The sequence below is a fragment of the Schistosoma mansoni genome, assembly GCF_000237925.1.
Source record: "Schistosoma mansoni, WGS project CABG00000000 data, supercontig 0049, strain Puerto Rico, whole genome shotgun sequence".
NCBI classification, from domain to species: Eukaryota; Metazoa; Platyhelminthes; class Trematoda; order Strigeidida; family Schistosomatidae; genus Schistosoma; species Schistosoma mansoni.
The window spans coordinates 1,622,706-1,690,757 of record NW_017386028.1 but is presented as its reverse complement, the minus strand read 5'-3'; the positions used below and the strand labels follow the sequence as shown (position 1 = coordinate 1,690,757).

The window sequence follows — 68,052 nt, the reverse complement described above, 5'->3', positions numbered from 1 at the left end:
CACTGCTGAGGAGTCCCATAATAGGACGAAACGGCCGTCCAGTGCTTCCAGGTTTTCCATGGTGGTCTAGCTTCAATTGACTCATGATCTCAACTCTATAAATTACTAAAATCTCCACAAAACCCCTTCTGGTACATGTAAACTGTTAAACATAATTGGAGGTTATATGTAATGATTCGTGGGTTGTAAGCCCTTGAAGAGGATCCACTATAGAACCTCTCTTACACTTAAGTTTGTTTACCGTTAATTTTATCAAGCCCTTCAATTAACTTGCTTAACATACAACGTTTTTCGAGCAATAACAATTTGTCGATGTCTTATTATTATTATTATTATTATTATTATTATTATTATTATTATTACCAATATTAATATCGTGTCTGTATGAACATGCATATATTGATCATATGTGACAGCCTACGCTCACGCGTGTTGTTTTTCCACTTTCTCCTCTTCGCTTCTCCAATCTCTTCCTTCTTTGTTTCGTCTCCCTGATTGTCTGTTCAAATCAATGATTGCATGAAATATACATATTCAAATTATATTATCGTATTTGGCTTATCTAATTACGTTATTCACTAACGAGGATTAAGTCGATAATTATATACGAGGATAGCGGACATGTGTGTTTCAATAACATTCATACGATTCAACTGGAGTCAGATATCGAGCCACAAAAGGGTTTCTTCTATGTACTATTTATTTTATATTGTAAGTTAAATGAAACCTTTGACATTTTATTATTTTTTTCTTCATGAACTGAAGACTGGGACATAAGTACGTGTTTATGGGATGAATGTAGACGCAAAAAACTACCTCTTCCTGGCGATATGCTGAATCGTATCGATTTAAAGGCAATATTTCAAGTAAGTAGTATGTTTCTGTTTATTTCATATGCCTTGTACTAATAAACCTCATTGAATATTTAAAATGTTTTATTAAAGAGATCTTATTTTATACAAAGTGGCTCTAAAATAGAAATAAAGACACGTAATTTAAACAATTCAGTATTTTAACTAAAGTTCAATTATTTTTAACTATTAAGGCAAACGAATATGTATGGATAGAGTGACAAATGTCAATGGATATACGTATACTCATTCTACGAGTAATATTTGTTTCAAGTAATAAACCAGAAGTCAATGCTAACTAGATTAACGAGGGAAGTAGATGAAGATAAAATGTTACTCATTCACTATTAAATGCAGTTAAGTACCCTCGGCCTTAAACCACACTATTTGTCTGAGTTTATAGTGACACAACTTGGTTGCTCAAAATGAATTACACAGTGGAGCGTTTATACCTGTAATCCATTGGTTGAAAGCAAGGTGCTTCTACTAGTAAACACAATAAATAATTCCCTATTGATATTAACCTACACTTTAGTAAAACTGAATAAGAATTGGACAGGAAGTGATTATGAGTATAACTGCCACTGTCGTAACAGGATAATAGGAATGCGCTTATTTCGTGGATTCTGAACAATCGTTAGTGTTGGTAAAAATGACTATGGGTCTTGAAATAAGAAGTTGCATAATAGGATAAATAAACAGAAGTCAATCATGATTCGACAATATATGTAGTAAGTTAAGCTCAGTTAGCTACAACTAAATTATAGCATGAAATGTTGAAGAGTTCAGTTGGAAAATTGTGTGGCCATATACTGAGTAAAAAAAACAGTTGTTTTGTTTTCAACACATAATTTAGTTGTGAAGCATCTTATGGCTATAGCTTCAGCAAGTTTAAGAAAACTTGGAAGATTTAATGGTATTTAAATTTGATCCACAAGCTAAACTACTAGACATCCCTTTTTCCTCTGAGGTGTAGACATTTTAAAATCTGTCCAACGAATCTAAGTTAGATAACTTTTTCTAGTCTACCAATGTGACTACTTTGGAAGATGAAAGTCAATTGATACAAACAATCGTTGGAAACACAAGTAGTTTACTTATTTGTATCTCACTAGAATGTTGTTTTTCCTGTGCTTCATGCTTTGTATCAGCTGTATTTTCTATTGATTTGCTAAATCACCTGTTAACTTAATTCTGTGTAGATATTTGGTAGTACCTGTAAATTAGCCTTCCAACTAATCTGACCATACATTCACCTATACAAGGTTCAGACATTCTGTCTTGTGAGTATCAATCAACTATAACATCTGGATTAGAAGAAACTTAAACGTAGAAACTAAACAAGACTAATGATCTCATCACACTTATTCAACTAAAAATGAAAAAAGAGTATTAGAACAAACTCAAATGTATAACTCAGTAAACTGGCTGTCTTTGTTAGTTGTGATAGTTTTTTTCTTGAGGCACTAGTGGATTGTTTCTTTATAATAAGTTACTGAATAATCAGTTGTGGACTAAATGAGTTACAGTGTATGAAATTTAGACCTACCGATCAATCAAAACTAATTTGTCGTAAAAATAAGTATATACATATCATTAATCCGTACTTTTTTGGTATATAGTGAATATCCCTTTCTCCACTAATGTCTTTCTTCTTTCATTTTGTTGAGTCTCATTAGTTGTGTGGCACCAGCAACCTGGTAGGATGGGGTGGTCTTAGAGGTGTATATTCGTTTAATGGCTTACTATTGGTTACCTCGCCCTCAGCATTGGCTTAGAAATTTAACGTTAGCATTCAGTTTAGTCGGCCAGGTTTATGTAGTTCTCATACAGTGAACATGATAGAAGGCTTCGCGAATAAATCTCTACTTAGCTACTTAGGAGCATCCACTTTTGCTTCCTAAAATACAATTTTCAGGTACAAATTCGAAATTTAACGAGGTTTCACATGTATAGATGTCATGAAAAAATATGTTTGGAAACTAAAACTCTAAGTTTCTAATGTTTTAATAATTTCCAGAAAAAAGTAGATAAACTGTTAAGTCTACATTAATGTGATGATTAGTTGATGTTAATTTGTTACTTATACATGAAACGACAAAAGAATAAGTGAAGAAAATAAAATAACACTGAATAGAGCTAAATTTCTTATTCTTAGCATTTAATAATTAAAATTTGTACTGAAATCTATTCGTAAGTTTGTTTTACTTATGAAATTGTCATTAATACAATTCTTGAGTGGTTTCAGCCGTCACTTTTGTACATTGAATGCAGTCAGTCAGTCACAACGTAGAACTTCGTACGTACGTACATCAGTTCGAGTTGCCATACCGCATTAGCACAGAGATGCAGTTGTCAATCCAAATCCCATAGTGGTAGAGGTAGTAAGAGTATAAGCAGTAATCCGAAAGAATAGGGTTTGAAGATGTTATTCAAGAAGTATAATCTTGTGAAATAAATTTGGAAAGATAAAAGAGATACGGACATGAAGAATTCAGAAGATTAGAATTTGGGAGAAAACAAAGAGTGGATGGACCCTCGCCATTGAAAACAATTTTGAGCCATGTCATTCAAGGTCTCTAACCATCAGTTGTTATCATCTCACGAATCCCAACCAGGTAGTCTACACCTATCAACATGGCTCAGTCCACTTGTCTGTGACTTCATGGATTTGCGCCATTGAGTACAATTTATGTCTTATAGCCTGTTAATTAGCACGTGACAAAATCGTCAACCACAACACCGATTTTTACGACGTTGGCACTGTGCCAAACCAATGACGCGTTAACTAGTACGAGCAGCCTAGAGTAAACTCTGATTCTTTATTGCTTCTTCTGGCTTATCCCTGCCCGTTTGAATCCAGAACACAAATCAGTTTTCACTGTATAAAATCATATATTTCAGACATACTTGGTTCATATACAATTTCTGTGTTAATATGATATGGCAACTCGAACTGATGTACGTAAGTACGAAGCTCTAAGTTGTGACTGACTGACTGACATATACAAGCAAACCAGACCGCATTATGTCATAAAATAGAAAATAACAATTATGCAAGATCAAACCAAAAGTGTCTGTGGGTGTGAGAGACTGTAACTAACAGATTGCGAATAAATTAAGAATAGTAAATCATATAATAGCAGTCAATAAGTTAAATGGAAGCTCTTAATGAAAGGAATATGAATATGCATTTACTGTAGTTACTTAATGATTATGCAATAGGAATATATGTAAAAATAGTCCCTAAATAATTCCTACTAGTTACCATTCATTTATTCTTCTTTAGGATACGACAAATTTTAATCATTTTTTAAGTCGAAATGTTTCTAGAGAATGTCCAGTTCTAGTTTTTCCAGTATCAAACCGTCAAGTTTTAAATCAAGTAGAGTAACTTGGTGACTATAAAATAATCTAGGTTTGAAATCAGTTAATGAAAATAACAAAAAACGAAGTGGACTGTCTTTGATTGATGGGCTTTTGGATATAATTTTGGACTACAAATGGTTCTCTCCATTGATCTACTGGTTCATTGTTCTGTTATTCAATGGTCCTCATTTCCTACTTTCATGTGTTTTCAATATAACACAACGATCACTCAGTTCGGCCGATAGTAAGTATCTTAATCCGGAAATCACAATTTTCTTTTTAAACCTTGTCGACTCGTCTCAAAGCAAGCCACTAGTGAGCATACGATCATATATCTTTTTTTGGTAGGAGTCGTGGGTACCCCATCTTAAAAAACTCACATTGTTACGGAACAGCTGTGCAGTACTACCTAGTTTTCTATGTCACCACATTTATATTAATCCCCAACAAGAAGTGCTTGATAATGCACCTTAACGTGATTGAAATTTTCGATTTGTTACTTTGATCCAACTGTTGTGTATGGAAAAGTAAATATAGATACTGAAGATAATTTTGCCCATTCATGTAAACAATTTTTACGAAATCTGCATGTTGCTTAGGAAGCTATATTTTCAACACAATTATTCGTCTTATATACCTAAACCAACTATTAGGATTACAACCTGAAAGATAAAAGGGATTCTTAGCGAGTACGTGTCCATTAAATAATGAAATACTAATTTATTTCCATATCGTAATTTGTGTTATTCTTCTAAGATCATAACAAATCTGTTCATATTTTTTCTGTGTTTAGCAGTGGCTTGGCTCTCATAAAATTGGACAGAAATGGCGAGGTGGTTTAAAGGATGCACTTAATCTAATTGGATTACATTTTGAAGGTCGGCCACACAGAGGAATTGATGATGCTAGAAATACATCTCGACTACTTCTTCATCTACTTTCAAAAAATGTCCTCAATTTCGCCACTTCATAGAAGAGCTCTTTTCTAGATAACTTTACAAACACAAATATATTTTTGATACTCAGTCAATAATTTCTGCCAATTGCGGAGTAATAATTTGATAGTGAAATTTATGAACCAACATTGTACTGCAGATAAACAATCTGCTATCCGGTTTAAAAAACCTTCCCTAGATTCAACTTGCACTTTTGGGTGAATTGAAATACCTACTGATATTTTTGTCTCAAACAATTTTATAACCGTAATACTGTATTTCGTACAAAAATGACTGACTTTTCCCTTTCATTTAAGATTAAAATCACGAATAGAGTATAGGTTTCGCGATAGTAAATTTGTAGTATTATTGGTTCTCAGCCACATAATCCGTGAGGTCGGACATGTGGTAACTAAAAACATCTACATTAAACACTGAAGTTAAGGATAAGGTCAAATGCAGTGGTCACTAGAAGACAATATCCAGACAGGATGGCCCGACCATGTGAGCGTGATCACCGTGTAACTTAGGTATTTTCATGTTATATATATTATCCTATTCCCAACTCAGGCGTGTTCTTCAAAAGCGCTAAACATCATGTTGCTGAATGTCACGTCAGGACAAGTCTGTATGGACGTGTGACTTCGATGTAAGGTCTGGTAGGTTGGTTCGTCACATCATACCTGGTCCACAATCTCAGATTGGGATTACCATTCTAATAGCGAAGACAAGTGCCATAGTACAGATCCGGACATTAATTTTACGAATTAATGTGGAGATATATTCACTGGAGTGCCTTTACACCGCAGTGACATGGTTCCTGCTAACTTTTGTGTCCACCCACATTGGTCCAACTAGATCCTGATATTTATATCAATTTAACAGGCAATTCCAACCGAGCACAAGGTGAAAATGATTGTGATAAGAAGAACAGCCAAAACCCCAGTAGAACTGCTTCCCTTCGGAGGGTGCATGTCTTCGAACAGAATGTTTGTACCCTTAAGAGCATCCCATGTACATCCGTAAATTACAGTTGCCAACCATAATATGACGATCTGTGAGTCAGAGTTTCGTCGTAGTCTTATCTAGGGGATTGAAGTGGCGGATGGTTTAATATAATCCCTTCCCCCCAGGTATAATGTTTCAGGACCAGTCGAACCACTGGATGTCGAATTCTTCACCGATCCTCGTCAAGGGCAACCAGAGCGCATCAATTAATTGCATGCCATGGACTGGCCCATACAGAAGTGGTCGCACTTCGTTCCTAGTATCTACTCTTACTAATATATTTCTGTTATAACGTCATTTGTATTGTACGGTCATCAAAGCAGACCTAGTCTCTGAACATAACGAGGTGGCAATCCACGTTAGGTGATAAACGTAAGGTGTGTCTTGGATGTTAGCTTGTCGGTCACACCATCCCCACCTAACTCAACACTGATCATCTACTTCAGTGAACTACACTGTGGTATTAACAGCCATCTAACAATTTTAGGAGCATAACCGAATCTACTGAACTGGATCCCGGTTGGCTATCCTTTTTGCGCTATCTTACTGAACGGTATAATCAGAAATCTGAAGAATTGTGATAAGCAGAGTTCTTCGTTCACTCAGCTTACTCTCACACAGTGACTCGGATGAAGAAAGGGGTGGTTTGCGAAGAAACATTTGCACCATCCTAAAGTTACATGCTCAAGTGTCGTAAGTGTGGGAGATTATTTCAACACATAAACAGTCTAAGCTCAACTGGATGTGTCTTACAGTGGCAAAATGAGGGAACAAATATCAGGGATCGTCTACTACAACTGTCAATATTAATCTACTGTGGTTGAAAAACGACTGTATAACTGTCTAACTTATGAAACCTTTCATCCAAGCCACATAATCTAATAACTTTTCTACTCCATAAATTACCTGAGGTACGAACACAACTTTACCAGTGGAACAATTTTGTCGAAAGCAGCTATTGTGGTGGGATCACACTGTGGAATATTTCCGAACCGTAAGCACTTGTTATCCAGCACCTTGCCAGAATCCCATAGATCATTTAATATTAAGTGAACAGCTCTTTAGATTAGTCTGACGAATAATTTAGTTAACACTCAGTGGTACCACATTGAAAACTTTCTGGCATGAATACCCTCAAAATTTACCCAAAGGCCGGCACAAGTAGTCAGTATTCCTGTCAGTATTGCGGAGACTTTTCAGAAGACTGCCCTCCATTTGGAAAAAACCCTTAGAATGTTGCCACGCTTTGAAGAGAATACACCAGTATAAACAACGGTAGTTTTTTTCAGTAACGTTAATCAAAACATTAAATGGTGATTATTGATTGGTGCATTGACGGCCATTGTTGTGTCCCCTTTATATGATTTTATTGTAGATGATCAACGTTGATGATCTTTGTCAAAATGATTGGAGGCCTACTCGAGTTAGACAGGGACGGTGTAACGAATAAGCCAACTTCGAGGTCACACCTCGCGACCAGCACCTTACGTGGATTGAACCATCGCCATATCAAGGGATCATAGATGCTCTGAAGACTGTACAACACAAAGGACGTTATTACAAGAATATATTAGTTAAGGTAGATACAAGCGAAAGTACAACCACTGCCGCGTGGGCCAGTCCATGGCGTATGATTGACTGATGCGTGTTGACTGTCTTTGACCTTGACAAGGATCAACGATCTGTTCGGTATTCAGCGACCTTTCACTGGCCCTAGATTATTATTTCTAGAATCCATTCTTAATCATTAAATTTTGAATTATCTTAGCAGTATGGGTATATAGGTCAAGAGCTTTATCTTATTGTTTTTACAAACCACAGCATCATCTGTACATATGAATGGTGATTATTTACACGCTTTCCACAGTTCGTCGACGTAGAATAGAAATATCAGGGGAACTTGGACAGTATGTTATGGCACGCCAACTTTTACTGGTTTCCACCTGGATGGTTACCTTCACTTCCAAACAGTCTTCGCACACAAAATAAATTTATAGATCAACAGCTACACTGCCTATTATTCCGAAATCAGACGACTCTTTTGTAAGCCACAAGAGGAGCGTCTTATCAAAAAGCTTGAAAAATATATAGGATTACTGCATCAACAGGCGTACTGTAATCCTCTGCTTCATGACATTTTTCTTTCACAATAAGTAAATTCAAATAATCAGGTTGTTTCGTACGAAATCCATGTTACTCCACGATCGAAAGATTTTTAGATCCTACATAACTTAGCAAGTTGCCCTAAATTATGCATTCTGATGTATTACCAACTGTTTTAGTCAAACTAACTGACCAGTGTTGAGATGAGTTCGACAATTGCATTCCTAAAATAAAGCCAGCAACACCATCTTTTTATCCTCTACGGTGAGCTTAACAAGAGGGTTTTGTTATGAGTTGCTTGAGAGATGTCTTAATAAAAACTAGGCAACATATTTTTTGTGTCTTTTGTTTAAATATACTAATGCTGTTTATTTGAAGCAGCGATTATTCAATATGCTTCCCGATGTTGAAAATAAACGTTTGTTTTCATGTATAGTATTTTTTACTGCTTTCGGATTTTGCTCAAACTTCATTTCTTTTGTCTCACCTTATTGGATCCAGTCAGTTCCAGAAGCTAACAGCCAATTCCAGAGAATAGGTCTTTGGACTGTTTGTTTTGATGGATATATGCGACCTGGGTTATATGATAAGGCATATTTCGGCTGCTACTACATTTATTATGTGATCTATGACCGTATAAGAGATTGGCTAAATCCAAGTAGGTGTTGTGTCCTCCATAGCGTATTTTCTATCTTATCAAATACAAACAAGTGATTATGACATTTATCATCTAAATCATTTTTTCGCGACACAATTCATACATGCTAGGGGCTGTATAGCTGTTATATATCCTGTGAATGTGATTGCAAATTTTTGGCTAATAATCAAACACAGAAATCGTCAATGATTCCCAAATGTCTCTTATACTTAACTGGGATTGTTAAGAATGGGGAGACTATAATTTATGAACGAACCAATCAGATTTAGGATAAAGAGTCTTAGATTCTGGCACAAAATTCACTTTTACGTTTGGCCAAATTATGTCTTATTATTTTTGGCTGATGTCTGTTCGTGATGAAAATCCGTAAATCTAATCCCGAACACTAACCATCGACTGTGAATCATGACCCTTATTCTTCAAACTACTTTATAACCCTCATTTAGTCCTAGTAAATCGGCAGGTGCTTGCAAGGTTACTTTGGCGTCTCTCAAAGGTTGTCCATATATTATAGTTTCACCGAAGATTTAATCTCGCTTTTAGCGTATCATCAGAAGATGCTGATATTATGTGTTTTGGTAGAGAAATCCAGTTATTCACTACTCATTGAGAGAAACAGAACTTCAGACATAAGTGATTTCATTTTGGCTTCTTAACTTTCCTAGAATTTTCTCTCAGATGATCAGTCCTAGATAGAGAGAAACCATAAGACATAATATTGCCCAATTCATCTTTCAGTAAAAGTAAGTCAGTATTAGATTACTCCGTAACCTGCTGTAAGATAATGGAATACGTTGAGGCATTTCTGCCTGTCATCGTAAGATAGGCTAGAGAGACCGTTTACGACTCATCTTAGCATATGAGCCTCATACATGAAATAAGGACCTGCCGCTTGAATCGCAATCCAAATGTGGTCTCACGAAATTCGGGTATAGTGCTTTGAATATTTCTTCGTTCAATTAATGAAATGACCCACAAACAGGCCATACGACCCTTAAACCTTCGGTAGCGGCAGCCTTGCTGCTACTCTTAGTTTTGAGGTCGTTGTTTATTGTAATTCCTAGATCTTTATAGCCCATTACTTTAGGTAATACAACTCCACATATTTTGTAGCGGTATAAATCGTCGCAGTTATTTATTTGCATCACCTCACTCTTGCTAGAGTTAACTTCTAGTGATCATCTACCTATCCATTTTACCCGTGAACTTAGGTCATCCTGTACTATTATTCGGTCTGACCTACTGTGTACAAGTCTCCCAAATCTTTATGTCATTTTCAAAGAGTAGAGTAGATGACTTTGCTACAGTTGGTAATTCACATGAAGTAGAAAATGAATGGGACTGAGAACCGCACCTTGGGGAAATTCATTTCTCTACAGATTCCCATTAACCCTATTCGTTTACCCCTGTCATTGAGTAAGCTACTTATCCAGCTTATGATTTCATAACGGATTCCAAAACTCTCCAGTTTTAATTTAAAACCGAGGCGGGAGACCTTGTCAAAGGCTATATTTAGATATATGAGGACTATATCTATCGGAATATTTCTATTTTTCGACGCAACGCGATATTCTCTTGCAATGAACAGATTCGCTAAGCATGATAGGCTTTTTCTGAAAACATTTTGTTCCCTGGCTAAAAGATTATTGCCTTCCGCATAGTTTAGAATAAGCATTTGACAATCTTTCCCATAAGTTTGACAACTACACTGGTTAGACTAACACAACGATAGTTACTGACCAAGTTTCTACTCCCTGCTTTATAAACCAGACTGATAATTACGTCTTTCTAGTCTCTTGGCAGTTCAGACAGCCTTAAAGACATATCAAGCAATATTGCCGGAGCTTCTGCAATTATATCCTCCAGGGCTTTTGCAATCCTGGAACGAATACATTCAGGACCACTGGAATTGTCTGGTTTGAGATGTTGAAGTGACCATAAGAGAGCTCCTTTCTCAATAACTGGATGATCTGTCGACAAGCTGCCTTTAAAATAAATAATTATTGGTATTTCACTGTCATTGGTGTAAAACACTACTAAAATATTTTGATACAGCTTCAACTTTTGCAAGATCATTTCTTGCCAATATAAATGGATTTTCTAGTACCAAAAGTGGTGGCATCCCTCCACTTTTCTGATCTCGTTCCTTTATATATGAGAAAAATGTTTTCAAAATATTTTTAAAATTCACAACCAGTTTTCTAGTCTCGATTATCAACTCTTTGAATGTATTCCTAGTCTTACAATAGGTGAATCTGTACTGTTCAGAACCTGTAGAGATTAAAATATTCTAGTGCTTTTTTCAATTCAAGATGTTTTTTGACCTCTCTAGTTATCCACAGCGAACGATTATTAGGTCTACGTGGTATTAAGAACTGTATAAATGATAACGTAACGAAGCAGTGTACCTCTAAATATATACTATATTCTATCAGTTGATGATGTGGTATTTACTGACCAGTCCGTTGTCGCCGTACACTCCGGTTCACCTGTTATGCTTGCTCTCCACACATTTGAGCGAGCTATAACCAGATTGTATACTATGTCACAAGCACTAAACATGAATGACAAAGCGTCATTATCGCTATTTGCTAACAGTGGTAGAATATTTAGGTAGACAATACCCTTGATTGTTAAGTTTAACGAAGAAGATCCTTGGTTTAAAACAAAACTGGTGGGTTCGAATGCACACTGTACTAAAGCATAGTGCATTACATTCATCAAGAGCCTACTATTGGGAGAGTTTCCTATGGTGGACATCTCTGTTCAAGTAGTATCAGGTACATTGAAGTCTCCTAATATCAGACAACTGTTATTTTTACTTTATACTCTAATGTGCTCAAAAATAAAGTCATCAACTAAGTAGGTTGGGCTACGATAGATGACATCGAGTATAAATGTACAACTTTCAAATGTGATTTCACAGGTAAGAAATCCACAAGTTCGATGAGAAAAAACAGATTTTCACTGGTAACATTCATGAATTCCTTCCCACTTCCAATTTATGTAAGTTTAATATGAGCTAGGCTAGGGTTTACCTGAATAAGATGTTTTTAATTGATAGAAACATAAATTCCCTGGGCTAACTAGTACTTACTCCAATAATACTCAGTGATAAAAGTGGTAGGCCGGTTGGCTGACCTTAATACTTGCGACTTTTTTCACAGTGAAGATTCAGTTGTTTGTTCAAGGCACCAACTCATAGGGCTGATAAAACGTCTTCTGACAAGGTGATCCAGTTACAGACTGTTCAATAAATTAAACAGAGACCCACCCTGAGTTTATTCGATCACGATATTCAAACCCTATGCAGATAACCTCAGGGGCAACTAGTCACGATAGGATTATGACCAAAGATAGAAAACATAGATTTTGAATAACAAACTATGTGCTTAGTATTCTACTGCAAGTTATTCTAAACTTCGGAGAACATTCATATGGACACTTAAATGTATGTAGTTTTAAATTCAAAACTTGATACCTTATCATCTTTAAACTACCATAAACGACTTACTTACATACGCTTTTTACCCCTCGTCGAGAAGCATAGGCCACCCACCAGCATTCTCCATCCAACTCTGTCCTAGACAATGCTTTCCAGTTTTTTCCAGTTGCTATTCATCCTTTTAATGTCTGCTTTCTGTTCCCGACATAATATGTTCTTTGATCTTCCTATTTTTCGTTTCCCTTTACGATTCCAAGTTAGGGATTGCATCATGATGCAGTATGATGATTCCCTCAGCGTGTATCCTATCCACTTCCAACGTCTTTTCCTAATTTCCTCTTCAGCTGGAAGTTGACTTGTTCTCTCTCACAGGTGGTTGTTGCTGATGGTATCCGTCCAACGAACATAGAATATCTTGTGTAGACAAGTGTTGTACATTTTCTAGATGGTTGTGGTAGTTTTTGAAGTTTCAGCTCCGCATAGTAGAACTGTCTTGACATTAGAATTGAAGATTCTGACTTTGGTGTTGGCTGACAGTTATTATTTATTCATATTTATTTGAATACATAAATATCGGTGCAAAGGAGCACCAAACGCATATGCGCCACACAAGTCACTTGATTTGTGTGTGGGCTGTGATACTTGATGAGTGCCCAGATCGAAGCGAGTAATTTTCTTAAGAGGCCACTACCGGAGCCTTCAACCTAAAGGTCTGAAACACAAGGCAGTGGAGCAACGTAAGGAGATGCAGTCCCATGGTAGCCGGTGACCAACGATTAGTTCATACACAATTTGTTCCTTCAGGATCCTAGAGCACCACTGGTTTGGAATCAGGACTTCCCAACCCCCTAGGTCAACCCTCCATATTTATTTTGAGTTCCATATGTTCTTCAACTGTAGGAATGCTGCCCTTGCTTTTCCAATTCTTATCTTTACCTCTGCATCAGATCGTCCTCGTTCATCGATGATGCTGACTAGGTGCGTGAAAGTTTCCACCTCTTTCAGCTCTTCTCTATCGAGTGTGATTGGGTTGGTGTTCCCCGTGTTGTATTTGAGGATGTTGGTTTTACACCTGTGTATGTTGAGTCTCATTTATGCAGAGGCTTCTGCTACACTGACTGTCTTGACCTTCATTTGTTCGTGTGTATGTGATAGAAGGGCTAGGTCATCAGCGAAATTCAAATCGTCTAGTTGCATTCAAACTGTCCATAGTATTCTGTACTTCACCTCAAATGTAGAGGTCTTCATAATCCAGTTACCATAAGAAGAAAGAGAAACGGAGAGAGTAAGCAGCCTTGTCTGACTCCTGTCCTCACTTTGAGTGTATCTGTCATCTGTCCTCCATTTACGACTTTGTAGTGTATGGATTTCGGGTGATGTTGACGATTTTCTGTGATACACCATAATGTCGAGGAAGGTTCTATAAGGTCCTCCTGTCCATACTTCCAAACACTCCATAGTCAATGAAGTTGATATGTAGTGACGAGTTCCACTCAATTGATTGTCCAACGATGATTCGTAGCGTTGCGACTTGGTCTGTGCACGACCGATCCTTAAGGAATCCTGCCTGTTGATCTCGATGTTGGGCGTCTACTAAGTCTAGCATTCGGTTCAGCAACACTATAGAAAACTTTACGTGGTACCAACAGTAGTGTGATGACTGTATTTTTCACATTTGCTCAAATCTTTTTTGGGATCTTGATGAAGTGCTCTTCTTTCCAGTCTGTCAATGGTATTTATTTTTCCTCCCAAATCTTCCTGAATAGAACGTGGATCATGTTTGCAGTTACTTCAATGTCTGACCTCACTGCTTCAGATGGTATGTTATCAGGTCCGTAGACAAGCATAGGTATGTTAAAGCAAGCTAACAAGTCAAAAATGCTTATTTGAATGTTGAACGAGATCATTAACTGGGAAGTATATTTTTCAAGCAAAAACTGCAATTCATCAACCTACTAAATTTTAAAAAAAAACACCATTGTGTTTGAAAATTCACAATATAATCCAGGTTGATCACATGTGTTGTCAGAGCTAATCCACCAGTTTCCGTTATAGGCCTTTTTAATCCCCGTTTCTCGTCAAATCAGTCGCTTAAGAGCTAGGAAACAAATTAAATAATTTTTATGCATCAAACGCTGAAGTGCAAGTAAAAAATCAAAGCAATATGAATGTAAAACTATCTTGTCGCAAGCTTCTCATATTCAGTAACTTTATTAGAATGTTGATACGTTTTGCTGACAATTAATTACTATTTACATTTCTTTTAATAAATTGACAGTATGGTTATATACAATACAAGTTACTTCATCTTGTGGAGTTTTGGTACAGTTTTTGGTAATGTTTATCGTCCTGAGTCAAGTAGCCGGTGCAATTTCTAAATCTGACCTCAAAAGTCTAAGATTTATCGCTTCAGGACATTTCTTCACAAGTAAGTATCATGTGACATTTTCGTATCTGGATAATGAAAATAAAAAAACTGACATTAAGTCGTACGGTTACCACTTATTAGACAGATTACTTTTGAATTGTAGACGTAGGAGTTAAGGATTCATTACCAGATTATTTACTAAACATAAGCACCATGGTTTATGATAATTAATTTTTAAAAAAAACACGTTGCATTAACATTCCTTTACAACATGCCTGTTATGAAATACATTGTATTTAGGTGTGTTTACGCTTCACCAAGAAGATAAAAGTGAATTAATAATACTTACTGTTGTGAAATTCACTAACTGACTAGAGATCTGACTTCTAAGTTGAGTATTTTATAACCTCATAGTTGAAATCATGAGTCAATTGAAGCTAGATCACCATGGAAAACCTGGAAGCACTGGACGGCCGTTTCGTCTTGTTATGGGACTCCTCAGCAGTGCGCATCCACGATCTTTCACTCGCGAGATTCGAATCCAGGACTTACCAGTCTCGCGCCGTTCATAAGATCTAAAAGTAGACACTCACTTAACCAAGATTAATTTGACTATGGAAAATTCGCTTTTATCTCCTAATATTACGCAAAATTTAACGATCAAAATGTTGTATCTTTTTAATGTTGTTTGTAAAATCCCAGGGATTATTTCAAAACTAGATAAAACTAAATTACTGATCTGTACTTATTTTATTCACCTCATGACTTTATTGAAGAGGGTGAACTATATGGGTAAAGTATAACCTTAAAATTCGACCACAATAGCCTGTAAAGACGCGTAATTTTAAACAAAGCGTTTATTATCTAATAAAAATATTAAGTTCTGTTGAAAAAAAAAACTGCTGAGTCCCACAATAGGACGAAACGGCCGCCCAGTGCTTCCAGGTTTTCCATGGTGGTCTGTTAAGATCTGTGACATGCACACCTATAATTATTTATTGACCTTAAGCAACTAAACATGTAAAGCTAGGTATTGTATGTTTTTAGGTTATATTATAACTACACTATCTACCACCGTAAGTGAGCAAAGAAAAAATTTAATTTTAAATTGAGGTCATAAAGTTACTGAAAAGTATATATGTTTTTAAATACCCTAACTCTGAAAGGATATCTTCATAATATCTCTGTGTTCTAAATGAAGACTAGTCTAATAATAATGCCATTAGTGATAATTCAACTTGAATTTTGTATTGGCAGGAATCCTCCTGATACGTTTTGAAGTAAGAAGAAGTTAATCACTGAAGACACAGTGATCATAGGATGTGACTGAGCAACCAAAGGTTGAGAAAGGCTTGGCAATTTTGTTAGATTTTGATCCTGAATATAAGCGATTGAAGTGCACATTGACAGACCGTTCTAGCAAATATGAAAAGTGGTATAGATTAGAAAACAGAAAGTCGAAATGAAAATATATTCGTCTGGTAGTGACTTTGGACTATTCAGATGAAACTTTTTAGGAAATAAAGATGGTTGGTAATGCTTTACTAAGTAATAAATTTTTATTGTAGCCATTTGGTATATGTTTATGAAAAACTTAAAAAATTAGTTTCATTGACATCGCGCTACTTTTCGACTACTCTACAACTAAAATAAAATACCCATCCAAACAGTTTGTGTTAGTGAAATTACAAACAGTTTGTTTCAAGTCTAAGACATAAAAGAAATGTGTATAGCTTTTAGCAAACCTTTGTAGCATTCTAAGTTGAAAACAAACAATTCAATTTTGTAAAAATGAAGTTATGGTAACAATGATAGGCTTATTCATTAGGATCAACTTTTGTACAGTAAAGAATTATCTGCGCTAGTTGTGCATTATTACAACATATTTCAAGAATATTTTTCGATAATTGTGGTACAAGTATAGTATAGAGATAAGCCAATGAAATTTGATAAAACGTTTGTTAGGTTTTGATGCGAAATTCGAATATGAATGACTACTACCTTGTATCATGTTAAATAAGAAATAGAACTACCTTTGTATAATGCTCAGAATGTTTGAGATGATAACGCAAAATTACTTCTTGATGCCATAGAACAAAATCGACAGTATTAAACGTATAAACTACTTCGTTTTTCATATACAGATTGTATGTAACAGCTGATAAAAACAAATTACATATCTTGATCGTAAGCTGTTATTATCGAGGCAAAGTATAACTTAGCTTCAATGAACAAATCAGTCAGATAACTGCTGTTGAATTTCCGCGTGAAAAGCTATAGAACACTTTTCGATCATCGCTGATTTCAGTTGTTGATGAAAACCTGAGATCCGAATACTTGACCCTGACTCTAACCGATGACAGTATGAGGATACTTAAAAATGTATTTGGGTCCTTATAAGGCTCTGTAGGACAGATAATCTATATCCATAAGACCAGGTTTATATCCTGTTGCTTTTTAAACTTACAGGCTGAGTCACTAGTCGAGAACTTTAACAGCTCTAATAATTAGGTATAATCTGTTAACACTATAATATTATGATGTTTTTCTTTCTATAAACCATCAACTTAGTAAAGCTGTTTTGGTGAGACTATAATTTATGGACGAACCAATCAGATTTAAGATAGCAGGTCTTGCATTTTGGTGCGAAATTCATTCACTCATTTGGCTAAATACCATTTTGGTATTACAGCTGATGTCAGTTCGTGATGAAAACACCAAATCTAATTCGTAACACTAACCATCAACTGTAAATCCTAGTCCTAATTCCTCAGACTAATATATAACCCTCACTTAACCCTACTAAGTAAGTGGACATTCCAAAGTCATTTAAGCGTTGCTCAAATATCGTCTATAAATCACAGTTTTACCGGTGCTCAATTATGTTTCATATTATGTTAAAGAAAAAAAGTGAGAAAAATGAAAACTTGTCAAGAACTGCATTATTCCTGCTTGAGTTCTCGAGTATCCAGTATCACAGTAACTTATAACCCTTCTATAGTAGCGCACGAGTACCGTTGTACTTTCGTTAGTTCAAACAACATTAGAACAGTCCATGGGGAATATCTGTACAATTGAAAATGTAGGTGACTCAAATGTTTGAGAAAAGTGGCGTTAATTAGTTATAGGTAATATAGGAACTGTCGGTATGATGTTGTGAAGACCAATAAATTTCACTGAAATCACGAACTGATTTAAGTTAGAAAATCTTTGAAAACCTAGAAGCATTGGACAGCAAAAAAGGGCCTAAGTAAAAATAAATGAAGTTGAAACGGCGGCGTTAATGTAAGCAAAGACATTATTGTTTTATAACAAGCACTAAGTGGTTGTATACTTAAGCCAAACTAAATATACTTTTTCAAAATTATATGTAGAAAGTTAATTTGAATGAATAGAGCTTAATCTGGAAACAAGAATTGAGTTTAAGAAAAAGATTTGTTCTCGGCAACTTTATTCTCAAGTCTGTTCTATTATATATACATATACGACTATAATTTATGATAATGCCAATTATTCGAGTATAACAAAATCAATCAATAAGCATACTTGCATTAACATTTGCTATTTACTAATGCATAGAACAATAAATATAACCAAGAAAAGTGGAAACTAATAATTCTTTTCGTTTGATTGATGACAATACCGTTATTCATCAGCTTTCTCTTAGTTGTTTGTATAACTACTAATTCTATCATCGCTGTTCACTAATTTAAATGTCATAGCTATATCGAAGAGAATATTTAACAATCCCGAAACTTCATTTTCTAAACTGTATGAAATACTTTGAGCTTTATACACTATGTTTTGTTAATTGACATTTTTGTCGCACTAAACGTTTTTGATTCATAGATTGGTAATAGTATGTAGTTTAACTCTCTCACTCGCTCTCTCGTGAATTTGCATCTTATGTATTCGCATTTTATTTCAAAGTAAACATAAATATAAGTAGATTATGTTATGGTATTCTTCATTTAGCCTTCATCCTATGATGAACGCTGAGCAAATGATCTGCTTTCTCTTCAACATAGTGTTTTGTTTCTCAATAATTTTGTCTGATGGACATGAATACGACACCTCAGGATCTATACTTTTTGTTCATTTTACAGTATATACTTACATAATAGTAAGTAGTTTGAATTTCATAGTAAAAATAAGTCAAACCAATTCTTCCCTTTGCATGATTTCCATTGTCTTGAGTGCCAACATATGATTACATCGAAAATATTTACTTAAGTAACTGCAAAAGAAACTCTATAAAGTATTTGAAAACATATGTATTAGGTGAGTTATTTCAATTATTAACCTTTCAAAACTAGAAACTAAAAACTAGTCGATCATTTACTACGCAAGCATATTTATCTTCTAAAAACAAATAGTTAAGATAACAGTTTAAATGTGCAATCAAATTTGCCAGTAAACTCAATGTATAAAGTTGTTATCACACCTCATATGATTGCATTTTATATCACCACCTGCAAACTATGTGAACTTAAAATAGTGCTTGTTCATCTATTAATTCCCTAAAACCATTTATAATAAACTATACATTAAGGTTATAGCGTATAAATCATTGGGTGTTTGGATTCTGTTCTCTACCTAGATATTGAGTCACATAGTTTAAACTTTCTACGCATCGATGGAATTAAGTCAGAGCTGAGAAATAATCATCATAATAGGCCTATAACATATTTGTATCATTGTTAGTTCAATTGAAGTATACTCTCATATGGTTGTATAAGTAGAACTTTGTGATAGAATCATGTTTCATATACTGTACTCACACAGTCAAAATATTTTGAATCTAAAAGTGTGTTGTCGCTACAACCTCTCAAATAACCTTGAACGAATTTAGCATAAATGATTTCACTCATCCTTGTCAATATAAACAAAACGAGAACTTAATTTTTTCACTGCTAACTATTTGAAAAATATGTGATGAATAGATGTGAAAAGCTTTGAAGAAAAAATTAGTATATTACAAGTGATGAGGGACTTAACTATAGGACTGGTGGACAAGTTTGAATCTCTGTGAAAATGTCGATCAACTGAATGTTATAAATGCAACTTATTGGTAAACTTCAACAAACGCGAAATCTGATTAGACTAATCCTAGTTACTTTTTCAAACCCTGTTACATTTTTTAAATAGTACGCTCAAACTTCAAACTCTCTATTAATTCAGATATGAAGATGTATTTTGAAAGCCAGGCTAGCCAATGATGACAAGCGATATTAATTCGCTTCGTTGTGACTCATAGACTATTATTATACGATTTACCATTCTTGAGTTATCCTTAGTCCATTAATTACTGTTCCCCCTATTCACAGCCACATTTGGCTAAATCTTGTACAAATGTTATTTTCTATTTTATGGTACGATGTGATCAGTTTGTTTGGTATATAAACTCAGTATGTTTGAGAATAATGATTCATATTGCAGAGGTTGTTATTGGTGTTCTGTACTTAAGTGGTTGGGCTAAACAGAAAGCAGGACTGATAAATACTCAAGACTGCTCATACGGCTTTTGTATATCATCGCTCTGATCGATAAATCTGTTATTCGAGCTAATCCATTGGTTTTATATGATGTTCATTTATCTGAAGGGGATTTTGTGGAGATTTCAGTACTTTTATAGTTGAAACCATGAGTCAACTGAAGCTAGACTACCATGGAAAACCTGGAAGCATTGAACGGCCATTTCGTCCTATTATGAGACTCCTCAGTAGTGCGCATCCACGATCCCTCCCCGCGAGATTGGAACCCAGGACCTATCAGTCGCGTGCGCTTAACCTCTAGACCTCTAAGCCGGCTGGTATCCAACGGTGTTAATGTCTAACTCCAACCAATCCACGATGTTTGAGCAACCGTTCACCAATTGTCTTCAGTGAGTTGTTATCTCACAACAGACGTAGTTGAACCCATAATAGGACGAAACGGCCGTCCAGTATTTTCAGGTTTTCCATGGTGGTCTAGCTTCAATTGACTCATGGGTTCATTTATCTATTCAATATATTCCATTGATAATAACAAAATTGCGTTTTTTGCTTCCTTTGTTTCTTAATTACAGGTTTAACACTAGCTGCTGCATTAGTAGCATTTGCTGTAGCTAGATATGATAGTCGTTGGATGCCTTATCCTGAATTGAATACATTATCATGGTCTTATGCTTTCGGAGTTTTAAGTTTTATTTGTACATTTATCGGTTTCATAATAAGTTTTATTACATATATTAAATTGAGTGATTTAATGAATCAACAGAATACAAATGAAAATCTACTAAATGATGAAGAGAAAATGGGTATTAGTTCACCACCACCACCACCACCACCAATATCACATACTTCTATATTAAATGAACCAAATTATTATACAGAACCACGTTATATGCCTGATCTACCACAATCAGCATTAAGTTATATTGATAGTTCAAATAAAAATTGGCATGCAAAAGATTCTGAAATTACACATAATTTAAATAAACAAAATGATCATTTTAATAATTCAACAAATTCATATTTGAATACTTGATCTTATTGAACTGATCCAGAAAAAAAATGTAAAAAAAATATTCCATTCGTTACTATTCTAACAATAATCTTTATTGATTTATATGAAAAGTTTTTTTTTGTTTTAAAACGTTTATTTCTGTTGACCCTTTTTAATAAGAAGGTGAATGTATTAAAGTAAAATTTTAGAATAAAAATTCAAATACATAAATTGAGTGTTTGAGTTTGTTACTTACTTACTTACTTACTTTCTTACTTACTCACTTACTCACTTACTTACTTACTCATTTACTTACGCCTGTTACTCCCAATGGAGCATAGGCCGCCGACCAGCGTTCTCCAACCCACTCACCCTGTCTTGGGCCTTTCTTTCTAGTTGTATCCAATTTTTGTTCATTCTTCTCATGTCTGTCTCCATTTCTCGGCGTAATGTATCCTTTGATCTTCCTCTTCTCCTTTGGCCTTCAGGATTCCATATTAGGGTTTGCCTTGTGATGTAGTTGGGTTTTTTCCTCAATATGTGTCCTATCCACTTCCTGATTTCTTCCTCCATTGAAATCTGGTTTGTTCTCTCCCACAGTAGGTTGGTGCTGATAGTGTCTGGTCAACGGATCCGAGTTTGTACTCATTTCAAATTATTTCAATATTTATTTTTTAAGAAAGTAAATTAATTTAAATATCACTATGGAATTGTGGAAATTATTAGATTTTTGAATGAGATCATAAATCGATTGATGCTAGAATAGCACCTGGGTTTGAATCTCGAGAGCGAGATCGTAGATGCGCACTTCTGAGGAATCCCATAATAGGACAAAATGGCTGTACAGTACTTCCAGGTTTTCAGTGATGGCGTAAGATCAATTGATTCATGATCTCAATTAAAGAAATGTAATTTAAATATTTTGATTAAGTTCATAATACTATAATTAACTGTTATTTAAATAAGATGTTATGATAGAGTGAAAATTAATTCAAAACTGTTCAAAGGAATCTACATCCAATCTACAGTTCGATTTAGCTTCAGTCTTTATTTTATTTTCAAGTAACATACATAAAGAGTAACTTAAATCCAATTACCCACATTGCTGTATATTGCCACTGAGCATCAGATGTATATATGTCACACGATGGCTTAGTGATTCAAGCTCTGAACATTTAACCACCGGAATACAGGTATACAACTGCATTTAATTAATGTCTAACTTCAGTCGACCCATGATCTTGCGCAACCCCTCATCTGTTGTCTGAAGTGAATAAGTATCTCGCACCAGACACTGATTGGACTCCACTGGTCACGGCTTCTCACTAGAACCCCAGGAAATCCATCTTGAAGCTAGTCACCAGTAAGCACATGGTTATTATCACTAAGGGGAGTCGTTGAGATTGAAGTATTTTTAACAATTGGATTCACGAGTCTATCTAAGCTAGATCATGGATCGATTGAAGGTAGACATTGACACCATTGAATGCCGAATCAGCTGTCTAAAGGTTAGGCGTTCATGCGCGAGACCAAAGGTCCTGGGTTCGAATCTCACATTCACAGACGTGGATTCCATGCTAGGATGAAACATCAGTCCGTTGATGCAAGGTTTTCAAATTTAGTCTAGCTTAGATCAACTCGTGAATTCAACTGTTAAAAATACTACGATCTCCACAACTCCCCTTACTGTATTTAGTTACTTAGATTCGATTAACCATTTGGTATCACTGACTTTAACCCATCACTTATTATGGACAGTCAGTACACAAATCCGTAATTTCATGATGAGTTATGTTTTAGAATATCTATGTAGCTATGGTAAAGCCTTAAATCGTAACACTTCGTAAGTAAAGTCAATTACCGTAAAACTATAACTACGCCTTGTTATAAAAAGGTCATCTCGCCAACTGCCTCCAACTACCAAACATCAAAATATGATTCGCGTGTTATCGGGTTAATTAGACTAGCAGTCACATTCTACTTTGATCATACTGAACAATCTCCACAAGCCCTCTAACTTTGTACATTTTCGATATTGTTTTTACATAGTTGATTCTAAAGCAATCGATCTTTATTTCTAGCACATATATGGTGTTTCAATATTCCTAAAAATAGTAGTATAGTTAAGAACTTTTTTTAACGCATACATCTCATATACATATGATTGTATTAATTATAATTATTTCCATTATCTTTTTCTATCTAACGTTCACTATAATTAAACTCCAAGTTCTTCCAATGAATGAGAGTCATAATTCATAAGTGAATCCGAAAGAATTTATTCTCATATAAGTATGTTATGATGACTAGCATTTAATTACTGTTATAACGTATGAATTTGCCCTCTTAATATATATATATATACGTCCTATGATACAGGAAATACGTACGAGCAGTCTTGAGTGCTATTCGGTCCTTCCTATCTGCCTAGCCCAGCCAGTTAAATCCAGAACACAAATACAGCCTCGGCAATATGAATCATTATTCACAAGCATACTGGGTTTATATACTAACCAAACAGACCAAAATATACCAAAAAATAGGAAGATAACATTTGTACAATAATTGGCCAATGTGGCTATGGATAGGGGGAAAGTAATCAATAACAATAGTTCAAAGGTCAAAATAAAGGTTATGATAAGAGGAACACGAATACAATTAGGTCAGTTATTTAACAACTATACAATAGGAAATAGACATATTACATTTGTCCATAATAGACCTCAGATTTACCATTCATAATTCACCAGGGGATATAACAATTACTTTATAGATTTTTTATAAGTTTAAAGAATAAATTACAATCGTATTCTTTTTGTTAGCTGATATACAAAAACAAAAGTTTGCGATATTTTATAAGGTTTCTATAGGTTGAAAGAAAGCTAGGGGCGGACAGACCAAAACGTGGCACGAATTCATGAAGTCACTGAAAATTGGACTGAGCCATGTTGGTAGATGTAGACTACCTGGTTGGGACTAGCGAGATGATAGCAATCGATGGGTAGAGACTTTGAATGACATGGCTCAAAATCGTTTGTAATGGCGAAGGTGCATCCACTCTTTGTGTTCTCTCAAATTTTAATATTCTGAATTCTTCATCTCCCTTTCTTTTTTCTCCTTCCAAATTTATTTCATTGGTTTATACTCCTTGAATAACATTTTCAAACCCTAATCTTTCACACAATGCTTATAATCTTACTACTTCTACCACTATGGCATTTGAATGGACAACTGCATCTCTGTGCTAATGTGTTATGACAACTCGAACTGATGTAAGTACGCACGAAGTTCTACGTTCTGACTGACTGACTGATTTAGTTAAACTGATTAGCATATTCCCATGTCAGTAAAATAATGTATACATCATGAAACTTGTATAAAAAATCTCAGTAAATATAGGTAGACTGTTCGAAAAAGAGTATATTATAAGACAAAGGAAATATGATTCGTTCCTCTTTAAATGTAGTTTATTTTATGGTATAAAATTAGCTTGAGATCTATTTAAAACCAGGAAGGAATAGACAACTGTTTTGTCCCTAGCTTGAGACTCTTCAACAATGAATATCCAGAACTTCATATGAAATCATAATCAACATCTCACTTTTATTGTTATCATTTAACAGATAGTTTAATTTGAAATAACAGCTCATTCAGACAATACCTTAACAATATGACTCATAAACGCTGATAAATGAGTAAATGAATCAATGTAATAGACTACTACCATAATTCACTGAATTGAAAGTCCCAAATACTTGGAGCTGAGATAATGATTTTCCTTGATGTAAGTATATTCTGAGCTAAGATTATTGAAAGCAGAAATTATTTGTACACTGTTTAAAGCTTTTAAGGATTTTTAAATAAAGAGCAAATAATCGACATTGTCAAATGTGTAGTTTTACATAAAATGACGGAATAATCACATGATCAGTATTTTAAAAACGATTACATCATAAATCATCTTTGGTTAAAAGTGATTTTGACGTGTCTTAAAAATGAAGTAATCATATTATGACGAACTGTTGAAAGGTAGATAATGTAGAACAGTTGATTTATTGAAGCCTAAATCTCCATCGTGAGCCAATCCTACGCAGTAATATTACATCTTCACATAACCAAATCTTATACATTTAATTATAACAGGATTCTCATGTGATTTTAGGATATTAAACATTCCCATTGTGAAAATTAGAACAACACATGAAGGCGAACAATTGTTTTCAGTTAGATCGTCATCAGGCTTTACTTTAATATACATGAGTATTTATACGAAAGTGTTAGATCAATCAAGGTTATTTGAGTCAATAATTACAATGAAATAGAATACGTCACCGAGCATAATAGGTAAAAGTATAAGTTGATAGTGGGAAAACAGGTAATAATAATAATAATAATAATAATAATATATTCTGAAAATAATATTTACAGAATTCACACCAGTTTACAGGCATGATCAGATTGTTATAAAAATCAACATTTAATGTAGAGAACAAACATGAAATATAAGAAAGTTTTATGTTTGCTAGTTTAGTAATTGATAAATAGTTTAAATATGGCATATGTCACAGCAAGCCAATGCAACACCAGGGAACTTGTCATTTTTTTATTAAGTGGATAGCCTGATGATTGATCAACATTGTTTTGTAAGGTTATTTCCAGTGCCAGAGCGAGTTATTATTAATTATCTACAACTAGAGAAAGTAAGATTAAAGCAAAGAGCACGGAACAACAAAATAATGATAGCAAGTAAGAGGTTAAACATTTAAAGTTCCTATAATCTCACTTGTGGAGTAAGATACACTTACAGGCGCTAGAGCATTTAATGCATTTTCAGAGGAGCAAAAAGCATTAATTGAGCGAACAAACAATGGGAGAGAGTTTAACATACGGATAGTTTGAGGTAAATTATTCCAGAGCCTAGAAAACTTACAGGTAAAGTAATTCATATAGAGAGAAGATCTAGAATATGTTTGTTTCGCTAAAGACAAGGAGTTACGAATGTCGTAATGTGGAGCTTTAGCATATTGAATCGCCTGACTGGATGTGAAGGAGAGTTTGTTAAGTGTTTTGAAAAAGAAGATAAGGTTAAGTTTGAGTCTCCTCATCCATAAAGGGTCAAGCCCTAGTTTACTACACCTCGAATTATATGTCAAGACACTATCAGTTCCAAGAGTACGAAGAGTAAATCGTCTCTGTACTGATTCCAGTCTTAATTTATCCTTTATGCGCGTGCTACTAAGGAGAAACGCGCAGTATTCGAGGAGTGGTCGAACACAGACTTTGTACATTAGAATACGAGATTCGCTGTTATGAAGGTTTTGAGTTATGAAACCTATAAGGCGTTGGGACTTGGACGTTTGTTTCATTATCTGTTCAGTAAACGACAAGTCGTCGGAGTACCTAAGTCCTAGATCTACTACTGTGTGTAACCTAGATAACATTTCCCCATTTATGGTAAGATTGAGGTTGAGTGATGTATCACCGAAGCATAACCAACCACATTTAGCTGTATTGAGCTCCAGTTGCCATTTCGAGCACCACTGTGCTAACTTGTTAAGCTCCGTGCTGATACAATTTTGAATATTGCTCAGCTCATGTGGAGAAAATGAGTACACCACCTTAAGATCGTCTGCAAACAAAAGGGACTTACCCACACTAAAACACTCACAAATATCATTAATGAAAACTAAAAAGAGCAAAGGACCTAAGACACTACCCTGAATTACCCCACTTCTAACAGGGACGGCATTCGACAATGAAGAGTTGATTTTAACTATTTGATGTCGATTGCTGAGGAAGGAATCAAACCAGGCTAGTGGCGGGTTTTGGACCCCATAAGATGCGAGTTTACCTATGAGAAGTTGGTGGTTGACCATGTCGAAGGCCTTAGAAATGTCCAGGTATAGCACTAATACTAGATATCCTTGGCTACGAAGCGAATAGACTAAATTAAAGAAGTCAAAATGACATGTCATACAAGATCGATTTTTAAGAAATCCATTTTGCGAATCATCAATAAATTGTTCAGTCAATAAATAGTTGGATAGTTCGTCACTAATAATTATTTCCATAATCCTAGAGATAACTGGAGTAATATTTATTGGCCGATAGTTGTTCATGTCAGTCTTATCTCCGGATTTGTAACGTGGTATGATGTACGCGGTTTTCCAACGGTCAGGATAAGAGCCTGATTCCATAGAGAGAGTAAACAGCTTAAGGAGAAGAAGTGGAATGTCTGGTGTATTAATAGTAGTAAGAATATCAAATTACGATAACAAAAGTCTTATCAATAGTTAAACACTGGAAATAGGAGGTCAAACGTGGGTAAATAGACTGCTGAGAAGTCCCATAATAGGACGAAACGGCCGTTCAGTGCTTCCAGGTTTTCCATGATGGTCTAGCTTCAATTGACTTACGCTTTCAACTATGATAAATACTAAATCTCCACAAAACCTCTTCTGATAAATAGACTTAGATTAGTGATCATAAAACATTAAAACCTTTATGTGATAAGAAGTATGTAAATAATTAGGTAGTGAAGAATACAAACGGAAAGAGGCTGAAAATTGTAAACAAATGATAACAAAATTCATTTAGTATTGTTTGTTTGAATCTTCCCATTGATATTTTAGGACTGCAACTGGTCAGTCTCTAATTGACATGTGTGCATACTGTGCGTATTGCCTCGATATGGCCTTAATTCCAAATTAAACAAAATTAAAAATAAAATTTCAAAATAATAATGTCATTTGTTAAGTTATTTCTGGCCATGGAAGGGATAGGGGGGTTACAAATTTCTTCTGTACACATAAATTCAGGTGAAATGTACAAATTCCAATGGCTTCTGCTATATGAAGAAGACGGGAACGAACTCCGTTGGGAAATGATGGCGTTGTGCGATAGATCACTCGAAATGATTTTGATTTATCTACATTATGACTACTATCAATTAGATGTGCCAAATTTTATTACTTTTTAAAGTATTTATAAACAGAGTATACATTTCCTCATACCCTCACTGTCTAATAATCTTCCAGGAAGTACTAATATGTCTTCCGTTCTCATCCTGTTCATTATCTAATGAATCCATCGATATCTTAAATTTACATTACTTAGAAGGACTTCTATTTAAGAAAATAGACTATGCCCTAGACAAGATCTCAGCTTACATATAGTCAACTAAGTAACAGAGGACAGATGTATGAATATCTGTTATTTTTATACATTATAATTCTGTTCCGAAACTAAACATTCCTACTTCTACAGTTTTCTCATCTAGATAGTGTGCTTGATATACCGTAGGAAGTATATATCTCAATGGGACGGATAATAGGGCACAAGACTACAGACAAATCTTATCCAATGGTTTCTAAAACAAGCTTTTATTAAAACAACATTTTTATTTCTGGTCAACTAACTAAAAACTTTCTGTGGGGACAAAGAAAAAACATTTCACTAAATCTTTTCTTCGATTAGGTTTTTTTTAATTATAGCCAAACAAAAAAGTACATGACCTTATTTAAAGCTTTTTGAAAGCACCAAATGCTCACTTTAATTTATTTTGAATTTTCATAGTTGAAAGCGTGAGTCAATTGAAGCTAGACAACCATGGAAAACCTAGAGGTACTGGACGGCCGTTTCGTCCTATTATGGGACTCCTCAGCAGTGCGTATTCACTTACATCTCACGAGATTTGAACCCAGGACCTACCAGTCTCGCGCCAGATTTTCCATGATGGTCTAGCTTCAACTGACTGACGCTTTCAACTATGGAAATACTAAATCTCCACAAAACCCCTTCTGGTATTTTGAATTTATCCGGAAAACTAAATATCATTCATTCATCACCGAAGAACCATTGAAAACTTGAAAATACTAGACAGTTTTTGGTTCTTTTATGATACTTCTAAGTAAACCATAAACATGATGACAAAAAGAATTGGAAAGCTCAGAAGAAATAGGTTTACCATTTAAGTCCCGAGAACAAGAACCTTTAATAAGACTCCAGTGACTTAGTTAGTTTGGAAAAAAAGATTAGTATCTCTGACTCAGTCAATCTTGTAATTACAAAGTAGACTAGTCCAACTAGACTGTGAAGAAAGCATATCATTCAGTGAAACATTGTTGATGTCGATGCAAATCATACTGGTTTATAAGCTAATAAACATAATCAAATTCTTGTTTTCTGAAAAAAAACAATAAATATTTGCAGCCAGTTTTAACATATCTTCATAAGTAATTAAGATGACATGATAAACTGTTTAATTACCTCAACATACAACCATGTGATTTGCACTGCAGGGAAACAGAATAATACAGGTTGCTTCATTAATCGGAATTGAGAATTTTCATGGTGGTCTAATTTCAATTCACTCATGCTCTCAACTATCAAAATTACTATAATATCCACAAAAACCCCTTCTGATATTAATGCTCACTAGTGACTGGTTTCAAGAGGTATTTCCTGGAGTACTAGTGAGAAGCAGTAACCAGTGGAGTTCAACCAGGTCGGTTGTGAGATAGTAACTCACTGAAGATAATGGTGGATGTGTCGCTCAATTTCGTGGATTGGTTGAAACTACAAATTAACACCGTTGGATGCCGAATCAGTGGTCTAGTGGTTAAGCGTTCGCGCGCGAGATTGATAGGTCCTGGGTTGGAATCTCGCGAGGTGGAATAGTGGATGTGCACTGCTGAGGAGTCACACAATAGAATGAAAGGGTCGTTCAGTGCTTCCGGCTTTTTCATGGTGGTCTAGCTTCAATTAAATCATCATCTCAACTATCGAAATTACTATAATATCCCCGAAAACCCCTCTTGAAATTTTTTATATAACAACAAATTTACCTTATTGTGATTTGAAAATCAGACTTAAATAATTCAAAAGTATTTTGGATTTTCCTTAATTACAGAATAAACAAAACCGTCAAAATTGTCCGTTTGATATTCATAAATAAATTAGATTGACAACTTTTACGTCAATACTTTAATAATCTTCGGATGAACTCTTTCACACTGAGCCATCTGAAGTTTCAGAAAACATTTAAGATCATACAGCAAGATAAAAATTAGAGTATAACAGATTTTACGTTGCCAGTTGGTATGAGAAAAACTGCAACTGTTATACACATTACTTTATCTCACTAAGTGGTAGGAATATCCGAAAATAGATTGCCTGTAATTATGATTAATTATCATTTTAAAAAAGTATTTATGTACATTTTAATTGAGAATTATGGTGAAAAAGTGACTAAACAATTCATGCTGATTGGTTTCATGGAAGAATAAACTGTCCAGTGGGATTATCCAGTCCACATAAGAGTAATAATCAAAATTTGAAATAGAATCATTTTTAACTCATCTAACAGAGACCTAAGATTGTGGTCGCTAATTTAACTACTCCCTGTCAACAGCATTTAATTGCAATCCTTTCATTTGTGAAATATTGTCTTAAGGAGCTTCTGGTATATACGCTAATATACGCAAATAATCTGAGGCCGATGCTAATCTGATTTTTCACAATTGTTTGAATAGATCTTGTTTAACTGTCGAAAGTATTCTCGGGGAAGAGGCTGAATTTGTTTTTAAAACTTGACTGATATTTACCTACTCATTTTACTTTCTTGACAAGCTCTTTTTGTCTACAATCCGATTGACTAATCCTGATTGTCTTGCTAAGTTTACAGTTACTGTTACAAATCTCATATAAATGGAGAAACCTGAAGATGAATTAGCTAACCTGTTCAATGTTCAATGCTGACCACTGACAAATGTATCACTACAACTTTCGTTGGAGTAGTAATAAAGACAAGAATCTTATAAACAATGATACTGTAGTGAACAAGAAAACAAGTGAGGACAATTGAATGCATTGGGGCACAAAATTACAGAATATCTCACTAAAATATGAGAACCATATAGTAAATAGTTAATTTGCAAGCTATCAATCAATTGTCTCAATCTTCAACGTTCCTTCTGCAACTATCAGTCCATCGTCTCATTCATTTTCATACCGATTGGGTTTCGTTCCCCGTCTATCATTATCGATCCTCTACTGAAATACATTCTATGCCTGACCGTCGTTATATATTACTTATGTGGATATAAGTAACCCACAACACAATACTACTATCGCATAATTAATCAATATTTTCATAACGTCAATCTACCGTTGTCTTACTAATAAAAATGAAAACTTATTGAACATTAGAATGCTATCATCATGATGTTGGTTAATTCAAAATATCTGTCAATCTTAGTATTGCTTGTTTAAATTTTCTCATTGATATTTAGGACTGTAATTGGTCAGTCTCTTATTGGCATATGTACATACTTTGCGTATCGCCTCGATATAGCCTTAATTCACGAGCATTATAAGCAAACATGGATAGTAGCTAACAGTGGAATCCAGGACGCTCGTTTCGTCCTATTCGGGACTCGTCAGTTGGATGTACCTGCATCTCAGAGTTGATGTTCACTCTGAGACTCGAACCCAGTACCTTTCGCTTCAAACGCCATCGCGTTATCCACTCAGAGTTGATGTTCACTGGGTTCGATTCCCAGAGTGAACATCAACTCTGAGATGTAGTTACATCCAGCTGACGAGTCCCAAATATGACGAAACGCACGTCCTGGATTCCACTGCTAGCCTCTATCCGTCTTTGCTCTATCTGTCAATCTATTTATGAAAGCCATCATAGAATAGCTTATCAATTAGTTATGAAATGCATTCATTAATGATTCTAATTGATAGACAAAAAAAATTCACTAAATTGTACAAATTAACAATTAAATTGTAAAACCATTAAATGAGTAGTAATATTTCATAGAATAACATCATTATATTTTGGTAATTTAACATTCCAATCGCTCGGTCAACAAGATTTGAACTCTTGTGTGCTCTACTTTGATGTTTATTATCTATAAATCAATGTTTCGTTGTTTGTTTGTTTTTTTTTTTGTTGTTGCTTAACTGTGTAATGGTATGTAAGAATCGATTTAATGGTAGATGTAACATCCTCTACATATCCAGATAAACACATACATGAGAATTTGAAGAAAAAGAGATGCACATTTCACATCTTGATTTTGATTGGATAATTTCAATAAAAGTGAAGAGATAATATGAAAATTTTTTATAATTTTTATGTAACTATAAATTTAAAGAACAAAATAAGATGCACACAAATTTGTTGAGAAGGCTTTTTCTTCTTTTTTTCTTTTCTTTCTTTTCTTTGTTAGTGAACTCATCAACTATTTGTTGTATGAAATTAAAGTAATTTATTTCAATATAATACGGATTAATAGAACTAGTACTAGTACTACTACTACTACTGCTGCTGCTGCTGCTGCCTTTGGCAACTATCCAATTTCTACATTGCATTCATAATCAGATATCAGAAGACAAAAACTAGGAATTTACTGAAATCAACAAGATGGAAAATCGTCGTGCTCTAATGAAATCTACTGATATGCAAGCACCATTACAGAAAATTGTTGTAGACACATGTGTTGTAGCTACAGAACAGTATGATGAAGAAAGAGATGTTGCAGCTTATGTTAAGAAACATATGGATAAATATGATGGTGGTGTTTGGCACTGTGTTTTAGGCAAAGATTTTGGTTGGTAAGTCTTAGTACAGTGATAATCAATAAAATGTTTTTTTATTATTAACTAAGTTCAAACTTAGTTTTTTTCTTTTCTTGAAGTAGTACTTAAACATTCCTTCTCTGTGAAATGTTAGTTTAGGATTTGTAAGATCAAAAAGATTATACAACTTTACAGAAAATATCGTGTCGTTTAATGAATTTGACACTGTGCACTGTTTTGTAAATATAAAGATATTCTGTTATGGCTTGTGGCCTGTTAATATATGACGAGATAATAATGTTCATTAGAGACACCGACTTATAAAACCAGACCAATGACGCATAAACTTGTAGAAGCAGCCTAGAGTTCTTATCGGTCCTTTGAGATAGAAGCTTCTCGCTTAACCCAGCCGGGTCAGTTCAGAACATAAATATTAGCCTCCGTTTTATGAATCATATATTTTCAGACATACTGGGTTTATACACAAATAAACCAAACCGCGTCATACCATAAAACAGAAAATAATAATTAAACAAAATCATGCCAAAAAGTGGCTGTGGATGTGGTAGACTTTAGCTAATAACTTGGGTATAACTCAGGAGTAGTATATCGTATAATAGTAGTCAACACGTCAAATGGAGGCTTATAATTAAAGGAGTATGAATATACATATAATATAGTTACTTATTGGTTATACAAATAAGAATACATATAATAACAGTCCATACATAGATCTTAACAGTTACCTGATAACATAGAGGTGGCAATTTTAGGGTTTGTTATCAATATAAAGTTATATTTAGTAGCCATAGGTGTGAAGAGCGTACATGAAAGGGTAGATATACTGACATCAATCTTTATAATGTTATTCACAACTTATATACAGTAAAAGATTTATCACACTTCTAGTTGAGATATACATTTAATACTTAAAATTACCGCTTCATATCCTCATTATATTTGACTAGGTCATTCAATGTTTGTTTTGGACAGTATTCGTTTGTCAGCCGCTTTAACGAGCTGTCACCTCATATTTATTAGATTTCAATTCATCAGTCCCCTATTCCTATCGTGTTTGACATAATGACATTCACTTTTATTTACTTCTCAAAGATGAAATTTTCCACTTATGCTTAATAGTTTATTAATAAACTCGGATTATCATCAGCTGACATTAGAGAAACATGGAAAGAGTACACCATTACACCAGGGCAAAAAAGTTATATATAGGAATTACTCAAAAGAAAATATACAAAATCTGAAAAACATGTTTCGTATGACTAAATGAGAATTATTTTCAGATGACTCACTGGAAAACACCACTGATATTATCACCTTTTATCTTAAATTCTGTTTTGATATTTGCTGTCCTACTGAAACCTGCTTTTTAAGTTTTGATTGACTTACATCTCCACAACTAAAACGACTACGGAGGGTAAAAGAAAGAATATACAAGGAGAAAAACACTATTGAAGTTTGTAAGCTGAATGGTCAAATAAACCTAGAGATTAGATGTCTCAACTCCATGTTTACTCGGAAATTCCTTTGTTGTAATAGCTCTTCAACTATGTGGAAACTATTTAAAGAACTTATAGGTGACAGGCAGATTAGAAGCGATAACCAGCTGGATGTTTGTGACTTAAATAAGTCCTTTGTACGTCAGTCATCTGACATCATGCTCCCTATATCCAAGGGTTTGAAGAATAATTGCGTTCCCAGTTTCACTGAAAATGATATCCGAAAATTTCTCCAGTCACTTAATTCATCCCAATGTTTAGGACCTGATGGTATCCCAAACCTCCTTTTTAAAAAATGTGCTGACGTTCTATGTTATCCATTCACGAATATCTTTAACAGATCCTTCTCAACTAATCTCATACCGAAACTGTGGAGAAAGATAAAGATGATCCTTATACCTAAGAAACTAAATGGTGATAAGAATGTGAAATTTATACCCATAGCAACAACTTCACCTTTCCTCAAAATGATGGAAAAATTATTGATACTCCCACTTCAACTCCCAATAAAAGAGCACATTGATCCGTATCAGTTTGCTTACAAATACAAACGAGACGCCTTAGATGCCGTTGCTGTTCTGCATCACAATATAATGTTCAACTTAGAAAAGAATAAGAATTATGTTCGATGAGCTTTTCTGGACTATACTTCTGCCTTAGGTTATATTCCAAGACACCTCTTACTTAACAAGTTGATCAGTGTCAACACTGACAGCTGGATAACAAATTGGCTAAGTTCCTTCCTTTCTGGAAGAGAACATTAGACTTTGGAGTAAAGTGTTCAACGTCTCTACTATCTCATGAAGGTGTGTCACAAGGATTTAATCTTTCACCTCTCCTTTTTTTCTGCATGATCTGTCATCTTCCACAGAAAACACTTGTGAAATATGGGAACGACTTCACTGTATGTATGCCAATTTCTCCCTCTTTACATGCCGTAGAAATGAATGAGTTTTTGTCTCGTATTGAATGGTGGTTTGTTGGTAGCGGTATCTTACTTAATCCACTGTTAACTTTAGCCTGAGACATGGGTAGCACCTATACGCTATTTTGAGATCTCGTAATGCTTGTGCATTTGGAGACTCCTTGATAAACAAGTATTGAAGGTTAATTATCTTGATGTTACCTTTCCCTCTGATCTCTCTTGCTCTTCTCATTTTTTATTGTTATCGAAAAACGTTTTCTGTCTAACTTACTATATAAAGAGGCTGCATGCTTTTGGTATTACTCACCATTTACTCTTACAATTTGTGAATTCCTGCACAAGAAATACTATTCTTTACTGTTCTCCATTATTCTTTCGTTGGCTTTTGATAAAAGACTTCGTTGTACTGCGGAAAGTTGTGAAAGCAATCAGCAATGTGTATGGTGGATCTTTTGGGGCCATTATTAATATGCTTGTGGATAGACATCTTAAATCTCGCAAACTCCTGACAGGTGTTATCTTATCAGATATTAACCATCGCGTTCATTCACATTTTTCTCCATGTACACCTTCTGGTAGAGAGAGAGACGTGAATACTTTAGAATCCATGCACGCAAGTAAAGATATAAAAGTTCTATGATACCTTACCCAGCATATATACTCTGTGACGAACAGGTTGTTAGAGTTAACGTAGTCATTAGCCTATATTCTTAAGCATGTCTCCAATTTGATTATTTGTGCAGACTCGGTTTTTCTTCATTTCCTTTTTTTTGAATATTTTTGGTAAAGAAAAAACGTGTTGAAATACCTCGTGCTGAGAATTCTATATTGTACCAAAATATAATATTGAATAAGGCTATTAATAATAATAAGAATAAGAATACATATATTATGATTGTCTACAAGTAATATAACTGTTCATTTGCTAACAACGTTTTTTATCGATTATTTATCATATTTAATTGAAATTTAATTATTAAGCTGTGGAATGTTGTTACTAATCTTTCTGTCTTGCTGTAACATTTCTATGTTTAGGGTATTGTTTTGATTTAACAATAATAATAGACATCTTATAACTTCTGTAATGATAATAGACTATTGTTAACTATACTATTCATTAGTTTGTAAGTATCATTAACAAGGTTTGATTTGATGATTTAGAATAAAAATTAAGTATTTAGTAGATTGTTATAAATGAAAATAATATATGTTTTAATATATCATTTCTTCAGAAGAAGTGATTTACACTGAATCATGAAACGTCAGGAAATCTAATTTTACAAATAAATTTGGTTTTTATTGTTGGAAAACAACTTACTTACTTACTTACGCCTGTTATCCTTCGTGAAGTAGCATAGGCCTCCCACCAGCATTCTCTATCCAACTCTGTCTTGGGTAATCCTTTCCAGTTAACATTCATCTTTTTCATATCTGTTTCTATTTCCCGGTGTAATGTATTCTTCGGCCTTCCTCTTTTCCGCTTCCCTTCCGGATTCCAAGTTAGCGCTTACCTCATGATACAGTTTGGTGATTTCCTTAATGTATTTAGGATCCACTTCCAACGTCTTTTCCTAATTTCCTCTTCAGCTGGAAGTTGATTTGTCCTCTCCCATAAAACGCTGTTGCTGATAGTATTCGGCCTGTGAATGTTGAGTATTTTGCGTAGATAACTGTTTATATATACTTTTACCTTCTTGACGATAGATATAGTGGTTCTCCACGTTTCAGCTCCGTATAGTAGGACTGTCTTGACGTTCGTATTGAAGATCCTCACTTTGAAATTAGTTGACAGTTGTTTTGAGTTGAAAAACAAATTTTATAATTATAAGTAAAAATGGATGGTGGCTAGTAGTGGATTCCAGGACGCGCGTTTTTTCTTATTTGGGACTCGTCAGCTGGACGCACCTGCATCTTCAAGTTGATTCTCAATCTGTGATTCTAACCCAGTACCGCTCGCTTCAAACGCCATCGCGTTATCCACTCAACTACTGAATTCTGATAGCCACTTGTTTGTGCAATAGGGTGAAGTTATATTCACTTGGTTTTATTTGTTTGAATCTTCCCATTGATGTTTAGGACTGCAACTGATCAGTCTCTTATTGGAATTTGTGCATACTGCGTGCATTGCCTCGATATAGCCCTAAATCTTTGCTTATAATGCTTGTGAAATAAGGCTATATCGAGGCAATACGCACAGTATGAACATATTCCAATAAGAAACTGATCAATTTCAGTCCCAACACATCAATGGGAAGATTCAGACAAACAATAACAAGTGAACTTTATGATTGTTCCATGTAATGAACAAAATTAAATATCAAATTAAGTGTTTAACTTGAAAATAACTGCCTTAAACTATGGTAAAATAAAAGTTAGTAATGAGTATGGATATACATGTACTGTTTTTATGAATAAATTACACAGTGAATATATATTGGTCTAATGTGAAGTTGGTTTACTATATCGCTTGTTGTATGAGAATAACTATCCATTTTCATTGTTCAATAAAAGTGTAATATCTAGCATCTTCATCCACCTCTTTTCGTTCACCTTGTGTGTTATTGCTTCAATAAAGGGTAATCGTTTGCTGAGGGCTTCATTTTAATCATCTAAAGTGACTTATATATTGTCTTATGTGAAAACTAATTTAGTATATCACAACCTACCGAATGATAAGAAAATAGAAAGGTGAAAATTAGAGCTTGAAGCGAAAGTCTCAATGGGAATTATACTCTTGCATGCAGCATTCGCTTATTAAATGAATGTAGAAGATCTGGATATTGCACACATATTAAACAGTGAAATATAGATGTGCTAAAAATTCTATCTTCAATTGTTTGTATGAGATTTTTTTTAATCAGTAACTTGAAAAGTGCGCATAAATTGGAATCACTTATAAAAGTCAAATCAGACAACAGAAAATAAATTAAGTATCAGTAAAAGGTTGTGAAGATAGTTGAGCGTAGATCGACATCATAAATACATAGATGTTACACCACCATTCAAAAACTAGAATCACTGGGAGGCGGTTTCGTTCTAGTATGGAACTCCTCGGCAGTGCGCATCCACGATCCGTTACGTGGGATCCGAACTCAGTACCTCCAGCCTCGTGCGCGGACGCTTAACGTCTAGACCACTGAGACGATCCTGGGTTCGAATTCGATGTGCAGATCGTGGGTGAGCACTGCTGAGGAGTCCCACATTAGGACGAAACGGCCATACGGTGCTTCTACGTTTTCAATGGTAGTGTAACACTGATCCATTCGTGAGATGAGTGGATTAAGTGTTCATTGCATCCAAAAAGTCTATGATGTACTTTGCTTTATTTATTAGATCACAGTAATATCTAGTAGGTTGAATATAATTCTTTTCTTAATCTATTTGTTTTGTAGATTATGTCACGACAAAATACCTAAAAATCCTATTCATTTTGCAAAGTAAACGTTAACCAGCCCTGTATAAAATAAGCATTATACAACAAAATGCTAGCTAATATTATTATCATCCATTTACCTTGACATTCAAAAGTAAAGAAAAATTATTATGATTTCACATTTGTCAATCATTTACACTAAAAAAACAAATAATTTGCATATCGATCAATGTCAAATCCTTTCAACCAATTTAGAATTACATAAAACTATCAATACATTTTCTAGAGCATTTCAGGCTGTTCAAGAAAAACTCAGATCACATATTAACTAAAACCCCCTTCTGATAATGATAATATGCTCACTAGTGACTGGCTCCATAAAGTATTTTCTGGAGTTCTAGTGAGAAGCAGTGACCAGTAGAGTTCAACCACGTCTGTTGTGAGATAGTAACTCACTGATGCATATGGTGAATGGTTGCTCAATTTCGTAGATTGGTTGAAGTTAGACATTAACACCGTTGGATGCCGACTCAGTGGTCTATTTGTTAAGCGCTCGCACGCGAGACTGATAGGTCCTATGTTCGAATCTCGTGAGGCAGGACTGTGGATGCACACTGCTGAGGAGTCCCACAGTAGGACGAAACGGCCGTCCAGTGTTTCCAGGTTTTCGGTGGTGGTTTAGCTTCAATTGACTCATGATCTCAACTATATAAAACATTTGTTGATAAATCAGTAAATAAAAACTGCCTGTTGTCGACTGTTATTTTTTTAAGGATAAAATGAAACGCAATCAATCAGACATTCAGTTTTCTATCAATGAATTTAAGATAAAACTTCAAAGCAGCAAACTCACTGACATCTAACTGCTTAGCTACTTTTTTTTATCATTTTAATGCCAAATGGTTGTTGATATATACATATTTACATACAAAATTTATGATTGACTTTAAAATAAACTTTAGGAATTCATAAAAAGTCCTATGAAGATTGATGAAATGAAAGAGAAACTAAATTTTTTTCCTCGAACAAAATAGTCACTACTATTACTTTATCATTGAATTAATTTACAAGTGGGACTTTATTGTGTAACTTGTATTCATTTCATATTCCCCTTGTCTTGAATACAAATACCATACACTAAACATCTGTTTACTGAGATGGTGGAAAAGGTCTGTAGCTCAGGTGGATGATTTTGATGGAGTTTTGTTCTCTGACCAAACCTTCCAGCTCAGAGAACAAAACTCCATCAAAAACATTTGTTTACTTTCTACTACATTGAATTTTCAAACATTGACTAAATAACATAGGTTAGGTATGGCTAACGGAAATTATTTGAATCATGCTATTCAAGTTGTATCTTATTTACAAATCAAAAGTAAAACTTTATATAGCATAATATCCTTAATAGGTAGTTACATGCTAAACCTATAAATCTTTAAATGATACTGTAGTGAACAAGAACACTAGTGGGGGACAATCGAATGTATTTAAGCACTAAGTACAGATTATCTCACTAAATCATGATAACCATACAGCAAATAGTTAATTTGCAAAATAACAACCAATGGTCTTAATCTTCACTGTTCCTTCTGTAAATATCAGTTCATCTTCTCTAATTCCATTGTTCATACATTTTCCTACCAGTTGCGCTTCATTTCAGTTCTTTCCTTATCGGTCTTCTGCCAAAATACATTCTATGTCTGACCACCACCATATACTACTTATATAGATATAAGTAGACCACACTACAGTACTTGTTTCCAAGTCATTTAGGAATTGTGAAGAAAATATAATTGAATATAACATTTGAATTAATGTGTATAATTTTTAATCAAACTGATTGATTAACGAATAAATCAAAGTAATTGTATACAATTATAAACAATTCAATGTAAAACATCAAGAATTGGTAAAGCTTTATACTGTACACATATAACTGGAACTCAAAGAGAATAATACGTAGATTGAAGGTATAAGGTTTACTGATATCAATGCAAAGTTTGGAGTTGATAATTTCAAATAAACTGAGCATTGAATAGAAAGTTAATGAAAAAAATATTTTTATCAGAAGGGTTTTTTGTGAAGATTTAGTATTTTCATAGTTGAAAGTGTGAGTCAATTGAAGCTAGACCATCAGGGAAAACCTGGAAGCACTGGACGGCTGAGGAATCCCACAATAGGACAAAACAGTCGTTCAGTGTTTCCAGGTTTTTCCCGGTGGTTTAGCTTCAATTGACTCACGCTTTCAACTATGGAAATATATTTTTTTTTACATCTTAATGAGTAGAAAAATTGTATTTCTGGCGTTTCGTGACTTAATATAAGTCACTTTTTGAGAGTAAATAAATAACCGAATTAAATTAACACAAGTTCAAATAGTATAAAGGAAACAAATTTTCTACTCATTAGGATACAATAAAAATATATTTATTAAAAGGTTTACTGTTAGTGATATGATAGAAATGAACATTTACCGTCAGAACTAGTACGGAAAATAGTCTTCTTTTACATAATTTATCAGTTATCCTATTGAAAAATGTATCCGGTTTGGTACACACCAACAAAACAACAATCAGTCACTGGTAAACATGAAATTTTGGTTTATATATATTACTCAAATAAAGTAATGGATGACTTTTTTTCTGTTTATTCCTGAATTGAACAATTTGAAAAATCTATCTTCGAAATGAAATAAATGAAGTAGTCAGATTTATTAGCATCTATCCGTAGGACACTTCTGCAGCTTCATCAGAATTATCTCAATTCTAAACAATTATTTCATCTTATATGGTCTGCTCTAATGAAACGACCTACTAACTTTTTAACTTGAGTATCATCTTGATTCTTATCAAGAAATCATTCACTGATCCTTGTACTATATTTCTGAGTCCTAACTTCGTTCAGCGGCTTATACTTGTGTATCAGTTTACTCTTATAATACTTTTTAATCAAGATTAGTGAATTCTATCTATTGGAGCTGTTTTTAAAAGCATTCCCTTTGTTATTACACTTGTGTAGTATAAGACCAACTATACATCGAAAAGGTTGATTCAACAACTATAGTTAATGAAACGTCTAATAAATAATTTGCTATGTTTTAAACTAAGTGATGAGTTAATGGAAAAATTGCGGTGTATCAATTAATGAAGATACATTTACGTAAACCAGTACGTATGACAGAAGAATGATGTAATATCAAGCAAGTTTTTTACTTCATACCGAATTTTCGTGAAACGTCATATTATCTGACATTACACTGTAGATAGGTATGTAAATTGATGTACATGTGACCGTAATCAAACCGATGGTTTCTAAAACTTAATAGAAGAATCTATTGATAAATAAAGTAATTTGTATTTAATGAAAATGTATTTTAGTAAATGCATAGTTCTTATAAATTTTCAGTATACTTATGTCACTATAACTTACAATATATCTTATAATTATCAGAAGGGGTTTTTTGTGGAGATTTAATATTTTCAGTGCGCAGTGCTGAGGAGTCCCATAATAGGACGAAACGGCTGTCCAGTGCTTCCAGGTTTTCCATGGTGGTCTAGCTTCAATTGACTCACGCTTTCAACTATGAAAATACTGAAATCTCCACTAAAAACCCCTTCTGATAATAATAATCATATGCTCACTAGTGACTAACTTCGAGAAGTAAATCCTGGAGTTCTAGTGAGAAGCAGTTACCAGTGGAGTTCAAATCACGTCTGTTGTGAGATAGGAACTCACTGAAGACAATTAGTGAACGGTTGCTCAACTTAGTGGATTGGTTGGAGTCAATGGTCTATCGGTTAAGTGCTCTGGCGCGAGGCTGGTAGGTCCTGGATTCATATCTTATAGGCGAGATTTAATGATTCATTTCTAGAAAAGTCCCAAAATACGGTTGATCAATAAATGCTATCACTCAATCCCAGTTAAGATGACACTAATACTAGAGACCACCTATAAACCAGTAGCCCATCAATTTAATTTTAGAGAATACAATGTGAAACAACTTTTATTTTCCTTGTATCAATAAGTCTTCTATTTATCAACTTCAAATAGTTTAACGACTCAAGCGTTCGTTCAAAGTGAATCATAATTCATCCATACTAAATCTCTATTACAGTCTAATTACAAGTTTTTTTTGATAACTTGGTTTTTAAGTCAAACAATTTTTAGGCATAAATAGTAAAGTTCGAATATTAAACATTGTTTTCCCGAGCAAAATGGCATCAGCTGAAGGATCAGCGGAAAGTTACTAACATTGAACAACCATCATTTATAAGTTTTTAAACAAGGTCAAACTTGGCACATTTGGGCCTCGCTTTAAACATGGAGAGACCCAATGTTAAGGTATTCCAACCTTAGTCAATTTCTGACATCACTGTGTAATGAAACACTCCCAAACCTAGTAGTCTTATCATTACTCCTTACAACTTTAGAAATGATCATCTCAAGTTCTTAATAAGAATCATGACCTATGAAATCATCTAATTTAAGGATAAAAGAGAAATCCATTGTTAGCACATAGCACAAGGATTGCTTAGTAGCCCTATTTGACTGAGGCTAAAATATGGCCTGATTGATTGATACTTAGTAGTCTATGGGAACTGTGTCTACAGTTATAATTAAAGCTCTTGGGTATTAGTTGAGCACTGATAAGAAGTTCTGGACAAGGATAAAACAGTTGTCTATCAAAATCTAACTTCTAATGTTTATCCAAGCAAAAATGAATCAAGAATAATATTTCTCACGAAGTATAGAAACTTGGTGAAACTTACCACAGAATTTATCTTTATTCCAAAGTGAGAAACATCTGACTTTGAAGACAGAGACTTCATAACAAATAAAAATCATTGTCATACTCATTATACTTTACTGTCAGTCAGTTATCTGCTTTATATTGGACTGAAATTCCTCACTGTCCTCAAGGAGGCTTTCACATATTATCGACTGTTACCATTGTGATGAAGTCACCAAATTTCTAGTTAGTAGGAATGCGTAGGATTACCGAAGCTAAAAACTAAATAACTCAATATTATCCTTTGACTGTAGGTGAGAAAAAAGTAGTCATTTAAGACTAGTTTGAACCCTGTTCATTATTACTTCATTCAATATCTGACCATAATTTAAAGACCTATTTATATAATTGGACTTTGTTTATTTTATATTATGTGGCCTGAGTGCCCTGTGAATGTATAACGTGATAATACCGCCAATTAGAGAGCAGTGAATTATCAATCGGACTAATGACGCATAAAACCCGTGCGAGCAGTCTAGAGCACTTGTCGGTCCTGCTTTCTGCCTAACCCAGCCAGTTTAGTCCAGAACACTGATAACACCCTCTCCGATATGAATCATTTATTTCAAAAGTTCTGGGTTTATATACCAACCAGGTAGACCACATCGTACCATAAGATAGTCAAAAACATTTGTACAATATTTAGCCAAATATGGCTGTGAATGTGAAAGACAGTAATTGATAGACTGGGTAGACTGGTAAATCGTACAGTAACAGTTCATAGGTCAATATAAAGCTTATAATAAGAGGGACGCGAATATGAATAGTTTAGTTAGTTAACAATCATACAATAAAAATATGTTTACCCGTATTGGTCCATAAATAGTTCTCAAAAGTTACCATGCCTAATTCTCTTCGGGATATAACAGTTTACAACAGTCAAAACTATATAAACATGAACAAATTAACTATTCATCACCGTCTCGTTAAAAAAGGTATCCCCCGAAATTATTTATCAACTTGAATTTGATCATTAATAAACAGTTTCTAAATGTTGTACTGAATCGTTCATTCCAGTTGTCATTTAATCTTTCATTTTACTTTACAGTTATGTATCGCATTTGGATGGATACTTTAGTTACTTTCAATACCAAGGGAAATCAATGATTGTCTTTCGAACACAATAAATTGAAGACCTACATTACTAAGAATTATTACTCTTATTTGAGAACGAGACTGTGATGTCATTATTTTTATTGTCATTATGCATTATCTGTATACGATTTAAATACAGATAAGTCTAAATTCCTCTCTGTATAAATGTATTTTATATAATTAAAAAGGTTTAACAGTGGTATAAAAAGAAAGTATTTTAATGATTTTCATGTTCACAGTCTTCTTTTGAATAAACAGAAAATGGTTGATCGAAAGCGTATAATTTGTATAGGACCACCACCAGACATAACAAGCAATAATGTATATCAGATGGTCCGATGATCCGAAGGAATACCTATAACATTAGGCGGAATGTTGTATAATGCTGTGTCATCCTCTCAAATCACCAGCGGATAAAATGTTGTTCCAAGCTTGAAGCTATTCATTACCGATGTATGACTAAGTAGCATAAAACCTACGTTCACCCATTCTCCTTAATAATATAAAAAATAACTTTAGGCTAAATAGAGTTTCCAAAATGTTACTTTCCCGTGACTGCATCACAAAAAATCTGATCAGTATCAAGAACTAAACCACAAGACATTGGTTTGCGTCAAGCAATCGGTAAGTGAAATATGGTGTTTCTTAATGAATGACTTGTTCAAATACAGAAATATTCATCAGCTCTATAGATCTTATTTCATCATTATATTAATAAAGCTTAGGTAAACATTTTAAATAAATCACAAAAAAATAGAGAGGATATCGTAATGTACATTCCTTATTCTTGTAAAGCAAATTATATATGCATATATTTTGAAGGAAGCTTTATCCACAGTTATATTAACACTGGCCCCCAAATGCCCTGGTACGGCCGAGAATGGGGAGAGTCCGCTCTCCCTCTCGAAATTCTCTCACATGGCCACGCGTATATAGCCTCTGACAGGGAAGTCCTACTCACTGCCTTCTTCTGGTATTACTGTTGTTTACGAAATTGAGAGGACGAAAAGCGAATGTCCGGCGCTTTAACCGGGTTGGTGGACACGGAAAGTCCACCTAGGAGAGTTGGAAAACCCTGATTCTAAACCAATGGTGCACATGGGCTCCAGTTTCTGCTTTGATTTCTTTCATTTCTTGGTCTAAGGAAATGGATGATGTTTCTATAGGGTTGTTATACGGATGATCAGCTTAATTAAATAGAAATTGTGATTAAAATTCGGAAATCGGACCTAGAGCAACAGGTGCAGCGATGGAACCAGACTAAGAACCTGCTAACCAGCTCAGAAGTTTCTCTGGTAAGAAATCCAAATGATACTGGGATTTCCATCATGAAGGTATCTAATGCCACTATTTCATGTAGAGATATTTCCTTCCTGCTGCCCTTGTGTGTATCATCAATATCTACGATATCGGAAAATTCAAGAGATAAATCTTTTTGATCTGTTATTGAAAATAAGTAGCATTCCATACAACCGTTCCCTTCACGATGCATCTCCAAGCTCAATAATATGTGCAGCCAAAGTCTCGAAACCATTTAATTATTAGAGATAATAATCAAGGTTACATTGACCTTCAAGTCTTGATCGTCCAAATAAACGTGCTCGAACGTCGAAAACATATTGGATGGTTACTTTCTTCCTGTAATCTTCATACACAAAATTGATCCCAAAAAATTCTGCCGCTCCACATATCGCTAAAAGACGAATCGTACTCTTCTGCTCAACAGCCAAACGACGAAACCTAAGGTCTTTCTCATCCGTGATACTCAGAAGCTCGTGATTATAAAGAAATGACCATCTGAATACTTCATAAAAGCCTTCTACTAGCCGAACAAATATTGAGGATTCACAGTCACTATTAACAGGCTGCCTAGACCCATGGAATTCACACCAAAAAAACCTTCGTGTTTCTTGAAAAGTTGTTTGTTCCTGAGTGCAACCCTTCCTTTTGCAAAAATATCTTATATAAAAATCACTTGCATTTCGATGAATGTCTCGTATTATCGAATTGCAGAAGGCCACATTCTCATAAGCTCTCAGGAGTTCTACACAAACGATTATATCTCTAAAAATCAAATCACGTTCACAATTTGAAAAATACATAGTTAACAACAACACTGACTGGAACTGATATTGCCGAACCAAATACACTACTTTTACTGGGTCGGCTAAAATGACTAGTTTGATTGACAGGGAAAGGACACTGGTGGATAGTGGGAGGATTTTTAAATAAATTTCATAACCTTAAAATTTATCCCCGTTTAAGACATGTTACGCTTAAAACATCATTTTGGTTCTCACATTTGCTGTAATTTGCCAACACTATTTATCATTTATTTCTAACCTGAATCCCGCGCTAATACTCAGATATAAAACTAGCCAAGCAATAATAACGTGTCTGACTATAATATTTAAGTATACGAGCTAGAGTTTGTCTTTCTAATGCACCAAATGAATAAAGTAAGATACTAAATGTTGATCTACAGTACTAAGGTTGAGTATCGCTGACTATTCTTGACCGTTTACTCTCTTAGTCATCAATACACACTAGGCCATACAAAACAGGTTGCTTTTTAGAAATCGGCTGGCTTGCAACATGATTACCGTCATTAATAATTATAAGGATTCACGAACTAAGAGATTAGTATATATTGTGACACAGAGTTTATCTTTAGTTGTAAAAAGAATAGTTCTTCTAAAAAATATTTTGTCAAATAATCTGACAATTAATACGGTAACTCTACTAAAAACTCATCATGCTATTTTAAGAAAGTAGTACTCTTTAAATAAGAACTGTAGCACCAAATAAGTCTTCGAAATTAATGGTTCTGTAAGTCTTCGATGTTTGACGCTGATCTCATTAGTTTCACTGGACACACCTAGCTGACGACGCTCGGTGACGCATCCGCACCAGATCACTAATGGGCACGCCGTGCTATGCATCCCTTGCAATCATTAACCAGAATAGACCAAACACTTCTCAACATATAGATAGCCTTCCAAATATATCTTCGAACTCCTTCATTTCTTACTTCTGATTTGATTGACTTGGTGTACTTCGATTATAAAGCTATTACATGTGAAGGTGTTGTTCAACTCCAAATACCTGTGGACTAATATGATCGGAAAAATTGATTAACTAACCAAATTTTTATCAAAAATTTTAAACTTATTACCATTATTACTCATAACAAACATTCTGAAAAATTCAGTAGAAAAATAGATTGAAACCTTTACCATAAAATATATAGGTAAAAGTATATTTGCAACTCTTGGCTTGAATTGGTACACTGAAAACAGATTGATAAATTGTCTTAAGATGTTCAAAAAATAAACGTCAGTAGATAAAATATTTTGATTCTTGGATGATCAAAACATAATCACTAGGGTAGTTATAAGAGATCGGGGACTTGCTGTGATAAAGTTTCTAACTAACTAAATGGTAAATTTACGACTTTATCTCGTATATGTTGATTGTTAGCTGTTCAGAGGCCGATTAGCTTTCAGTTAAAATTTCATACTACTGTTGAGTAGTTTACTAGGTTAAGGAACATTTGATCTAAATACTTAACTAACTACACTTTATTAGAAGGGGGTTTTGTGGAGATTTTAGTAATTCTATATGGTTGAAATCATGAGTCAATTGAAGCTAGACCACCATGGAAAACCTAGAAGCACTGGACGGCCGTTTCGTTCTATTGTGGGACTCCTCAGAATTGCGCATCAACAGTATCGCCTCGCCAGACTCGAACCTAGGACGTAACAGTCTCGTGCGCGGGCGCTTAACCTCTAGACCACTGAGCAAGCCGGCATCTAACGGTGTTAATATCTAACTTCAACCAATCCACGAAATTGAGCAACCATTCACCAATGTCTTCAGTATGTTACTATCTCACAACAGGCCTGGTTGAACTCCACTGCTGTTTAAGTACAAAGGCTTAATTTTCACTCAAGAAAATGTACTCAATACAGTTACACAAAGTATTGGCACAGAATGTAAAACTACTAAATACATTCAGTTGTGAATTTTTCATAATATTACAAATCCACTAAGACTGTCCTTTTGGTACATATTCATCTTATTTCTGAAACTTGTTGAGTATTTACTGATTACATAAGACCAACCAGTCGAATAATGAACTAAGACGAATTCAATCAACAATAGAAAAACAGTAACTAGTGAGAATAATAATCATCCAAATGAAAAAAAATAGTTACTTCACCTTTTCATCTGCTTATTGACTATAAATACTAGTAAGTTATGAACACATATATAATGGCAGATAACTCCTGAAAAGAACTAGTTTTAAATACATTCAACACTACTTTTAAAGTGATTAGTTTTAAATAACGGTGCTAATAAAAGACGCTAAATCAAAGACAGCGACCACATGTAGGAACAGTCCACATGAGACTACTCTTAATCTATCAAACCAGTAGAATGGATTCTTGCTCAACAGTCTCCGATATCCTTTAAATTTATTAAACGCCTCATTAATCTTGTCTCTTTTCCAGTATGCTCTCATTGTTGTATTTCAGAATCTTGCTTTTTCCCTTGTGTAGGTTGAGGTCTACTGATGCATAGGCTACTGTTACAGTAACTGTCTTCACTTGCATTTATTGGTATGTATAGGATAGAAGAGCTAGGTCATCTGCAAATTCCGAATCGTCTAGTTGCATTCGAGCTGTCCATTCATACTACATGCTTTCCCTCAGATATGGAGGTTATCATAATCCAGTCAACCACTAGAAGAAATAGAAAGGGGGAGAGTAAGCAACCTTGTCTGACGTTGCTTTTTACTTGTAATTGATCTGTCAGTTGTCCTCCATGAACAAATTTTCAGTGCACTCCATTGTATGAATCCTGTATGATGCTCAAGTATCATGTACAATTTGATAAATTATGATTATTGAAATTCGACCAACAATTCAATTGAAGCGTATTCTCTTAGTGAAAAAGTTTATTTTTTAAAATTTCTCTCAGATAATACTTCCACTTTTGATGCTTCAAACGTTTCAAGGAACTCCCGAAAGATTCTTAGACCAAAGTATGGCGTTTTAATTCGACTGATCACTTGATCTTTAAAAATTTTTGTAAACAATGTATTACTGTTGCATGATTGAACTCCGAAGTGAACAGTCGGGCTAACTAATTGAGGATCAATAACAAAAAAGTTACAAGAAAACGATTAGTCACAAATATTACATACCTGAAGTAAAACTTTTATCAAGTGAGTTAAACCCTTAAAAATAATGATTTCTAAATAGGAAATTGTTAATCTACTTACTTTTTATACTCCTACAAATTAACTTCTTATAATAATTATTCTGTTAATAGTCGTTTTCTGACTGTACTCATCTGAAAAGCTTAAGCTAACAATAGAAACAAGAATACTTAGAAACGAGAAAGGAAACTACAATCAATATTTTGCATATAGCAGCTTTAAAGCATAAAATGTTTATTGACATAATGTAATGAAGGAATACTAAAATATATCAATAGCGTTTTAGTCAAGAGTCTATTATAATCAGATCTCTTGTAAGTTATTTTAAGAAATAGACATGGTGTTTTATTTAGCCATAAATTTCCGTTGGTTTATCAATCGACTTCTGTCTGTCAAAAGGTTACTTTAATATGAAAACAGAAATGGAATTTGTAATAATAATAATGTAGTGAATGAGAACACAGCTGAGGACAACCAACTACGTATTTAGCACAATTTACAACGTTTCTTTGTAAAATACAAAAACCATACTCTGATACTCTATTTGCAAAATGTTCTTTAATTGTCTCAGGTTTAATTGTTCCTGGATTTTCACACCTATTGCTTTTTATTTGTGTTCTTCTCTTCTTAGTCGTTTCAATCTTCTGGTGTGAGATATTCTATTCCTTACTCATGATATACTACTTATTTCGATGTAAGTAGCCTACACCACAATAATGATAATAATAAATACAGGTTTATTGTTACTCAAACCTGACAAGTAACTTAATTGTTTAGATTTAACCGTCAGACTGAACAAGAACTTAAGCTTCAGGACATGCAAAATCTATTTAGCAAAGGTTATCGGTCGATTCTATTTACAATGATATTGTCCTCCACTTTATTTTTTTGTAAATGAATTAGTATGAGTTTAGAAGGTGTATTATTCATTAGACCATGAGTAAATTATAAACCTTATCGAAAACCCAGAAGCGCTCATTTTGAACTAGTTACGAATGTCTCATCTGAATTTGTGATTGGAAATTGTTTTTAATTTAAAGTATCTGAACGATTTTCAATCAATTTACTTCATTAAAACTACAGAAAAAGAAATACATTTAAGTGTTTGATTTAGTGTTATTTTTTATTCCCATGAACAGTATGTGTACATTTCATTTCAAGAATATGAAAAAATTACTTTCAACAAGCTCGTGGTTTTATAGAACTTTTGTTTGATTCAAATATTCATGCTTCGTTTTAGAGAAAAGCAGAGACCAGGAAGCTTACGTGTTTAATAATTATATTACTTATAATAATTTTATAGTAGTACAGTTTTCGAAAGAAGGCATTACTTTGGTCTTCATTTTTGATAACCAGCTAACATTTATAAATCTCACCTAACTTTCAGCCTTGTGACCGTGTGGTAGTCCATCTGTTCTTGAGAAAGAATGTGGTTTTTCGGCACTGTCCTGGCATCTTACCTCACTCCTCTGAAAAAATCTGTTCTGGGGGTGTATCAAATATTTAATCTCTAACCTGAATATGTACCATAAGTTTTTTTTTCAATTTAAGCTCCTGAACTGATGAAAAACGATTTTACTATACAAATAGTTGATTGAAAGTGATTTCTGTTGCAGATAAATGGTGAATCACTATTTTATCCTGATAACTATTTTACCAACTACACATTCAAATTACAAATGATGAGTATTAGTTTTTTGAAATCAGAAAAGTTTATTTGGCAATGCCTTAAGCTATGAAAATAATAAAAATGATTTCTATTACCAAGTTATAATACATTTTTTGTAAGAATGGTTACAGAAATAACTCATTTGTAACTGATAATTATTCAAAAATATGTCGAATTATGGAAAGACTAAGAACATATTCATTAAAAATTTTAAAATAGAATAGGTAGAATGTGGCTAACAGTGAAGTTAGGTACTAAAACATTTGGATGTCGGCTCAGTGGTTTAGAGATTAAACGTTCACGCGAGACTGGAGGTCCTGGTTTGGAATTCTGGGTGCGGAATCGTGGATGCACATTGTTGAGGAGTCCCGTGCTCAGACGAAACGACCATCCAGTGCTTTCGGGTTCTCAGTGGTGGTTTAACACTGATCGGTTCATGATCTCAATGAAACTCATAAAATGTAACTCATTTTCATATTGGTTGGTTAAATTTTCCCATTGATGTTTAGAACGAAACTCGAGTCCTGTATTCCACTGCTAGCCACCATTCATCTAATGAATTGTAGTTTACCCGATCATTCTAAACTGTTTTTCATGATAATTCATGAAAAAATATTGATAACCTTTCTCACTTTGACATTCAAGTCAAAACATCATGGTGTCATTCCCAAGTCCCTGCTATTATTATTATTATGTCGGATACATCTCCCATTTTAGGGACCATTGATCTTGTTTACTTACATTCTTTGCTTCCGTTGACTGAAAGTTCATTTATTTCTTTTAGTATTTTACGATAGCTTATCCATTCCAAAATAATCCCGTGTATGTATATTAATAGGTTTAATTAGTAATACTATCCCAATGTTCATATTTTCTAATGAAATTTACTTCTACTCCTTTTTTGTATAAGCCAGTCTATATTTGAACTCGGTTTGAATTGTCTATTATTATTAAACTTTTGATGAATTAGTAGTTTTTCGGTATATTATTCCAAGTTGTATTGTGGTAGGCGGTACGATATCAAGCCCACATAAGTGATTCCAGCCTCTAGACAGACCGATTTGTTCACTCTTCTCAAGCCAAATTTTTACCCTATCACTTATTCGCTTATTAACCCTGACTGTGTTTATATGATCGTATTTGTATCAACCGATTACCCTATACATCATGTGTCTGTATTTTTGGTCTGACTATAAATATTGAGTTACGCTTGGTTAAATAGAGTTGACTCAGCCGCCTTCTCCACTGCTCTTCATTTCATTTCGCTTCACTCTCTCCTCTTCCTTTCCCTTGCTTCCTTCGGTTTTCTACCTTGATTGTCTGTTCACATCAATGAGTGTACGAAACATAAGTACTCGAAATCCATTCTCGCATTTGACTTATTTTTTTCCTTGGTGAGACTATAATTTATGTATATTATTCACTGAGTTACCGGGTTCAAATAGTCATTATCTTGTTCATTGACTATGAAGGCATCTATAATAGCTTATAATTTTTCCTTGTTGATATTCACAACAAAAATGATCAGTATCTGTTACCATAACTGCAACTTAAGTGGATCAGCTTTTTATATGAGGATATGTCAAAAGTTTAATTGAAATCTTGACTATCAATAGAGGAAATCATAAACCATTCAAAACAATTAAATAATCAACTGATTTCAATGAGAATACCTTAAGTTACTGTGCTATTTGAGTTGTAAAGATTCATAAATAATCGAATAGTTAATCAACTTAAAGAATAAATTTTAATGACATTTTGGAAAAAAACAATTCAAAATACATGATGTTTTATAGCCTTGATGTAATTAACTATCTTATTCAAGCATTTACACACAGTTCATAATTCAAGAAAGATATACTCATATAATTTATTTAAAAGACTAATATATTGTGGAGTATGCTTCTTAAGTAGTATGTAACACCAATCAGAAGTGGAATGCCTATCATGAGAAGGTTGGGAAGATCGAATCGAAGAGAATAAGATCATAGAGTAATTGTAATGGCAATAAAGGAATGACAAAGTTTGAGACAATTGATGGAGAATTTGCAAATGAAGTACTGAATATATGGTTCTCAGATTTTACCAAAGAACTTTCTGAAATTTTGTACTAAACAATTAATTGGTCCCTCCCCATTTGATTTCTCGTCCATTAAAATATTTTTCGAAATAAAGATTTGTAAGGGGGATATAAACACATTTATAATTACATATTTAACGTCATACTTTTTTCAAGTTATTTTTTACAAATCTTAAATAGATTCATTGATTAATGAATGAAGTAATTTTAAAAGTACCAGGCAATGTAATGAATCAATTAATGACATTCCTAAGTGGGTTGTTTTTAATCACTTCAATGAAACTATGGAAATAGAAATAATAAAGTGGTATCTACTGATAATATATTTCAGTTTAAACTAATTAACGGTGTAATCGCGCAACATTTAAATGACCAGAGTTAAGTAGTCAATGTTTTATAGTTATTTAAGGTAATTAACAGATATAATTACTCTTTTTACCATGCTTTGCTGATCAGTAAGAATACTCAGACACAATCACTTGCTTTAAAAGAAAATATTTGTCAAATTATGATTGTTACAATGGTTAAGTTTCCTTAAATTTGTCCTCTTTCAGTTAACTTATATAAATGATTTCCTTTTTCACTTCAAAATACTCTAGCTAACTAACAATGAGCAGCCGTAACTTATCCATTCTCATAATTGATCACTGGGTAGTGATTAGTGTCATGAATGTCAAGTCCTTCGTAGTGCAGACCGAATTCTATCGACCAGATTGCAATGTAGCCAGTAGTCAAGGTAACTTGAAATTGCATGTACTATGTTGAGATGAAATGGTGGCTGGAGCTAGTCGACAGGAAGCGCAATGTCGAGTTACCTAGACTAGTGGCCACATTGCAACCTGGTCGATAGTATTCGATCTTCACCTATATTATTATACGATTTACCATTTTTCAGTTATCCCTAGTCCATTAATTACTGTTCCCCCTATTCACAGCCACATTTGGCTAAATCTTGTACAAATGTTATTTTCTATTTTATGGTACGATGTGGTCAGTCTGTTTGGTATATAAACCCAGTATGTTTGAGAATGATGATTCATACTGCAGAGGCTGTTATTGGTGTTCTGGACTTAACTGGCTTGGCTAGCAAGTAGCAGGACTGATAAGTACTCAACACTGTTCATTCGGTTTTGTGTATCATTGGGCGATCAATAAATTCACTGTTTTCTAATAGGCGAGCCAATCGATATATATAAAGATAGACAAATAAATTGATCGTACTTTTTAAAGTGACTGCTTGGTTAGTACTAACAGATCCGTTCTATTAATGCTTCGTTATTTTTTATGAACACGAATTATCAAGTTATTCATCTCATAGTTGAATCTGCAAATCAAGATTGAGAAAAATAATGATTAGTAACTGTGATGTGACTACATCAATAAAATGGAACACCCGCTCTTATGTACAAGTTGCTATGCCAATATTAATGTGGGTTAATTTATGTAGAACGAAGTATGAGATAGAGATATTTGAAAATCAATAATTAACGATTGGATTTGAGATTTTTTCAGTTTCATTCATGATAGGAGTGTGGGTTTTTTTCATTCAATCAATAATTGTTTCTACTGATCATGAATAAATAGAAATGTTCGAATTCAAATGGTTAACGGAGGACAACTTAACTAATTGGGATCTATGTGATTAATCATTTTGAGTCAAATATTGTATTTGAATGAATTAAATTTAAATTTTAGTCCCTCAAAGTCATATGAATTAATATTGTATATTTATTTATCTCTTTTAATTGATGCAATTGTATAGATCAGATTAAAAAGTGATACGAAGTTCTTTTCCTCATTTATTATACATTTAAGTATTAAATTGGGAGGCAAAACCCGACTCACACGTCCTCGTCGTGCCTCCTGGATCATGGGACTGTTTCCATGTACTAACGTGAGTGGCAACACCGGTGGTGGAGATCGACCTAATCAACCACTCTACCTATACCCACAAATGATTACGAAAGTTACAAAGAATCATTGCATAATTATTGTTGGTTGAAAAAAGAGGAAAGAATGAGTCTGCCCAAAAAAATAAAAGAAAGAATGATGTAATGATTCTGCGTAAGCAATGAAAAAACAGCTATTGAGCCCCGGTAATTGTGCCGTGCTTCGATGTAGCATTCCTCTCCAGAAGGGCCTACTAGGCTTCACCATGTTCCTATGGCTTGAAGTAAGTATTAAATTATACACTCTTTGAGAAGTAGATTTATTTTATTAGTGTTCTGAAAGGTGTACAAGCTCTTTATTTGTTGACACTTATGTTACATTCACACTTTATTCTTCTATTGAATGATGTTTTCATTATGAAAAATGCTGTTCAATAACTTGTGAATTGATTCAGTTTAAGCTGATACGTTCTTATTCCAAAGTCAAGTGAATAAATACTTAGAAGCATTTCTACACATCTATTTTATGTTATTTCACCTATAAACTTTCAGTGATATAGGGTTTTCTCATGACCAAGGATTTAATCTTACCTTTGATGGTATTTATACAACTGGCATTATTCAATTACTCAATCACCAGTTTCCAATACTTCTTCAGCTGGTACCAGTTCACAATCAAAATGCAGTTTAAATTAACATGATTATGTATAGATTTTCCTTCTGCCTTAATTTCATTTAAGGCTGTCATACTTAAATAATTCAAAATAGCTGGTATTTTACTGAAATTTTACTGAAACTAGATTAATGCTGTGTTGAACGCAGAAAACGTTTTGAATATTTTTAGTGAGGTGAAAAATTTCCGACTTAATAGTGAAACGCTTTTAAGGTGGAGAACTGATTAGTTGCATATAAATGACTGGATTCTTTTCATTTAAGACATGTTACATCCACATTACTTTAAGCTTTTAACAGGTTAATCCTTCAGGGAATACAAGACATGAGTTATTACGGATGAATGCTTATAGTTCAATGAAGAAATCAGTATAAATAATGAGGGAATTAGTTTCTATGGTAAGTAACTCATTGTTTAACCAAAGTCTGTTACCGGTAGTAGTCTCTAAGATTATTTTCATTATTTTTTCTGTATGTGGATGTAAAAGCCAGGCAGCATGAGTACTTTAGTTGTTATACAAGCGAGCTACAATGATGAAATCTAACAAGCTAAGAGTCTATATGTTGCTTATCGGCGATTATCTCCAGATATTAATTGTTCGAAAAATTTTTACATCCGATCCCTTACAAATAGTTCAGTTGTAGTAGTAAATTCTCGCTAAACAGTTCATAGGAACCAATACTAAGCTCTCTAGTCCTTATTCTTGATCAATATCTATATTACTTGCTTACTTATGCCTGTTACCCCTTGTGGAGGAACATAGGCTGCCCATTAGCACTCTCCATCCAACTCTGTCCTGGGCAATCCGTTCCAGTTCTTCCCAGTTGTCATTAAACCATTTTAATGTCTGCTTTCAATTTTCGACGTAATGTGTTATTTAGCCTTCCTTTTTTCCGTTTCCCTTCAAGATTACAAGTTAGTGCTGGCCTCGTGATGCAGTTTGGTGATTTCCTTAATGTATTTCTTATCCATCTCCATCGCCTTTTCCTAATTTCCTCTTTAGTTGGAAGCTGGTTTTTTCTCTCCCACAGTAAGTTGTTGCTGATGGTATCTGGTTAACGGACATTGAGTATCTTGCATAGAAAATTGTTTAGAAATAATTAAACCTTTTTAATGTTGGTTGTGGTAGTTCTTTACGTTTCATTTCCGTACAGTAGAACTGTCCTGACGTTCGTATTGAATATTGGGACTTTGATATTGGTCGACAGTTATTTTGCGTTCGATATGTTCCTCAATTGTAGGAATGCGGTTCTTCCTTTGCCAATCATCCTTAGCTAAATTAATTTTTGATAACAATGAACGTTTTTATATCATTTGATTGTAGGTAGTTAATTGGATTCTTTAAACTTTGATTTTGTCCTAGCGTACCCCCATCAGAAAACTAATACTGCCCTTAGGATTCGAATCCATATCACTGACCGCTAATACTTACTACTACTAATTACCACACATTCAATATTGTTTACTGAAATTTTTTTACATTTATGATCATACTGTAACACGAATGAAACTGTGTAACCAACATTATTTACTAGACGATACATAACGATCTTTAAGCGGTTCATTCATTCAATGATTCACTACCCAATCATCTTGAAAATGATATCGAAAATGACAGTAAAATGCTTGGTTTTAAATTCCACGGAGAATATAAACTCTCTTAATCATAAACGAATATACGCTGTTGATCGTAAACAGGTAAAACTAAAAGTGATTGTTGTATTATTAATTGCTTAAACTGTAATATTGTATCTTTACTCAATGTGATAACCAAAGCTTCCATGATTATGACTTACATGATAGTAAATGTTTACCATGTTAAACGTATGACACTAAATAACTCTTAACATTCTACAACCCTGATCCTATGACAGCCACTAAGGCACACCTGAAAGTAGTAGACATGTATTCATAACACAAGCTCTGACTGTCTAATTTACTGAAAGTTCACAGCTATCTTTTGACAAGTGAACGTCTTTCCTGATCCAAAAATGTCCCGAGGTTGAAAAACCATGTTTGGTTTATTATCAGTGCTGGGACGTTGACAGTCAGTAATCTACTACGGCTAATGAGGCTATTTATATTGATAGAGTAGTTAAAGTCCTGAAATGTTTCACTTCTTACAGTCAAATTAGAAATTGATGAAGATCAGTCTCGAGGCTTCAGTTAATAGTCATTTGGCTAGCGCTTGAATAAATTTTAAACAGGAAGAGAACCTTGGTCTTAACTTCAGAACATGAACAATTTATTTTGTCGTCTTTCTATGTGACTGTTTGGTTCAACTAAGCATTTAAAGATACCTCCTGGAGTTTGAAGTTTGTCCAAATTGACCAGGATTAACCCAAGGGGAGTAGACTTCACTTCTATTCTTAGCTTTCGGCTACTTGTAACCAGAAACCCAATACACTTAGAGCTTAAAGTTTCTTCACCTAATCAAAACAGGTTAAAAGTTTTGACCAAATCACGGAAATTAAAGATCGTCAAAAAGATTTCTTTTACCAGAAAAATAATCTTGACGATAAACAAGAATTAAATATAAAGAAGCAGTTCATAAACATTATTAAAATTGTTTGTGAGAAAAATTCCGTACCCACTAAAACAAATACCTACTTTAAACATTGTTAACATGATTGGATAACCTATTTAGTATACAGTTAACCGATTAACTATGTACCCGTTTATATCCGACGATTTTGCTGTTTAATTGTATTTCCTTGAAAAAGCTTGGGCCAGATTGCCAAGCGGAAGATTGGATTTACTTCAAATTTATTCTCTAACATTGCACAAATACATTCTTCCTCCTTAATGTCCTACATCAACTCGGCGACCAAATACTGTGAAACTATTCGTTCAAATTTAGTTCTTACATGTTTTTGAAGACTGATTGAAGACTGGTAAAGTTCAAAACCTGATTTATAATTAGTAATAAATTACATTGTTAGTATGAAGTTGCAGAAGTAGTTTAAAATTAAAGCACCCCCCTTATAATTAAGAAGCTGAGGCGTCCCATAATAGGTTGAAACGGGCATCCAGTGCTTCCAGGTTTTCCATGGTGGTCTGGCCTCAATTGATTCATAATCTCAACTATTAAAATAACTATTTTTCTGTTGAACAATAATCCTGTCCACAATGTTTCGAGTGTATTGACGAACTATACTTAAAATAGATGTATTTTGGTCTAATCCTAATGATGTCCAGTGCTTCCAGGTTTTCCATGGTGGTCTAGCTTCAATTGACTCATGATCTCAACTATATAAAATTACTAAAATCTCCACTAAACCCCCTTCTGATATTTAAGAATAGTATATGAAATCATTAAGCTTATCCAAATGATAAATTATTCTAATTCAGTATGTTATGGATCAATGATTATTTGTAAAACAGTTTAAACTTGTATTTTTTCAATCTTTCAGTTGAAATCATCATCTCACATTGTTGGTTATTTGGCAGACATACACTGAAACCAATTAATTTACTGAAAGAACTAGAGTCATATTGAATAATTGATCAATACGGGTCTCATGAGTTTTCGGCTTATTAATAAGATCATAGCAAGTTCTTTTATTAATTATTTAAAATAGTTTACACATAAGAAAATCCATTTAAGGAGTTTGGATAACTAGTTAGCGGTTAAATGATATGATAATAACCAACTGATCCCTTCACATACAAACAGTTTGTGGTGACAGATTTGAATCGTTAAGTATCTAGAATTCTAGAGCTGATTAGTTGTATACTTGTACACAGATTGTGTGTAACTTTACTAATAGCACAGAGTGATGACAGATATTTAGACTTAGGTAGAAACTATTGTTTATTGAGTTTGTAAACTGTGGTGTTGAAACATAAAAAAGTTAAAATCTCACTATTAAGATCGAATTGGTGACACAGAATCATTTAAGATAGTTCCTATTTAAAATAACAACTTTATACAATGGGTCCTCTTCACGAATATGAATAAAGCTAGAACAAAACTTCAGGCAAAATAACATGAATTCATTCTGTTTTGTGGCTTCTCATCAGATGCTTGCAACCAAATATGTATTCATGTGTAACAATTAGGTATGATATAATATGAAATGATCGACATTAATGGCGAAAGCAATCAGAGTAGCAAAGACTATCAATAATATATAAATATACATATGCATCAACGGATGTGAAGTCATTTGAAGATGAAGTTCAACAACATAAGAGGGTTGAAACAGAAAATAAATGAAGTCCAGAAACTGATGAAATGAATCGTATGATAATCGTAGAAATCGTGAAAAGCTAACATAAATTTCAGATTACATAAAAATAGATACATAATATTTAAGACAGTGAGGTGGTAATTGTCTAGAAATGGAAATTTAATGGTTACGTAGTAATTCTATGACATTTTAAGAGTATACTTAAATCTGAAGAATTAAATGAAAGAAAAAACCAATGAATGAAAAGCATGTTTTGGCGTACCTGAAATAGGAATTAGTTTTGCGAGGACTTTATAATAAAATAGACACTAATAAAGTAATAATAATAACAATAGTAGTAATAATAAAAAAAATAATGGTAATTGATATCAGTCAAAGCTCTGAATTTACCAAGTTAATGATAAGTTGATTACTGTCTTCATCTGAATACATAAATAAGGTTTCAGTTTTCATTTGCTACTGCTTCGGTAAGCCGAGGAGACTCTACATTCTTTCTTTCTCTGCTGATAATTTTACCTGGTATCAATCAAATGTCAAGCTATTGCATATTAGTCGTAAGTCATTGGATTTGATGGGAGTACAAATACTGACCCATACTTTAAGCTAAACTAATATCGTTATTTATTCTGAATTTTACATTTAGGTTGATGAAGAAGCTGTTCTCCAAAACCTAACTTTTAAAGATACCACTTCAGAAAATTCTCACAATGAAACAAATAACATCTTCACTATTTACCATGCAAGTATGTACGAAACGCATTTTATGTTATCGAATGTGAAATGTCTTTAAATTTTCTTAGAGATTGAATAATAGATTATATGATGTTGCTTATATCACGAAACAATTTTTGAATAAGGTTTGACGACTGGGTTTAAAGAAGTTTGAGTAGTGACAGGTTCAAGGATCTTTAGCTCAACAAATACTAATTTGTAAACTGATAAATCAGTAGCCCCCAAATGCCCTGGTACGTCCGAGAGTGATGAAGGCCCACCCTCTCTCTCCAAATGCTCTCACATGGCCACGTGTATATAACCTCTGTCATGGAAGTCCTACTCACTGCCTTATCGTCGCCGGGGTGTTGTTTACGAAATCGAGAGGACGAAAAGCGAATATCCGGCAGGAGCTTTAACCGGTTTGGTGGACACGGAAAGTTCACCTAGGGGAGTTCGAAAACCCTGATTACAAACCAATGGTGCACATGGGCTCCAGTACCCTGAGGGAACAAATGGCGTATGAATCAATCGTTGGTCGCCGGCTACCATGAGACTGAATCTCCTTACGGTGCTCCACTGCCTTGTGGATCAGACCTTTAGGTCGAAGGCTCGGGGTGTAGCCCCCTAAGAAAACCACCTGCTTCGGTCTGGGCACCCGGGTAGTATCTTAGCCCTCACACAAATCAAATAAGATTTATGTGGCGCATATATATCTGGTGCCCCTTTGTACCAATATTTATGTGTTCAAATAAATAAATAAATAAAATAGATCAGTAATTACTTGTTCCTAAACCTCAAAAGATGAGTGAGCAATGAAATCAAATGTTCTATGTCAGTAACGATCCTAATCTCAATAAAATCTGTTATGTATTATAACCGAAACAAGATTATAGACAAGTTGATTTACTAATATTGACAAAATTCAATATTTTCATCATTAATATTCCGATTTCATAAATTTTCAGTCAATTTTTTTACAAAAATTAGTCCTGTTTTCTTCCATAAATACTCACAGCAATCAATTGTTAATCTGTGTCCTTTCAAAATGACTTTGGGTGGTGACATTAATATTGAACTTTGGTTGTTGTTTTTTTTTTTTTTTGAAAATAAGAATAAAACATTTAAATCCTCATATCAAATTGTTTTAATTCACTCTTTTTTATGATAAATAATTACAATTTAAATTATTCATTTTTGTTATTTATTCCTCGTTTCAAGATCCCCAAATGACATAGTAATTCATAGATTGTATTACTGATCATCATTAATACTTTCGTTAGAAAAAACATTGATATATGAAGCGTTTGTACTTGCGATACCATTGATTTAAGGAATGGAATCCAAGTAATAGCGATAGAATAAAATAATAAATATATCTGGATGTAGTTTATATTCATAAATGACTTTTGACACGACCCATGTATAGTTGCTTGTTATCGTAAACTGAAGTTGGAGACGTGAACCCTTTTGTTAACTGAATGGTTAGCTGAGAAGCCTAAAGTAGACAGGTTTGATCACTGATAGAGTCACAGGAGCTCATTGTAGATCAGTCTAATACTGGTAGAAAATATGCATAGAGTACTATTTAGCTTTCAGTGGCTATCTAGGCAAATTTTAGTCGTGATGTAAACAGTCTCTACAAACTTTTCACATCAATAATAATCATTGAGAAACTAAAGTTTGAAAGAAGTTCTCACTATGAAATGATATAAGTTAGAGAACTAACAAAAATGAGAGAAACTTCTCGGCTGTTCCGTCTGCGTTTTAGGGACTTCTAAACAATATATAACCTTTAAACTTATTATTAGAGATATTATTTGAGGTTTCCTTGTATCACTGATTTATTGAAGTTATAGATCTGAATTACTGGACTTCAACTAACTAGTTTGATAGTATTACGAGCACTCCGACACCTCAAAGTTTTGGGTTTGGTCATGTATGAAGAATGGTGTACACATTTCTAAAAGACTCAGCTGACACTAGTAGAAAATGAAAATTATCTTCGAAATGCAAAACTTCCGCGGAATACCTATTTAAAACTATTTAACCTCTCAATGAATTTTTCAAATAACTGTGAGAGAGTTAAACACACATAACCTAGTCTATGAGTAATTATTATTACAAAGAAGATTTACTTTGAGTTCAATAGAATCTATCAGTCACATAGCTTATAAATAAAATCATGTTAGCCAGGTTTGAAAATCGACTCTTAATCTGTTCATTTTTCATAGGAATGTTTTATTATATTGATGTGTATGAAGTGAAATACAAATTTAATTGTAATTATATCAAAAAACGTAATGTTCTATTATGAAATTGTTATTTACTTACTTACGCCTATTACCCCCGATAAGGTATAGGCCGCCGACCAGCATTTTCCAACCCACTCTTTCTTGGGCCTTCCTTTTTAGTCCTATCTAATTCTTGTTCATTCTTCTCATACCTATCTCCATTTCTCGGCGTAATGTGCTCTTTGATATTCTTCTCCTCTGGCCTTTGAGGATTCCATGTGAGGGTTTGCCTTGTGACACAGTTGGCTGCATTTCTAAATGCGTGTTGTATCCACTTCCAGCGCTTCTTCCTTGATTTCTTCCTCCACTAGAATCTGGTTTGATAAAACTGTAATAATTAACAAATTTTGATATTTTCTACTATAGATAACACTCTAAACACTCACAACAATTCTTTAGTATATCAGAAGGGGTTTTTGTGGATATTATAGTAATCTTAATAGTTGAGATCATGAGTCAATTGAAGCTAGACCACCATGGAAAACCTGGAAGCACTGAACGGCCTCAACTATTAAAATCACTATAATATCCACAAAAACCCCTTCTGATTTTAATCAACATATGCTCACTAGTGAGGTATTTCCTGGAGTTCTAATGTGAAGCAGTGACCAGTAGAGTTCAACCAGGTCTGTTGTGAGATAGTAACTCACTGAAGACAATGGTGGACGGTTTTTTCATTTCCTGGATTGGTTGAAGTTAGACATTAACACCGTTGGATGCCGTTGGATAAACTCGAGACTGATAGGTCCTGGGTTAGAATCTCGTGAGGCGGAATCGTGGACGCGCACTGCTGAGGAGTACCACAATAGTATCAAACGGCTGTCCAATGCTTCCAGGTTTTCCATGGTTGTCTAGCTTCAATTGACTAATGATCTTAACTATTAAAATTTCTTTAGCATATATAGTGAAAAAGAAAAAAATAAACTAAAGTAAATAGCTTATAAGAAAAATGGATAATGGCTAGCAGTAGAATCCAGGACGCGCATTTCGTCCTATTTGGGACTCATCAGCTGGGTGCACCTGCATCTCAGAATTGATGTTCACTCTGGGACTCGAACCTAGTACCTTTCGCTTCAAACTCCATCTCGTTATCCACTCAGCTACTCAGTCGTGATAGCATCTTAATTAATCCAAGGAAATCTAACAAAAAATATTTAGAAAATCTATAAAAATTCTGATGAAGCATTCTTGAAATATAAATTAAACCGAAATAAAGTATCATACATCTACATTGAATCACAATAAAATTGAGACTTAAAATGTGATTAGTTTATCATAATAAATTAATTATACTTTAAATAAAATTGAAAACTAATGAAGATACTGTTTGTTTGTTTATTTGCTTTTCAAGTAGTACTATTTGATTAGTAAAATATACCGTCACAATACATTTGTCAGCTATCATTTGTTTTTTTTTTAAAAAAAGAATACAATCTAAGGTATTACTATTGTGGTGGAAAAATTACTAATCAAGTTGTTTTTTTTCAACTGTTAAAAAAATAACAGGAGGGGTTTTCTGTGGATATTATAGTAATTTTGATAGTTTAGGAGTCCCACAATAGGACTGTGAGGACGGTCCTCAGGGGAAGTTTAGGAAGGTCTAAGAAGCTCAGAAGGAGTTGAACATATTCCATCCAATCAGCTCTTGAAGAAGAATATTCCAGAATCATTACATGTAGCTTCCCTACTGAACAATGCTAATAACCCCTTGTGTGCGGATCGGATAACAATAATGATGATTTCGTTTTACTAAAAACTATAAATACCTGACAGTTGTATATCATAATTGACACTGTTTGGAATAACATTCCTTCCATTTGTCTTCTGTTTTCTCTTTTTGTGACTTGGGAAGGTTCTAGCGTTCGAGTACTCAAGTTATACGCGACATACTAAGAATTTAAGTTCGAGATATAACAAGGACGAAACGGCCGTCCACTGCTTCCAAGTGTTAAAAAAAATTCTATACATATTGTCTAGTTGTTATTTAATTTGATAAACTTCTATTCAAGTAATGAATTAACGCTTGTGAATTAAGGCTATATCGAGGCAATACGCACAATGTGCACAGTATGCCAATAAGAGACTGATCAATTGCAGCCCTAAACATCAATGGGAAGATTTAAACAAACAATACTAAGCGAATTTAAGTAGTGATTTACAGTTTTAAGTAAATATCTTTTGATCGTTGTTTTAAACGTTAACACATTGTTACTTATTATTGTTTCTAACACTATCAATCGATTAATTTTAGTAATATTTATGTACTTTATTCATTTATTTATTTTAATGTCAAACTATACTAGGTACAAATAAGTTGTAGTCTATCAATGTTTGTCACCACTACTAAACCATTAAAGTAATTACATAATTTATGACATGTACATATAGAATCGGTTGCTATGTTAAGCCCATATACCATATTCTAGCTTCTGGCCAAGCCAATTCGCCAGTCCATTATGAGTCATGTTTTCACCTTGTCAATTATTCACTTATCCACTCTGACCATTTTTGTATGAGCGTATGTGTATGTACATTTCTTATCCTATTTATCACATGTCTGTCATTTATTCTTGTTTGACTATAAATATTGATAAACGCTTGCTTAAAATGAGTTGACTTACCCACCATCTCCACTGCATGTCATTTTCGTTTCGCTAGCTGATATTTACTCATGTGCCCATAACTTCCTGGCCTGCGTCATTTGACAATAAACTGTAGCTGATGCTTCTCTTTGCCTACTGATTTTATGCACCGTTAAGATTTGTATTATAACGGTTATCGAGGTGAACTATTAACGAGGCACGGCACTACATACATAAATGGAATTTGTATTGAATAATAGATTTAGACTGGAATCTTTGATTGTTCCTATTCAGAAGATCAGGAATGTCAAACATATCGGTTAATTACTTGTAATTTTAAATAAACATGATCTGTTAATTTATACTAGCCCATGTATTCATCGCTTTGTTGTTTTCACATGATAACATTTATACCAATAAGATTATCTCTACTTATATATAACTGCTTCAGATAGGCAATTTGATGCTCCTAAATGTTCGTAGAAGATTAAAGTTGACTGTCTATTTGCTGATAAGTTTTTAGTATTCTAGGCGCTTTATACACAGTTCGAGTCTCATTCACTCATTATTGTACTACTGTTTAATCAAAATTATTGTCTGAAATACAGTTTGAGACATTTTCGGTGAATTATAGAGTAATTAATAATTATCACTATCGGGACTGTGGAGTTAAGAAGCTTTTTCAGCTAGCTGGGATCTTTAATACAGGGGTTATTGGTGAGATCATACGACTGACGATATGTTTCAGAACACTTGATAGTTAACCAGATGAAATAATACTTCAGTTCGCGTTGAAAACATGTCTAAACTTATGCGTCCGATTATCTTATTCTTTTTTTACTGTTTTCTACTTGGTATGTTCATATACATTTTTCCTTTCTAGGAAAACAATGTTAAGTACTCCGTAGCAAACTCAATAACTGAATCTATGCATCAGTGAAATGATGTATATTTAGAAAGACCGATTGACTTTCAGTACAACCATGTTGACCGATGATAATTGTTGCATTGGAAATTGATAGGTCTGAATTATAAACTTTTGCATAACACTGTTTCCCTACAGATGTATCATTTATGATGACAATATTGATCAAAGAATCACTAAATTCAGTCAATACTAAATAAACACTTTCTCTTCATTCGAATTATATACTCAAGATTCACAGAAAATGGAGTTCTGGATATTGTTGACTTGTCACATTCAATAAACCATATGACTAATTGATCGGATTTCAATTACACTAAAGAATCAGTATTCTGATTTGAACTGACTGTATAATATAATATTCACTTCTCATCAAGATTAATATACACATTACTGGACTGCTCCAGTCTTAAAAGAAACCTTTATTCAGTGCTATTTGACTTTCACTGGTTCTGCAGCTACTTTTAATCCAAGATTCTATCTTTAACTTGAAAGTAAGAAAATCAGGTTGCCAAGCTTACTGCAATTGTGAAACTTTTATCTTGTTCATTAGTTTACCTTGTAATTAATGTATTAAAACACAGTGAACAGGTTATAATAAAGAAACAAATTAAAACATACTATTTTATTATTAGCTTAGAAGTAAAAGAGTATAAGCGATTCTCTCATAACGGGATAATTGTTTAAATCTTGATAACGCATCGTAGATTTGTAATGAATCTTGTGCGCATACCAATAACAGTCATTTAATCTCTTTTTTACTATGGCTATGGTCATGGAATGCTATCTGAATTAAAGATTTTTCTCACAACTAATTATCAATGATGTTTTAACAAAAAACGCTTTTTGAAATCACGACCCTAGTATTACTGTCATATTTTTACTCCAGCAATGAATTTCTATCCCATTTTATTGTGAAGATCACATTGTCTATTATTATGCATTAGAAGTACGCTAGAAATAGGGTGTTTTAACTATAGAAGAATAATGGTTGTAGAAGCATCAAGCGCTTTACTACACTGAATGTGCATAGTAACATTTATTCACTGATTGAGCGCATAGTAGTAACTAATCATCAACATTCTAATCCTTACTTTTTATGGATATTAGTCAATATAGTCCTTATATGATTACTCCTCTAAATATCAGAATGCGACTTATCTGATGTAAGTTAGTTAAACTCAGCCGACAGGAAGTCTTAGACATGAGCTTTCTAATAAATGACATTTTTCTGTAAGGCATATCTCCAGTTTTGATGTGACTATGATTTCTTATCTTATTTTAATCAGTATTGCCGCTAA

General features: G+C 33.9%; 3 protein-coding genes across 4 annotated transcripts in view; all 3 read left to right on the top strand.

Annotated features, from left to right (window-relative positions):
* Positions 1–5,441, top strand: part of Smp_051420.1 (3'-5' exonuclease eri1-related) — a gene marked incomplete at both ends in the record, with an annotated part of 8,809 nt that extends 3,368 nt beyond the window's left edge. The window contains 2 exons of one of the 2 annotated variants that reach the window (XM_018790633.1): positions 766–866; positions 5,014–5,441. In XM_018790633.1, the coding sequence (XP_018646144.1) occupies positions 766–866; positions 5,014–5,193 (281 nt within the window). The remainder of the gene's footprint in view (positions 1–765; positions 867–5,013) is intronic. The other variant, XM_018790631.1, reaches the window with a different exon arrangement.
* Positions 5,442–8,655: 3,214 nt separating this feature from the next.
* Positions 8,656–21,284, top strand: Smp_051410 (septate junction protein). Its single transcript, XM_018790630.1, has 3 exons — positions 8,656–8,924; positions 14,648–14,797; positions 20,805–21,284. The coding sequence occupies exons 1-3, from the start codon at positions 8,660–8,662 to the stop codon at positions 21,263–21,265; spliced, it is 876 nt and encodes a 291-aa protein (XP_018646143.1). The 5' UTR covers positions 8,656–8,659; the 3' UTR covers positions 21,266–21,284.
* Positions 21,285–32,421: 11,137 nt separating this feature from the next.
* Smp_051400 (cytoplasmic dynein light chain, putative) lies at positions 32,422–44,740 on the top strand. Its single transcript, XM_018790629.1, has 2 exons — positions 32,422–32,848; positions 44,465–44,740. The coding sequence occupies exons 1-2, from the start codon at positions 32,658–32,660 to the stop codon at positions 44,541–44,543; spliced, it is 270 nt and encodes an 89-aa protein (XP_018646142.1). The 5' UTR covers positions 32,422–32,657; the 3' UTR covers positions 44,544–44,740.
* Positions 44,741–68,052: the final 23,312 nt, after the last annotated feature.

Excerpts from the sequence above, each read along its gene's own strand:
- Smp_051410 (XM_018790630.1), top strand. The coding sequence starts at position 8,660 with ATGCTTCCCGATGTTGAAAATAAACGTTTGTTTTCATGTATAGTATTT. Across the intron at positions 8,925-14,647 it reads AAGAGATTGGCTAAATCCAA|TATGGTTATATACAATACAA; the intron begins GTAGGTGTTGTG and ends ATAAATTGACAG. Across the intron at positions 14,798-20,804 it reads TTCAGGACATTTCTTCACAA|GTTTAACACTAGCTGCTGCA; the intron begins GTAAGTATCATG and ends TCTTAATTACAG.
- Smp_051400 (XM_018790629.1), top strand. The coding sequence starts at position 32,658 with ATGGAAAATCGTCGTGCTCTAATGAAATCTACTGATATGCAAGCACCA. Across the intron at positions 32,849-44,464 it reads TTAGGCAAAGATTTTGGTTG|TTATGTATCGCATTTGGATG; the intron begins GTAAGTCTTAGT and ends TTTACTTTACAG.